General features: G+C 38.1%; 3 protein-coding genes and 1 non-coding gene across 4 annotated transcripts; 2 read left to right on the forward strand and 2 right to left on the reverse strand.

The window, feature by feature from the left end:
* Positions 1–19,291: 19,291 nt before the first annotated feature.
* Positions 19,292–19,810, forward strand: LOC138387289 (large ribosomal subunit protein eL21-like). Its single transcript, XM_069474229.1, has one exon. The coding sequence runs from the start codon at positions 19,295–19,297 to the stop codon at positions 19,766–19,768; it is 474 nt and encodes a 157-aa protein (XP_069330330.1). The 5' UTR covers positions 19,292–19,294; the 3' UTR covers positions 19,769–19,810.
* Positions 19,811–22,461: 2,651 nt separating this feature from the next.
* Positions 22,462–24,062, forward strand: RRAGA (Ras related GTP binding A). Its single transcript, XM_069474232.1, has one exon. The coding sequence runs from the start codon at positions 22,694–22,696 to the stop codon at positions 23,633–23,635; it is 942 nt and encodes a 313-aa protein (XP_069330333.1). The 5' UTR covers positions 22,462–22,693; the 3' UTR covers positions 23,636–24,062.
* Positions 24,063–28,980: 4,918 nt separating this feature from the next.
* On the reverse strand, positions 28,981–58,881 carry HAUS6 (HAUS augmin like complex subunit 6). The gene is made up of 17 exons (XM_069474233.1): positions 58,577–58,881; positions 55,102–55,197; positions 53,230–53,308; positions 52,404–52,536; positions 49,484–49,631; positions 48,353–48,418; positions 47,687–47,735; positions 45,107–45,277; positions 42,874–43,067; positions 42,259–42,280; positions 41,680–41,782; positions 39,757–39,838; positions 35,510–35,576; positions 34,976–35,161; positions 32,811–32,946; positions 30,684–31,709; positions 28,981–29,084 (listed from the first exon to the last, which is right to left on the reverse strand). Exons 1-17 carry the CDS (start codon positions 58,702–58,704, stop codon positions 29,023–29,025), a joined length of 2,748 nt encoding a protein of 915 aa, XP_069330334.1. The 5' UTR covers positions 58,705–58,881; the 3' UTR covers positions 28,981–29,022.
* On the reverse strand, positions 35,657–35,787 carry LOC138388976 (small Cajal body-specific RNA 8). The gene has a single exon (XR_011234423.1). It is a non-coding gene; the product is annotated as a small Cajal body-specific RNA 8 (non-coding RNA).
* Positions 58,882–72,089: the final 13,208 nt, after the last annotated feature.

Consider the following 72,089-nt stretch of genomic DNA (forward strand, 5'->3'; position numbering starts at 1 on the left):
ATGAGAATAAGCTGCGAAGCAGAACAGGATGGAGCAAGATTTTGATGCAGATCAACCCTTGAGGAACCTGGAGTCCTGTGGAAAGGGTAGGTGGGAGGTTTGTTTCACTTCCCCTCACACCTCTGGCAGACAGCAGGCTCCCAAGCTGCTGAAGAGCTTCTCTACCCTCATGAGCCCAAAAGCTGCTGCCACCAGTGAACTGGAAGCAGAGCTTGAGAACAGAGCACTGGACTGCCAGCCCCCTCGGGGTCACTCCCCCTCACCACAGATCAGAGCCGAGATGGTAGGTGCCATACTGCTTCCCCATCCATTGTGTGACTTTGTCCTGCCCAGGAAGCTTTAGCCCTTCAGCTTCCTTGTCCCCACACAAACATTTCACAACTCCTACCCAGACTTCAGTGGCCACAGGGGGCTGATAGGTCCTGGGGGAACTGTGTGATCCCAGAGCTTGGACATTCCAGACAGGCTGCCTTCTGGGGAGAGGGACAAAGACGTCCAGAGTGCCAGCTCTCCTCAATTCACTCTTTTCCTCCCTTCACACCCCCTGCCCGCTGCTGCTGAGTGGCTTGGGTGCCCCCAAGGACAATTGAACCAATACTCTGAGGAGCAGCTGCTCCCCTCTGTTGGTGCATCCACTGCTCTGAGGTTTCCACAGAGAACAGAGCTCACACCTTTCTTCTTAAAGACCTGCAGCAGACCAAGTGGTGCTCAGACTGTGAGCTCCCTGCCCATCGGCCCTCCCTGGTGCTGCTTGCCTGGCTGGTCCAGCAGAGCAGGGAAAACCCCAAATGGAGGGACATTGAGCCTACTTGAGCACCCCACAGGCAACTCAGGACTAGGATGCTTCTCCCTGGCACAGTCAGGGATTAAACTTGGGGAGATCAGAGGACAGGCAGACAGGCCGGATCTCATACCCCCAAGACTTGATTATATGGTCAGGGGCATGAAGGGGAGACTTGTGAACTAACTTTGGGAGGCAAGGGAGTCCATGTGGGCAGAACTGAGAGGAGAGCACAGCACCCCTTTCTCCCCACAGGAAAGCCACTCTTTTGGTCCAGGGCAGAATCCTGGGCAGGGAAGCATTCTGCAGCTCCATTGCTGGTGAGCTCAACTAGTTTGGGCTGCTGCTTACAGCCAGACACTGGGGGGAGATCTGCAGGGCAAGAGAAGAGGGAGAACAGTGAAACCCACTCCTGTCTACCAAACTGTGAATCCCAGACTATCCCTTCCCCATGAGCAGACTTTCAGGCTTGGTGGGGCCAGTTCAGACCCTCCTGATGGCTTTCCCCAATGGCCTGGGAGTTGACCCTCAACCCCTGCAGAGACAGGTCTTATGCCTGCTTTTGAAGGCAGGCTCACCCAAAGAAGCCCTGCCCAGTCTCACTCCTCCACCCACGTCTGCTGAGAATAAGGAGTCCCCCAGGAGCTCCAGGGTCCTTCCCACAGCCTGGGGCATCCAAGTGCCTCTCCTGATGGACTAGGGCCAGTCACAGGTCCCAAAAATCACCACAGCTGGCTTTTTCCTACAAGCACCACCTACTGGCATGGAGGACAACTTGTACATCCCATACAGCACTTACTGACTGAATCATACAGGTCATGCCAGGCTCTTACCCACTAGCACCACCTACTATCTCAGATTAAACAGCATCCCAATATAATTCACACTGTTAAGAAGCCCACAGGGCTGGGGGAAGAGAAAGGATTTAAAATACCCCCATCTTCTCTTGTCAACAATAGATGGGGAATCTGCCCACAAACATAGTACATCTCTGCTACAGCCTACAAATAACTAGCATTTGAGAAAACCACCACACTAAGGATATCTATAACCAAGGCTTCCATTTAGAACCTAGACCCCCAAAATACCCACAAAAAAAAAATCCAAAGGTTCTTACACCCAACATACCCTACACACATTCCCTTTAAGGGGAAGGGGAAACCCCATCTAAACAAAAGAAAATCCAAAAACAAGAAGCGACAGCTGCTCTAGATTACAAAGAATCAGCACAAGAACTTCAGAAGCATGAAAAAATCACAGTGAAGGAACATCAGCCCTCTAGCAATGGATCCCGACCAAAATGAAAACACAGATAAAGAAATGCAATGACAAAGAACTCCAAATATGGATTGTAAGGAAGCTCAATGATATCCAAGAAAAATGGAAAACCAAACTCAAAGAAACCAGAAAAACAATTCAAGAAATGAATGAAAAATGTATTAAAGAGATAGATATATTTAAAAAAAAAAAAAAAACAAACTTCTAGAAATGAGAAATTCATTTAGAGAAACAGAAAACACAGTGGAAAGTTTTTAGATGAGACCAGAAGAAAGAATTTCAGAACCTGAAGACAATGTTTTCAAATTACCTAGTCAGTCAAAAATAAAGAAGAATCAAGAGAAATGAACAAAGTCTATGAGAAATATGGGATTATGTGAAGCAGCCAAATATAAGAATCACAGGCATCCCTGAGGATGAAGAAGAAAAAGCAAAAGGTATGGAAAACCTATCTGAAGGAATAATGGAGGAAAATTTCCCTGGTCTTGGCTATAAATTTAGACATCTAGATACAAGCAGCTCAATAAACACCTGGGAGATTCATTGCAAAAAGGGAATCACCATGGCATACAGTCATCAGACTGGCCAAAGTCAACATGAAGGAGGAATTCCTATGAGCTGTGAGGCAAAAACATCAAGTAACTTACAAAGGAAAACCCATCAGACTAACAGCAGACTTCTCAAGAGAAACCTTACAAGCTGGAAAGGAATGGGGTCCTATCTTTAGTCTCCCTAAACAGAATAATGTTAGCCAAGACTTTTGTATCCTGCAAAACTAAGTTTCATAAATGAAGGAGAAATAAAGTCTTTCCCAGACAAGCAAACACTAAGGGAATTTGTAACTACTAGAACTGCCCTACAAGAAATGCTCAAAAGTGCATTATACATTCAACAGCACCATAGGTTCCAACCAATGTAAAAACCCAAAAGTTATAGCTCACAGCTCTTATAAAACAATTGCACAAGATGGAAAAACAAGGTATCATCCAACATATTGAATATTACAGCATCCCACATATCAAAACTAACACTCAGTGTGCACAGTCTGAATGCCCCACTTAAAAGACACAGACTAGCTTAACAGAAGAAAAAACACAACCCAAATATTTGCTATCTCCAAAAAACACATCTAAACCACAAAGACTCATACAAATCTAAGGTAATGGGATGGAAAAAATATATTCCATTCAAATGGAAACCAAAAATGAGCAGGTATAGCCATTCTCATATTAGATAAAATAGACTTTAAATCAACAATGGTTAAAAAAAACACACACACACAAAGATGGTCATTATATAATGGTAAAGGGAGAAATTCAACAAGAAGATGTATCAATCCTAAAATAACACCTAACACAGGGGCTCCCAGTTTCATAAAGCAAATTCTTCTAGATCTAAGCAAATAAATAAATAGCAGCATCTTAATTATTGGAGCCTTCAACACTCCACTGACAGACCTAGAAAGATCATTGAAGCAGAAAATGAATAAACAAACACTGGACTTAAAACAGGACTCTAGAACAAATGGACCTAACTGACATTTACAGAACATTGTACTCAAAAACTACTGAATATATCATTTTTCTCATCAGCGCATAGGACATTTTCAAAGATTGATCATATCTTAGGTCACAAAACAAGTCTCAGCATACTAAAAAAAAATTGAAATCATACCATGTATCTTTCTCAGACCACAGTAGAATAAAACTAGAAATCAATTCCAAGTGAAACACTCAAATCTACACAAAGTCATGGAAATTAAACCACCTGCTAAATGATCCTTGGGTCAATGATAAAATTAAGATGGAAATCAAAAGATTTCTCGAAGTGAATGACAAAGAGGGTGCAATTTTTCAAAATATATGGGATATAGTAAAAGCAGCCCTACGGGGAAAGTTCATAATCTTACATGCCAACATCAAATAGACAGAAAGATCACAAATTAACAACCTAATGTCATATCTCAAGGAACTAGAAAAAGAAGAAACCAAATCCATAGCCAGCAGAAGAAAATAACAAAGCCCAGAGCAGAACTAAATGAAATGGAAACCAAAGAAACAATACAAAGTGTCAATGAAACAAAAAGTTGGTCTCTGAAAAGATAAATACGATCAATACACAGCTAGCTAGACTAACAGACTAATGAGAAATAAAAGAGAAAGGACTCAAATAAAATCAATTAGAAATGAAAAAGGGGGCCAGGCGCAGTGGCTCACGCCTGTAATCCTAACACTTTTGGAGGCCAAGGCAGGTGAATCATTTGAGCTCAGGAGTTTGAGACCAGCCTGAGCAAGAGCAAGACCCTGTCTCTACTAAAAGAAATAGAAAGAAATTAGCTGGACAACTAAAAACATATAGAAAAAATTAGCTGGGCATGGTGGTGCATGCCTATAGTTCCAGCTACTCGGGAGGCTGAGGCAGAAGGATTTCTTGAGCCCAGGAATTTGAGGTTGCTGTGAGCTAGGCTGATGCCACAGCACTCTAGCCTGGGCAACAGAGTGAGACTCTGTCTCAAAAAAAAAAAAAAAAAAAAGAAGAAATGAAAAAGGAGATGTTACAACTAATACCACAGAAATATAAAATATCAGGCCAGGCATGGTGGCTCACTTCTTACCAGACTTCAAATTACACTACAAGGCTATAGTAACCAAAACATGGTACTAGTATAAAAGTAGACACATAAACCAATGAAACAGAACAGAGAACCTGGATATAAAACCATCTACCTACAACCAACTGATCTTTGACAAAGCAGACAACAACATACACTGGAGAAAGGAAGCCCTATTCAATAAACAGTGTTAGAAAAACTGGATAGTCACATGAAGAATGAAATATGACCTGTATCTTTCACCATATAAAAAATAATTCAAGATGGATAAAAGACTTAAATTATTATAAGGCACAAAACCATAAAAATTCGAGAATAAAATGTAGGAAAAATCTTCTAGACATCAGCCTAGGCAAAAAATTTATGGCTAACACCCCAAAGGCAATTACAGCAACAAAAATAAATAAATGGGGCATGATTAAATTAAAAAGCTTCTGCACAGCCAAGGAAATAATCAACAGAGTAAGTAACCTACAGAATGGGAGAAAATATTTGCAAACCATACATCTGACAAAGGGCTGATATCCAGAATCTACAAAGAACTCAAATCAGCAAGAAAAAAAACAAACCACCCCATTAAAAAGTGGGCAAAAGATATGAACAGAAGTTTTTCAAAAGATAGACAAATGGCCAACAAAAACATGAAAAAATGCTCATCACTAATCATCAGCGAAGTGCAAATTAAAACCACAATGAGATATCACCTTATCCCTGTCAGAATGGCCATTACTAAAAAGCCAAAAAATAACAGATGCCAGCATGGATGCATAGAGAAAGGACTGCTTATACACTGTTGGTGGGACTGCAAATTAGTACAACCTCTACAGAAAACAGTATAGAGATTCCTCTAAGAAATAAATGTAGACCTACCATTTGATCCAGCAATCCCACTACTGGGTGTCTACCCAAAGGAAATGACCTCATTTTTATCAAAAAGCCCCTACACTTGAATGTTTATCACAAGACAATTCACAATTGCAAAGATGTGGAATCAGCCTAAGTGCCCATCAATTCATGAGTGGATTAACACAATGTGGGAGATATATACACACACACACAAACACACACACATACATGCACACACACCATGGAGTACTACTCAGTCATAAAAACAAATATTGTTTTTTGTAGCAACTTAGGATAATGGTCTCCAGTTCTATCCAAGTGAAGTATCTCAGGAATGGAAAACCAAACACCATATATCCTCACTAATAGGTGGGAACGAATAGATGGGTACACATGGGCACAAAGCAATCTCAAAGACATGAGAACCCAAGAAGGGGGAAAGATGGGAAGAGGGGTGTGGCATAGAAACCTACCTCTTGGGTGCAATGAACACTATTCTGGTGCTGGGCACACCAAAAGCCCTGACTTAAGCATTATACAAGGCATCCTTGCAACAAAAACACTTGTACCCTATTCATTAATATTTTGAAATTAAAAACAAATAAAAATAAAAAATCCAGAGATACTAAAGAACCTGAACAAGTTCACAAAGCTTTTAAGTAATCAAACCCAGGACTGGAATTCAAACGTTCCAACTCACTGTGGCAAGTTCTTCCCTAACATTACCAATGTCCTCACACTTTCAGCGGGCCAGAAGGAGATATTCAACTGACTCTTTGCTTTTCATTTTGAGCTGTTATTCTCAGATGTTATGTGGATTTTATTTACTTGGAGAACAGAGGTGAAATGCATCATACTTGAAAGAGAAAATGGATAGATATGAGGAAAGGTGATTTTTTTAAATAATTATAACATAAAGGGTAATGTTTCTAAAATTAAGCAATTGACCAGCTCAGGCAGAAACTTAACTGATTCCTTACATTACAAACTCAATTTGTTAACATTAGAATGAGGGGTTTTCTGATATCCTGGACATTCAAAATATATGGCTATATTTGACTAAGTGATTAACCTGACAGCCATTTAGAAACACTGGCCTTTTCTTTTAGAGAAACAATCATAGACACTTCAAAGTTATTCTGAACAAACCAGTAAAGATGATGAACTTTTGTACCCCCATAATGAGCTGAAATTAAAAAAAAAAACAAAAAAACAGAATGGTAGGGTATGCCATGCAGTGAGGATGTCTTTAATCTTTAGAGTCATTATTTGTAAAACTTGGAAGACTCTAAACTAAATAGAAACTTAACTTTAATGTTTGTTAACGTCTGAACTTGTGAAGTATAAAAATCACTGGACTCAAGTGTAGGCGTCCCACAGAGGGCAAACAGTCTCATGAGATATAAAGAGTAGATTAAATCTTTGCCAACCATCCCTATCCTCCAAAATTAATCAAGCACTAGAGTATATCCCCCTGATTTAATTCTCTACAGAGCATTTTTCATTACCTGCCAGTTAACAAACTTAACTCTTCCCCAGAGTGCAAACTCTCCATGAGCGCAGAGATCTTGCTCACCTTCCGCAGGCTTCACTGCCTAGAACACAGACTGGCTCCTTTACTAATAACACTTACCTATGCCTTACTGGGCATGCCGGCATGGTTCTATTTGCTTACTTAATACTGATTCAGTCCTCACAACAACTCTTTGAGGTAGGTGGGCTCTTGTTATCACCAGTTTACACGTGAGGACACTGAGGTACACAGAAAAAGACTTTGCTGTAAAATAGTTCAACACAACACAGCTGAGGAGTCGAAAGACTGGGCTTTGAACCCAGGTGGTCTGGCTCCAGAATCCGTGCTTGCAACTGCTAGACTCTGCTGCCTCTCATAGTAAGTCATCACTCTATTTGTTGAATAAAGTAAGAAAGTAAGAAAAATGACAAGAATGGCATGGAGATAAAATACCTTTAAAGTAAAAAACTACAAATCCACTCCGAAGATCTAAAAGAACAATGGATTTAAAGTTGGCCCAATTCAGATAGTATTTATTTTAAAAGAAAAAACAGAAGAAAAGAAATGCTGCTCTTTTGAGGACTTCTTTTAGGAAGAAGATGGTTTTATCTGCTATTCCCCTTCTCAAAATCCATCCATGGCTCTTGCTGCCAAGTTCACATTCTGAAGCATTTAAGGGCCCCTCTGCGATTTGCCTCCATTGAGCTTCTGGCATGATCTCCCCCGCCAGGCTGGAGTGCTCACGAGGATGTGATGTCTTCCATGTCTCTCACCACTATGGCCCTGCAGCTGGGGCAGCCCCGCCCCACCCCAACATACTCTCTTCCTTCAGGGGCTAATCCTCTCCCACCTAATCCTCACGCCCACTCTAAGAATAAGGTATTGTTGTTATTCCTATTTTACAGAAAAATTAAATGATTTGCACCAGCTCACGCTTAAAAAGCAGCAGAGCCAGGATTTGAAACCAGGCAGTCTGACTCCAGCTTCACTTTCCTAATCACCCCAAGCAGCCACTCTTCCCCTTCCTAAACCTTCCCAGCAAACCCCATCCCAAAGTGACCTCTCCCACCTCTGAAACCCTACATCACTTATTTTATTGGTCTCATTCATTTCAATGTTAGCTATTTTTCCCCCACGAGACATGCCATCTTCCCAAACAAACTATAAATCACCTGAAGGCCACAAATATTTTACTACTGATGGAAGGAATGGTGTTTAAAACTGCCCACTACAGAATGGAATTAGAACAAGAGTACTCTAAACTGATCCATTTGCAGACTGTAAGGTTGAATAGATCATTTTGACTGCTGTAATTTGAATTAAAAGGAAGTTGTACTCTGTAATTTTATAATATCTGAAATTTGACATATTATACACACTGACATACTCATTTTATAAGATGAAAGGTATATGAATAATTACACATTAATTCTGATATCAAAAAGGCAACAACTTTAAAGAGCATATAATGTAGCTTTGCATGAAAAGTACATAAAAATCTACAATTAAAAAATTCAATATTTGAGGGTTTTTTCCTTGGCATCTATATCTGGATTCTGCTGAAGATAAAAAGTCACCAGCAACTATATGCTAAAGGCTGTTCTTTGTCTTTTTTTTCTTAATCAGAATTTATGAAGTCAATTTTATTTAAATTAAAAACAAGAATTCTTCTTAAAACATGTAATATCAAACCAAGTCCTCGATTTTTTTTTCCTTCCTCTTAATTTATAACAGAGACTCTAAGAAAATAAAATCTAAGGTTAAGGAAATTTCCATCAATGTGAAGAAAATATTTTCCAAAATTAAAATAACAAGTTCCTCCCTGGTTAACATAACTGATTTAAGTTGCAGATACATGGCTGCCCCCAAGATCACCTTCCTCCCCAAGCTCTGTGAAAGGGCCAAATCCACATCCTTTTCAGCAATTTGTGAGTCCTCTCTGGGACTACCTTTTTTATGAAATGCTGCACATACTACCAATGCTTCATAAATATTTCATGATACATTACCCAGTCCTGGAATTTCCTGCAAGATTGCACAAAATCTTTTAAATGGTGCACTGTAAGCCATAAAATAATCAGATATAAAAGCAAGCTATATCAATCCCTTCATTAACAATTTTTTTTACAAGATTTTTAGAAAAAGCAGTGTTACTACATTTTAATCTCAGGAGGGAGATTTGCTATTTATATTACTTGCCTAAAAGGCTTTTAGAATTACACTTATTTTTTTACATCAGATAATATTTCTCAATTGGACAAGAGCCTTCCTATTGTAATCTATAGTCAAAAATGGCCCAGTGTTGGGGGCTGGGGAGAGAGGAATGCAGTTGGTTAATGGGTATGAAAAAAACAGAAGGAATAATTTCTAGGGTTTGATAGCACATTAGGGCGATTATAGTTAATAATTTATTGTGTATTTCAAAATAGCTAGAATATTTGGAATGTTCTCAATACAAAGAAATGATAAACGTGTGAGGTGATACATATGCTAACTATTCTGATTTGATCATTACACAACGTATGCATGTATCAAAATATCACTTGTACCCCAGAAATATGGACAATTGCTATGTATCAATAAAAAAGACGGACCAGTGTGACTTGAAAACATACCAGACTGTAAATTGTAACATCTAGCAGTGTCTGATATCCAGTAGGAGATGAATAAACTTTAATTGATTGACCTAAATTGTGCCTTAATAGAATGTGTTCCCATATATTAAAATTCATCTCAATGCTTCAATTTCCTTATCTGTAAAACAAAAGAGCTGGAGACCACTAAGATCCCTTTCAGCTTTCAAATTTAGTAATTTGGGAAAGAACACCTCAGTAGACCAAAAACATCCCCAGGGAAAAAAGAGGCTAAAATCAAGCAATCAAATTTCTAAACTAAGCAATGCTTCCCAAGTTGAGGGACCCCCAATAAGATAATAATGTATGAGAAAATACTTTTTAAATTTTCAAAACACTATAGAAATGTAAGGTGGTATAATACTATAAAACCATGAAGGGTGGTATTTTTTTCAATAACAGGAAATGCTGTAGATATTCAGGCATAATTGGAAACATTCTATACAAAAATAGGGTCATTCCACTCAGAACCCCCCACCCCCGGCATGTAGCTCTCAAGATAATTAAGTGGTACGTTGGTTAAAACAAAACCAAAAAAACCTGCTGACTTTATACTATAGTTCTACAAGCCATGAATATTTTTTGCTTATTTGGTGTTGATTATATTGAAAAGAGAATATTATAACACTTTATGGTAATAATTCCAATTGCAAGATTTTGATTGTCAAGGAGAGGAATAAAGTGTTGTTGTGGAGGGAGAGCCTTGAACTTGATGTAGTAAAACGTCTTTTTAAAAAACCAGCAAAGCTCATTAAAAAGTTTTATGAGTGGTTGGGATCTTTGATTTTGAATACTTGAAACACTTTCACTTTGTAATCTGTGATCTGCTGCTCAACGTATACCACACCTTTCTGAGCTCTGCTGGGCCCTAAACTCCAATTTTTCATTTTTAAAAAACTTAAGGCCAAAAATAAAACTCAAGGAAAACCCAGAACTCCAAAGATTTCGTTTTCCTTTTAGGCTGATCTGGTTTAACCAGCAGTGAGAATTGGTCGGGGAAAGTCTGCCATCTTGTGGCCAAATGTAAGAACTTGCTCCAACAGAGCGGCCCATTGGTGACTTTTCCCCAGACAGCGGCTCTTGCACACGGAAGCCTTCTCGTCCAGCCCTCTGAACATCCCCCGAGCCTTCTCACTAACAAGCACAACGTCCTCAAAAGTTAAAGTTGAAAGGACATTAAAGAACTCTTTGAAAGAACGTTAAAGAACCCTTGGGAGAAAGGTAAAGTGGAGGTTGGGGGATAAATGTGGGCTTCCCTCCCTCCCTAGCAGCCTGAACAATGAATATTAGTTTTCAAGCTCCCCACATAATTCTAGAGAGCAGCCAGGGTTGAGAACCACTTTCTGATGTCAGAGATATGTAAGGTTTCTAACCCAGTTTATAGAGTGCCCTTTAGTTCTCCCCACTACTGATGCCATTTTTCATACATTCATGTAATATATTGGTGTTGGCAAGACTTTTTGGTAGATTTCAGGAGACTGACATATATTAAGCACAATCCATGTACCAGGAGTCACACACATCATCTCATTTAGTCCACACTATTGTCTCTCAAGGTAGATACTGCTGATACAGATGCGGAAACTATGACCTGGAGTTCAGTTACCTGCCAAGGATCCCACAATTAGTGACAGACAGCCCAGGAGGGCTGACCCAGCACACCCTCTTATCTGTTGCTCCTCTGCTGTCCCTGCCCCAGCCCAGCAGTTGTCCTGGGATGCAGGTAGGAGCAGCAGCTCAGACACCGTGTGAGATACAGGAGACTAGGCAACCGCACAACTCTGACCAAAGCCCACCACCTCTCCCTGGGACCACCTGCCTTTGCCTCAGTTCTCCTGGGCATGATGTTTAAAGGTGGAGAGGGAGAGACCTGGAGGGACCAGGACAAGACATTGCAAATATCACTTCCTTTCATTATTCTTGTTAAACTCTACACAATGCGGAAACAAGTTTTTCAAATGCTTCATACTTCTCTGAGAAATTCAACTACATTAAAGAAATTCTCTTCCACACCCCATCTTTTTTTTAATTTTTATATCTTTTTTTATTTTATTTATTTTATTTTTTTGAGACAGTCTCACTCTGTTTCCCAGGCTAGAATGCCGTGGTGTCAGCCTAGCTAACAGCAACCTCAAACTCCTGGGCTCAAGCGATCCTCCTGCCTCAGCCTGCCGAGTAGCTAGGACTACAGGCACACGTCACCATGCCCGGCTAATTTTTTCTATGTGTTTTTAGTTGTCTGGTTAATTTCTTTCTATATTTTAGTAGAGACAGGGTCTCACTCTGGCTCACGCTGGTCTCGAACTCCTGACCTTGAGCGATCCTCCCACCTTGGCCTCCCAGAGTGCTAGGATTACAGGCGTGAGCCACTGCGCCTGGCCCGCACCCCATCTTTCCTAAAGTACAACTAAAGCAGCAAGACCGGTTCCAGCGTGGCCAGGTGTTCTCTATCCTTGCCTGACACTTCCTGGCTGCACAAAACGGCGTACAAATCGTGCAGAGCTGTGTGCACTTTCTACCCTTCTGCAGCTCTAATGGGAAGAAACACAGAAAAAGGCCTGAAAACAGCCACATTCACCTGGACTGACTCAGGCCAGGGAAACTGCTAGTTGACAACACTGCAGCCTAACAAAGGTGACAAGTGCACGAATCACTCCACTGAGATGCTGCCCGGTCAAGAGCAGATCAAGAGCTTTCAGGGAAAGGGCCTCACTTGCTCAGGGGCCTGAAAAGCCAGGCTCCTCCAGCCTTGCCCTGGGCGCGGCCACCTTACCCGCAGGAGCACAGCTCGCAGATGCACTTCCTCTTCATAGGGGCCATCCCGAGGCCCTGACGTCCCCCTCAGAGCGCTCTTCACAGCATCCCCAGCCGCCTCGTTGATCCCAGCTCTTGACTGGAGTGCGCCAAGTCTCGAGGGCCTTGACAGACGTTCTGAATATTTACCGGGAAGAAAACTTAAGTGGCCCTTTTGCCAAGTCCTGTAGGCTGTTCCCTTCCTGGAGCTGGCCTTGCGCAAGGGAGCAGCACGGAGCTTGGATGGCGCGCCAGCCCGCACGAACTCCCCTGCACGCCGCGGCCCCGGCCCCTGCACCTGGAACGGCCGGCCAGGCCCGGGGGAAGCCGCGGAGCCTCTGTGACGCCGCCTGGGCCAGCAGGGGCACACCTGGGGGGTGCTAATGATGTCACAAGGGCCGCTTGTGAGATCAGGAAGCTCCAGCGCCTCACCCTTCAGGCCCAATTGGCCTTCCCCATTGGCCCTTGGAAAAAGGTAGAGCATGTGACCGACGACTTTGGAAAGCTCCTGTCAACAGACATCGTGGCCACATGTTCAAAAAGGCTGAAAACTCCACCACCATCACATTGGGTGGCATTTGTTACCTCTAGGATCCATGGTGCCCCTTCTTCTGAAAATACAACCCTTGGCTTCAGGAAGGCTGGCCTTAAATACTGGGTGCTTTCTCCATCTTCTCGTGGAAAGCTAAGCCTTTGGCTGCAGGTGCGTGTTGGAATTGCTCTCACCTGTAGACCTGCACGTTTGAAAACACAACAGCCTAAGTAAGAGCTTCTAGGCCTTTCCTGCTCAGATGGGTGCTGAATCACTTCCCCGCGTGCTGGCAATGATGCCTTAGAGCAGTGGTTCTCAAGGTTTAGTGGGCATTGGGACCACCTGGCTTGATTGAAAACCAATTTGCCAAGCTCCACCCCAGAGTTTCTGATTCAGAATGTCTGGGGCAGTTGGAGAATTTGCATTTCTCACAAGTTCTCCAGAAATGTTGATGTTGCTGGGCCAGGGACCACACTTTAAGAACCACAGCTTTTGAGAGTCCTTTCATCTCTCTGACCAGCCTTCCTCTGGGATAGTGTGACTTCAGCTTACCTGGTCCTGAGAGCCACTGCAGATTCCTGCCCAGAAGTCTCCTGCATCAAAAATCTCTAGGCTGGGAATCTAGTTCTAATAAAGGTGACCCTGATCATGAAGCAAGTTTAGGAGACTCCGCTTTTGTACGTTGTTTGGATTAAACATTATGACTTCCTGCTTAGGGGAAACGGGAGCTTAAAGTATTGTCAACCTTTATACTTGGTTTTCTTTCCCACACTTCCTAACTCTGTCTGTTGGTTTTGGTGAATGAGTAAGTCAGTCTTAGACTGCAGGACACTTAATATTCAGTTTTTTGGTTTTTGTTTTCCCATGTTATGCTCTAGAACAGAAGACAGCAAACTATTGCCTGCAGGCCAAATTCAGCTGGCCACATGCTTTTGTATGACCAGTGAGCTAAGAATGGTTTTTACATTTTTAAAGGGTTGGAAAAATTGAAAGAATAATATTCCATGACAATGAAACTTATATAAAATTTAAATTTCAGTGTCTATAAATAAAGTTTTGAACTTTGCCAAAAAATTTGTGGAACTATTTCTGATTTTGCCTCTTAGCCCACACAAAAGCTTAAATATTTACTGTCTGACTTTTTACAGAGAAGTTTTCCAACCCCACCTCTAGAAACTCAACAAGGTAGATTCGAACAGGAGCAAAACTTATTGATTATTCTTAAGAACATTAGAGCACGAAGCTGCTCCTTGCCTCCTGGTAGGATGTCAGAGCTCTAAAGGAGAAGCCCGAGGGGACAAGACAGAGAGGTGGGAGCTATTGGAAGCCAAAGCAAAGCCTGCACACCATCCATCACCATTAACAGGGAACGTCAGATATTCCTTAGAGAGGAATTAACCTCTGTAAGAGATGTATAGAGGACACCAGCCTTTTCTTGACAGCTGCCTAAGCATTATCCATAAAATCTTCCAACAGAAGGATGACCATTCCTTACCCCTGCCATTCAAACTGCCCTGTGGGTAGCTGCGTTATCAACAATCCTGGCACTCCCTACTTTCCCCCATCCCTGCTCTCAACAGAGGGTGGAGATCTTGAAGGTGAAGATGGTGTGGATAGCCTCAACAATGCTATCTACAGAGCTAGTGGTAGACATTAGGGATAACCTACCCTCCTTGTTACACTTACTGATCATCTTTTGTTATGTCCAGCCAACTCTACCAAAACCCATCTAAACACCTCCCTAACCCTCTTAATCAAAATGTCCTTCCATGTGAACTGTTTGCTATCACTTGCTATGCACCAAACCCTTCTGGGTACTTTCTCATAAACTTTCTTCATCTACCTCTTAAAGCTGATATAAATCAATCATGCCCATTATTACAAATCAGAAAACTGAAGCTGGGAGGTAAACTCACTCAACATCACACAGCTAGTGAGTACTAGATCTGGGATTCAGATGGATCTTGGTCTTTATTTGCAAATTTTTCGACCCAAGAAAAGGACAAAGAAAAAAAATGGGTAAGCTGGATATCTTTGAGACCACTGCACAGTGTTTTAACTTAAAGTTTTACTTTTACTTCTTAACATGGCCATCTTTATTTAATAGTTTCCCCAAAAATTTTTTAGTAAAATTGACATTCTGTGGTGCTGCACAATTTTTATTCTGTGGCCTTACAACTCACCCAACACCAAATTCATTACTGTATACCCATCTGAAAAACTATGCTTTGTAGAACATTGATAAAAATCAGCTGGCCGGGCACAGTGGCTCATGCCTGTAATCCTAGCACTCTGGAAGGCTATGGCGGGCGGATCATTTGAGCTCAGGAGTTCTGAGACCAGCCTGAGCAAGAACAAGACCCCATCTCTACCAAAAAATTGGGAAAAAATTAGCTGGACAACTAAAAATATATAGAAAAAAGTAGCCAGCCATGGTGGTGCATGCCTGTAGTCTCAACTACTCGGGAGGCTGAGGCAGGAGGATTGCTTGAGCCCAGGAGTTTGAAGTCGCTGTGAGCTAGGCTGATGCCAAGGCACTCTAGCTTGGGCAACAAGGTGGGACTCTGTCTCAAAAAAAAAAAAATCAATAGTTATTCTTCTGAGTGCAAAGCATTTTAGCAAAACATGTCCTTTTAGCATCCTTAGCTATTTAAGATTGCTAAACTTTATTGGCATCAATAGAAGGCTAGCTCATTATAACACACAAATTAGGCTTCTACCATTCAATGATTCATTCATTCCATATATTTTTGTTTGTTTGTCTTTATTTGTTTGTATTTAGAGACAAGGCCTTCCTCTGTCACCCAGGCTGTAATGCAGTGGCTCACTCATGGCTCACTGCAACTTCAAATTCCTGGGCTCAAGCAATCCTCCCTCCTCAGCTTCCCAAGTAGCTGGGCCTATAGGCCCATGCCACAATGCTCGGCTAATTTTTTTATCTTTTGTAAAGATGAGGTCTTGCTATGTTGCCCAGGCTGGCTTGAACTCCTGGCCTCAAGTGATCCTCCTGCCTTGGTCAGCCTCCTAAAGTGCTGGGATCATTCCATATATTGATGAGCTAGGCACTGTGATGAATGATGGAGACAAGGGTCAGTGCCTTCAGGGAACTTAATCTAGAAAGAAACAGATAAACAAAATATTGTACAAATATATCATTATGAACTATGATGAGTGTCAAGATGGAAAAATTGGGGAATCTGCTGAATTCCATCAAATATTTAAGGAAGAAATAATACCTTTGGAAATACTCCTTTGGAAAAGAGAAGAGGAAGAAATACTTCCCAATTCATGTTATGAGGCCAGTATTACCGTGATTCCACAGCCAGACAAAATAGTCACTTGAAAACTACAGATCATACACATAAAAATTCTTTAAAAGAAAATATTAGCAAACTGAAACCAGCAACATATAAAAAGGATTATATACCATGACCAAGAGGCGTTTATCCCAAGGATACAAGGTAGTTTTTGCATTGAAAAATAACTAATGGAACATACCACATCCACAGAATAAAGACCAAAAACTACTTGATCTTCTCAATAATCAGAAAAGCATCTGACAAAATTCAACACTTGTTCTTGATAAAAATCCTCAACAAATTAGGAAAAAGGATTTTTCACAACCTGATAGAGGGCATCTCTAACAAAGCTACAACTACAATCATGCTCAGTGGTGAAAGATTGAATGCTTCCCCCCTGAAATGAAGAACAAGACGTCTTCTATCACTACTTCTATTCAACATTCCATTGGGGGTTCTTGCCAGTGAAATAAAAACAGAAATGAAATGAAAGACATTCTCATTAAAAAGACAGAAATAAAACTCTTTATTTACAGATGACATCCTATTCATAGAAAATCCTAGGAAATCTTTTTTAAAAAAACAACTACTAAAAACAAGAAATGAGGCCAGACCCGGTGGCTCATGCCTATAATCCTAGCACTCTGGGAGGCCGAGGCGGGAGGATCACTCAAAGGTCAGGAGTTCAAGACCAGCCTGAGCAAGAGTGAGACCCCCATCTCTACTAAAAATAGAAAGAAATTAGCTGGACAACTAAAAATATATAGAAAAAATTAGCTGGGCATGGTGGCGCATGCCTGTAGTCCCAGCTACTCGGAAGGCTGAGGCAGTAGGATTGCTTAAGCCCAGGAGTTTGAGGTTGCTGTGAGCTAGGCTGATGCCATGGCACTCCAGCCTGGGCAACAGAGCGAGAGTCTGTCTCCAAAAAAAAAAAAAAAAAAATGAGTTATGCAAGATGCAACATCAAATCTATTATACTTCTACATATAGACATATACATAAGGTTTCCTCCTGACTTCACCCCATATGCCTTTTCCCTTTGCTGCTTTTGCTGCATCCTTCCACTGTAATAAACCATAGCTGTATGTAAGTCCTCCTAGCAAATTACCAAGACTAAAAGTGGCCTTCAGGACCCCTAAACAATGTACAACATTAATAATCATTAAGTATATGCAAATTATAACCATAATGAGATTCCACTTTGCAGCCATTACCATGGCTATAATTCATCATTTTTTCTAAGGATATGAATAAAGTGGAGCCCTCATATATTGCTGGTAGGAATGTAAAATAGTACAGCCACATTAGAAAACACTGGCAGTTTCTTAAAATGTTAAATATCTACCTACCATATTTCCCAATAATTCCACTCTTAGGTATTTACACAAGAAAAATGAAAACATTTGCCAACACAAAAACTTTAATGTGAATGTTCATAGCAGCATTATCCATAAAAGCCTAAGAACTGGAAACAATCCTAATTTCCACCAACTGGTAAATAAACAAAATGTGGTAGTGTATACTCATACAATGGAATACTATTCAGCTATACTATAAAAATAAATGAACTAATACATGCTACAATAGGAATGAACTTCAGAAACCTTATGCTAAGAAAAAGAAGCTAGATACCAAAAAACTACATAGGATTCCATTTATATGAAATTTCTAGAGAAGGTAAATCTATAAGGACAGAAATCAGATCAATGGCTGCGTGAGTCTCAGGGCAGAAGCAGAGACTGAATGCAAACGTGGACAAGGGGACTTTCTGGCGGGTGGAAATAGTCTACAACAGCTGTGGTGATGGAACTCTACACTTACGTAAAATAGATGAATTTTATATTATGTAAATTGTACCTCAACAAAGCTTTTTTAAAAAAAAAACTCTTGCAAAAAGTTCATTTTAGGATTATTATCAAATTATTATTCCACTTTGAATAGTTTAGTCAAGATTTCTCTTGCTTCCAGATAAGGTAGCAGATCGAACACATGCATTTATCTTTCTCCAAAATCTCACCAAAATGACGGTAATGAGATGAGACAGCAAGGACAAAAATGAAATAAGAGATAATAAAATCAAGATTTGGGGAGCAGAAAAGCACAAGGAATAATGGCAACTGACTTAAATGAATCTCCAGCCAGTAGCAGGGAAAGCCAAGAAGGAACATTTTCACCACAGAACCTCCAAATGATTCAAGATGGGCAGCAACAGTGGAGGTAGAGATTGCGTTACACACAGGAGGACTGGCTGAAGAGCTGTTTAAGAAGCAATTAGACTCAAAGATCCCCTCCCAATTCCATGCAGCTGTGCAACTTCCCCTCTCTCACCTAAGACTAGCAGTTTTTATTCCCTGAAAGAGTAAAACAGAGGGTCTCTGGACTAGGGAAACACCAGAGACACTGAGGCCGGAGGTACCAGGTTATAAACAGAAGGATTAAGTAAAATTTGCCTACAAACTGAACATTAGCACCCTAGCTTTCTTCCCCCTCTCAGTAACCAGACTGCTGTTTGTTTCTACTCACCCCACCGAAGTAGGAGAATCCTGGGAGAATCTAACCAGCCAAAGACAACAGGTCTAAAGGTGCAGGCAACATTTCTTTGCGTTTCTTCAAAGAAATGGCCCAGCCACTTCAATGAACCACCTCATCTTCCAAAGCTACCCACAGGCTTTAAATAACTTTAAATAGGAGCAGACAACAAAGATCACTGGATAAGTGAGGCAGTTTCTAACATGAAAGAGAAAAATGAAAACAAAAGAAGATACGAGGAAAAGGAACTTGGAAGAAACCAAGACTAAACAGGAGATGAAAACTTTTTTTTAATGTTACTATCATCCTCAGAGACATCAAGAAAGATATTTAATCCAAGAAAATAATTTTCTATTTTTAAAAAAGCACAATTATAATAAGAAATAGTCTGTGGAAATTAAAAATATGATACCAAAATGTAAAATTCCAAAGAAGATTTGGAAGATTAAAATGAGAAAAATCGCCAGCAATTCGCCAAAATGACGAACACAAAGGGAAAGAGGAGAGGTACCCGATACATGTTCTCTAGGCCTTTTAGAAAACATGGAGTTGTTCCTTTGGCCACATACATGCGAATCTACAAGAAAGGTGATATTGTAGACATCAAGGGAATGGGTACTGTTCAGAAAGGCATGCCCCACAAGTGTTACCACGGTAAAACTGGAAGAGTCTACAGTGTTACCCAGAATGCTGTTGGAATTGTTGTGAACAAACAAGTTAAGGGCAAGATTCTTGCCAAGAGGATTAATGTGCGTATTAAGCACTCTAAGAACCGAGATAGCTTCCTGAAACGTGTGAAGGAAAATGATCAGAAAAAGAAGGAAGCCAAAGAGAAAGGTACCTGGGTTCAACCGAAGCGCCAGCCTGCTCCACCCAGAGAAGCACACTTTGTGAGAACCAATGGAAAGGAGCCCAAGCTGCTGGAACCTAGTCCCTACGAATTCATGGCATAATAGGTGTCTCACAGTTTGTGAGAAGCAGTGGAGAGGAGCCTGAGGTGCTGGGACCAGATCCATGCATAGCACACTTTGTAAGAAGCATAAGAAAAGGAACTTGAGCCTTGTTGGACTCTATGCCCTGTGAGTTCATGGCATAGGAGACAAAACTAATAAAAGCCGTTAGACTCAAAAAAAAAAAAAAAAAAAAAAAGATGAGAAAAATCTCCTGAAAAGTAAAGCAAAAAGACAGAAAATAAGTAAAGGAAAATAAGAATATTAGAGGAGAGTCCATGAAATCCAATATCCAGCTCACTGGAGTATTCCTATGCAAGAATAGACAGAATGAAAGAACTATATCATCAAAAAATTCAAGAACATATTTCAGAATTAAAGTACATGGTTTCCAGATTGAAAGACACATTGGAGAGTCCAGCACAATGAAAATTGAGGCTCAAAAATGACAATTATGACTAAGCTTCAGAACACCAGAAATAATGAGAAAATTGAATATGTTTTTAGAGGAAAAAATTAGGTCAAATACAAAGAAGCAGGCATCAGACTCATTAGAAGCTAAAAGACAATGGAGCAATTGAGCAATGCCTCCAAGACTCTGAGGGAAAATTATTTCCAACCAATCACGTGGGAGGGTGAAAGCAAAGACATTTTCAGACATGCTGAGAAGGAGTCAGATACCCTGCAGGCAGTTAGGGCAGGAGTCAGAAGAAGGCCAACAGGATAAAAAACCGTCACAAGAATGTGAACATACTTAGCTAAGATAAATGTAACCAATAGGGCCCTTTAGTTATTTTACTTTAGCTATAACATCTTTATCTAAGGTAAAAGGAGGAATTTCTTTAATTGGGACATGCACACAGTTGAGGTGACACTGTCCCTGAATAAACTACCATCATTAACATAGTAAAAATCACACCCACTATTGCCATTACAGTTTACAAATGCCATGACAACTCCCAGAAGTTACCCTATATGTTTTAGGAAGAGGAGGAACCCTCGATTCCAGGAATTCTCCACCCCTTTCTCGGAAAACCATAAATATCCCGCCCCCAGTTTAGCATAGCATTAAGATTAGAAATAAAAGAACAGACCCTAACCCTGGGGGCACCATTCCTTCTTGGATCAGTACACTTTCTACCATTTTTGAGAGTGTACTATAGTCTCTATACTTTGTCTTTAATAAATGTCTCTGTTTCACGTGTGACCCTACGACTGAATTATTTCCTACACAGAGGTCAAGGACCCTCTCTGCCGGCAAGGCCTGCCCCGGTATCAATGCAATGTCTTGACATTTTTACTGCCCTCATACTTTTTATCAGGAAGCTATTGGAACATGTGTCCCACCAAATCAGTTAATAAGCCAAAAATGAGGAAGACATGGGATCAAGCTAAAAGAGTACCTAAGTAAAAAGAATGGGGAAGGGAAATCCCAGCACCATGATGAAAGGAGATCAAAGCAACTGTGAAGTAGATCCAAAAGCTCCAGAAGAGATGTCACCAAGGCAATGAAATCGAATATATTGAAAGACTCTGCAATACTATTTTGTATCATGGCATTTAACTGTATATTTCCATAAATTAGAGCACGGACCATTTTTGAACTTCTTTTCCTGCATACATGTTAACTCAGTGCCCTACACATAGTAGGCATTCAAATATTTTTTTGAATGAATGGAAGAATGGAATACTTGGATTTGTACAATATAGGATACCCTCTGAAAAGGGCTATACAGTAGATATGAAATATCCAAACTCAGGAGGCCTCAGTATCCTGATGTTTCTGATTCATTGTGAATGAATGATACTGAATGACACTGATTGATTCATCTACTTGAAAACCCAGAGCAGAATCACATGCGTTTAGGGAGGCAGTGTGGTCTACTGTCAGGCAAGTGGACTGCAGTCAGACTGTATGAATCCAAGTTATATTTCATCATTTAATAACTGTGTAACTTGGTCAAGTTATTTAACCTAACCTTTGATTTCCTCACTTGAAAATAGGGTTATGAATTCATAGGGTTATTGTGAGGATGGAGCTAATATATGGGGTTCCATATTATAGTTTCCTCAAGCTTTAGAATTCTAATTATAAATTCTCAAATCTGAGATTACGGGAAAAGCAGATGTGAGAAAGGAGCTTGCCTCTACATGCAATCAGCACTAACTGGAAGTTAGGGAATCCTTTTGGAGGGATTTGCCACCATCTAGCTATGTAGCACCGGCCAATCACTTAACTTCTCAAAGTCTCACTGTCTGCACAATTTACATATGTCTTGCCCTTGCACTAAAGGCCAGGGAATCTGCGGAGGTCTAAGTGAGCTGAGAAGCTAGGCCTTCCCTCCACTTCAGCTGTCTGTCGCCCCCTGCAGAAAACCACCCAAGCACATCTCGCTCTTAAAGCGGGTTCGGGTTGGGGTTGGGTTTTTTTGGCCACGAGAGGGCAGCATTCTCTCGGCCGACCATAATTGTACCCCTTGCACCCGTAAACTCGGCTTAAATAGAACAAAATATCAGCGTTCTTGGGTTTCCTTTCCATTTTATCTGTCGCGGGGCCCCTGTTGGGTTACATTAAAATAGCAGGGATCATCAAAGCTCGTAGGGCAGAGACAGGCAAGGAGGGGAGTTCTCGCGAGATCGCCGCCGGAAGTGGGTGGCGGCGGGGACGCAGCGGCTTATCTCTCCGGAAGGCGAGTGCTTCTGAGCTGTTGCAGTCGGCTGCATCCGGCGCTTGGCTCTGAGGGAGAGGTAGCTACGCCGCGGCCTTTCCAGCCCAGAGCTCGCGCTCTCGGCTTCCCTGACTGCACAGCTGCGCGGCGGCGCTGACCGAAGCCCAGCTTGCGGAGCCCCCCGCAGCCCCCGACCCCTCCCTCGGCGCTGCAGTTAGGCCGCGCCCTCAGGCCCAGTCTGCGGCGGCCCCGGCGGGTGATGCCAAATACAGCCATGAAGAAAAAGGTGCTGTTGATGGGGAAGAGCGGGTCGGGGAAGACCAGCATGAGGTCGATTATCTTTGCAAATTATATTGCTCGCGACACCCGGCGCCTGGGTGCCACTATAGATGTGGAGCACTCCCACGTCCGATTCCTGGGGAACCTGGTGCTGAACTTGTGGGACTGTGGCGGTCAGGACACCTTCATGGAAAATTACTTCACCAGCCAGCGAGACAATATCTTCCGTAATGTTGAGGTTTTGATTTACGTGTTTGACGTCGAGAGCCGCGAATTAGAAAAGGACATGCATTATTACCAGTCGTGTCTGGAGGCCATCCTCCAGAATTCTCCTGATGCCAAAATCTTCTGCCTGGTGCACAAAATGGATCTGGTTCAGGAGGATCAGCGTGACCTGATTTTTAAAGAGCGAGAGGAAGACCTGAGGCGTTTATCTCGCCCGCTGGAGTGTGCTTGTTTTCGAACATCCATCTGGGATGAAACGCTCTACAAAGCCTGGTCCAGTATTGTCTATCAGCTGATTCCCAACGTTCAGCAGCTGGAGATGAACCTAAGGAATTTTGCCCAAATAATTGAGGCCGATGAAGTTCTGCTGTTCGAAAGAGCTACGTTCTTGGTGATTTCCCATTACCAGTGCAAAGAGCAGCGTGACGTCCACCGATTTGAGAAGATCAGCAACATCATCAAGCAGTTCAAGCTGAGCTGCAGTAAGTTGGCCGCTTCTTTCCAGAGCATGGAAGTTAGGAATTCTAACTTCGCTGCTTTCATCGACATCTTCACATCAAACACGTATGTGATGGTTGTTATGTCAGATCCATCGATCCCTTCTGCAGCTACTCTGATCAACATTCGCAATGCCAGGAAACACTTTGAGAAGCTGGAGAGAGTGGATGGCCCCAAGCATAGTCTCCTTATGCGTTGAATATTGCCAAATGCTCTTTCTGAAAATGCTAAATTGCCTTTTTTTGTTTTTGCATCCTTTATTTTTAATATTCATAATGTCGTGTGCTTAAAAGTGGGCTTTGAAATGTGTGCTGCTTTACTTCCATCTCTCTCTTTCCTACTCCCCAGTCTTTAAACATTGGACGCTATTTACTCAGCTATCCAGTAGAGCTTCCAGATGGCCTTTCTGAAAAGTCGGTATGGTGTAACACTAAAGTAGGTGGTTTGTGTGTGTTCTGATTACCTGGTTATAATAGATATGCACATCAAAGCCTTTACCAATATCTTTCTGTATTCCTTATCAGATTGCAAAGATGGAATGTTACTATTTTATGAGCAAGGTATTAAAATGCATTTATAAATTCTTCTTGGCTTCAATCATGAATAAACGTATTAGTAATTTAAAACATGGTCTTATTTGAAATAATTTGAAGGTGCTTCATATGTAAATCCAAAGATTCTAACTGCCCACAAGAATTGCTTAACTGGCAGGTTGGATTTTGTGCTTGTGGCCCTCCTGACTTCAGTGATATTTGATAGCTATAGCAGAGTGGTTAAGAGTATGGACTCTGCAGCTAGACCACCTTTGAGTTAGTATTCTGGTCCCTTCACTTACTGGCGCTGTGAACATGGGCAAAATACTTAATTTTACTGTGCTTGTTTTCCCATTTGTAAAATGTGGGTAAGAATACCACTAGTCCATAGGATTGTTAAAAGGATTAAATTAAAACATAGCATTCAGGAATGGTGCCAAGCACATGCTGGGTACTATGCAAGTGTTGGCTATCATTACCACCTACTGAGCCATTCTTTCCTCAAATTACCGTATGTGAAGCCTGGCTAAATATCTGAGCCCTTACTAAATGCCAGGTATTCTTAAGTACTTGATGTGCATCTATCTTATTTAATCCTTACAACCTATGAGGTAGGTTACTTTTCTCTCTTAATGGATGAGAAAACTGGTGTGACCTAATACTAAGGCCGTGCAGCTAAACCTAGACAGTCTGACTACAGACTCTCCCCTTCTATCCATTACACCCCCACTATTTCCTCCATTGACAGAAAAATTAATCATAAAAATTCTAGCTTTTTAGAGGTAGATTATCCCTTCATATTAATTCCAGATTTACATACTGAGGAAGCTGAAGCCCAGCAACTTAAGTGACTTCTGTCAAGGAATAGTGTTTAACTCACTTTGGGTAAGATCACTTTCCCGTTTTTATCTATCTAGAAATTACATAATATTGAATCAGATTCTTAGATTACCTACTTTTGGGGAAGGATTTTGGGGTTCCTAATTTGGATTGGCAATGTGGTATAGTGAAATCAGAAAACAGACCTAAAATGTCCCATTCCAGTTCTAGCAATAGCTACCTCATAGATTGTTTTAAATGAAACCTAAGTATTTTACAGCCAAGAGACCTCTGATAACTCAGAGCCTCTCATTTTACAGATGAGGCAGTATCTTTCTATAGACAGTAAATATAAGTGATAGGGCTTTAGAATTTCTAAGGCATTGTAAAGTTATTTAAAATTTATTAAACTCTTTCTAGCAGCAGATGTGGATAGGGTCCCTACCCATAAAAAGCAAGATACTATTCACATGTAAGCTATAAAAATCATCTCATTAGAGCCATCGGCAATAACTTAATACAAAGACTCCAAATGAGAAAACCCTGCCAATCATTTTAAAATATTACATGTAGTAAACCTAGTAATTAAAATGGCAGTAACAAAATATTCTTACCTGAATCACTGAACCTCTCAAATTTCTTTTGTTGATCAAGTTATTAGTATATCTTTGTATATGATTTTATGGTCTGCAGGGGCATAGTTCTTTTTGATATTAAATAAGAAATTCCAGAGCCAGACGGTATATTAAATATTTATTCAAGACAATGTTATGTAAAACATATTTACAAATAGTCCCATAGAAGACTCACAAATATTTTAAACTTAGGCTGCACACTTGCCATTCACGGTGCATAAGGAAAAAGGTGATCTCTAGAGCAACTATGTAACACAAAAGAGAATTTTACTTCAGCAAATACCTTCTTTACACTGAGGAAAATGTCCTTAAACATTTTAATTTTAGTATACTCAGAGAAGGAAAAGAATAGTCTGTATAATTTTTTATACAGGCCTCAAGAATTCCTGTATTTCAGAATTCAAGATTACAAGGAGCTGTAAGGCCACTGCACTCCAGCCTGGGCAACAGTGAGACTCTCTTAAAAAAAAAAAAAAAAAAAAAAAATTCCTGTTTCTCCTTTAGATAAAATTGACTTCGTAGTTTCATGGTTAAGAAACACATGGTAAAGAAAAGGTTTCAAAACACTTGTACGGTACTTTGGTCTTCAGTTAAATTCCCCCCAAATATTTTTCTTTAACTTCAACTATTCTTTATTCCACTTGGTAACATTTTTCATGTTTAGCAATATTACATGTTTGTCCTCTTTAAACATTTAAAATGATCAGAACATTTTACCATTATCTCAAGTTTCAAGATGATGTATGTAGAAGTCAGTTTACATACGTTTATATCTTACAAATAGTGAATAAAACAAAATGCATTCCATATAATCTGAATGTAATGAGAAAAAATACTTTAAAACAAATTAGCCTTCTTTACCATTACTTTATCATGTAGGAGGCAAACAAAACAATTCTAATACTTAAATATTTGCTAAAGGTGACACAGCCCTTGGGATATATGTATGTTTGTGGATACATACACCCTATACACATCTATGCATAGGTAAATTATGTATGTATGTATATAATGGGTATAACTGGGGAGATCACATATATCCTTGAAAAAAGATATAATAAAAACAATTAGTAAAATATTAAATGAATAAAAACAGTTAAGATAAACTACAGAAGATTTCAGAGAAGGGATAGGCACATGGAAATGGAAAGGATAGATTAAGACTTCAAGGTAGAAGTAAGACTTTTTCTGAGCCTTAAAAGAGAGCTATAATTGTGATAAGCTACAAGGGAAAGGTAAGGTATTCCAGCCCAGCTTCAAGAGAACTGTAAATCAAGATTTCTAAGTACCCACGCTCAATGAAGCATTTCAGTAAATGGGAGATCACAGTGGAAAAGGGAATAGAGGAAATCTGTGTAGAGGACTTTACATGCCTTTAAATTTGAACTCTTCTAGGATTATCAATGAACCATTAATGGAATTTTAAGCAAGGAAGTGACCCAATCAAAAGTTTCTTAAGATCAAAAGGCAACTGCGCAGGAGACACTAGATAGGGAAGAGGCTGAAGGCAAAAAGTTGTAATCACAGTGGTTTAGGAGAAGGAAGTGAGATTTGAGATACTGTTTATGGTGCTGGCATAGGAAGGGCAGAAAAGAATTATCAGGAACTTTCAGCCTATCACAGGTATAACTCACATAACATTATGATTTCTGTAAATCCACAATGTCCAGAGACACTTTGATCTTTTGATTCTCACTAATTAAGGGATTCCCACGCTTTATTGATGAACTTGAGTTTCCCTACCAGATAGTTAACGACCACAGTATATATGCAACAGTGTACCTGCTTCTTTAAGGTACCATAGGGTTAAATGTGAACCTCTATACCTTAGCACTAGTTATCAAAACTTTTTATTAAGCCTAAGAATTACCAGGGAAGCATATTTAAAATGCAGATACCTAATCCCCTTTTTAGACTTGCATTTTTAAAGATGCATCCCAGATGATCCTATCACAATGGTCCTTAAGTCCATCTTAGGTCATTCACTGTAAAATAGGTATAATTGCTATCTTACAGAGTCATAACAATTAAATGAAATAATACGCATTACTTATCTAGCAATGGCCCTGATACCTTGCAGATGCCTTACCTCCTCCCTAAAATGCAAATTTTAGATTTATAGATACTGAGTTTTCTTAAAGCAGACTAAAGAATGTTTTCCCAATACACCTGCAGAGTCCCTAATTTGTTGTATTAACTAATAAACATAGCACCTTAGGAGAGGCTTTCCTTCCTTCCTCTTCCATTGCAAAGAAGATAGTTATATGTGCTTTCTTCTGTTTGTTTGTTTTTTTTTCCCCACAAAAAGACTGGTCTTCAAACTGGGATAGGACAAACAATTTAAAGAGAGAAAGGCCCAAGTTAAGTGAAAAGAGATGAACTATTAAACCCATCTACTTCCACAACTCTCCCCTCCCTATTTTCTCCTCTCCTTGCCAGTTCCTTGGGAGCTCATAGACAAGGTTTTAATGGTTGCCAGCTGGCGCTCTACAGAGGGCACTGTAGGCGTTATAACCCTTGCAGTGCGTGTTCCATTCCTCCTGGTTCACAAAAGGTGATGGCATGTGTTCAGTTGGATACTAGAGACAAGCCTTTTTCTGGGCCAGGGTACCTGAAGGAGTGAGGCAGAAGACTGTACAAGCATGACAAGTTATTTAACCCTAAGTTCAATTTTCTCAAGTTATATTAGTGATATTCTGTAGGCACGGGGCACTTTGATGGGGTTTGAGCAAATCAAAACTAGTTCCTTTCCCAAGAGGAGTACCCCTATCCATCCCCCAAAAAAACCAACAACAATAAAACAGACTAATGAATTTTTAGTTTATATTTTCGTTAAAATATAAAACTAAGATTAAATTCTCAAAGTCTAAATTAGACTAAATATGTTATACAACCCACTGAATGGATTTACAGTTTGACAGTATTCCTTCAAAGTGTCTAGTCATCTTTTTCCATCTTTTTCCTTTTTCAAAAACCATTCTGCCCCAGTCTTCACTTATCATCACATGCACTTTATTCCATCAAACATCATTTCTCAGGATCAATCTACTTGAACAATTAAGCCTGTTTAGTTTTCCCAGTCTTAAAATTTGTCATCTTGACTACACATCCCAAGGCACTACTTTTCTCACTTTTTCTGGTTAGTACCATAATGTTCCATAATAAAACAATAAAAGTTGTATGTTTCTCTAAAATGGAACATCAGTATATTTGATGGCTATTGTATCAACCACTTAGTGAAAGTACAACTACTCATCCTTATGTTAGTTAACTGAAATTATAACATAATAAGTCAGTCAAACTATTACTTTTGTCATTTACTTAATGCTTACAAAATTCACGAAATTGAAATGGCTTCCCATAACTTGACAGTTGCTTTCCAAATACTTCACATTCAACCCCGTACCCTTACAAAGAGAAAAAACCCAAACATACTTTCATACCTAAAAACATTACAGGAGGTTAAAAGGTATTTAGAATTTTTAAACCTTGAAAAAAAGTATTACACTTCCAACATGTATTTAAATTATAAATCAGTTTCTACCCAGTGACACTGCTTCAATTTAAGTGCATCATAGTTAAATTAACTGGGTACTGCTTCATCTTGTCAAGTCAGATGGAGATTCTGTTGCATGAAGGCTCTTATTCAAGATGTCTCCTTCTACAAAATTGATATTTTTTAAAAAAAGAGAGGATAAGCAATTACCAATAAAAATAAATAGGACAGATTCCAAGTAGCAGCAAATGTCAGCCTTAAGGGGAAAAAAAGGTTCATAGTCATGAAAATACTCAACTATGATAAAATTACTATTATTCTCACTAAAATACCCTCTTTCTCCAGAGACCAATATATTCCTCCTAAGATATACCAGTGTTTATCACAGGCAAATCAAAGTCATATATAATGAATCTGTATCACTAGGTCCTTATCTGTCCTAACATGCTATAAGAGCAATTTTTTTAAGTCTTTATGATGAAAAATACAAAAGTGAAGATAATTATGATTAACCCAATGTATCTACCACCCAGCTTCAATAATTATTAACTGTTATGGGTTGAATTGTGTGCCCTAAAAAGGTATGTTGACATTCTAATCCCAGTACCTCAGAATGTGACCTTATTTGAAAATATGGTCATTACAGATATAATTAGCAAAGATGAAGTTATATTGGAGTAGGGTCGGCCTGTAACTTAACTAATATGACTGTGTCCTTATAAGAAGATACACAGACACACAAGGGAAGAATGCCATAAGAGGGAGGCAAAGATTAGAGTTATGCTGTCACAAGCCAAGGAATGTCTGGTGCTACCAGAGGCTAGAAGAGGCAAAGAAGGATACTCTTCAAAGTGGCTTCACAGGAAACAGACCTGCCAACATGCTGAGTTTAGACTTCTAGCCTCTAGAACTTGCTCTCTCCAGAGACAGTAAACTTCTATTGTTTTAAGTGGCCCAGTTTGTGGTACTTTGTTATGGTAGCTCTAGGAAACCAATACACTGACCAACCATGTTTTGTTTCTGCTCTCCGCCTCCCACCAAATTTATTTCAAAGAAAATTGCAAATACATCATTACAACAGTGATATTTAAAACTGTATTTCTGGCCGGGCATGGTGGCTCACACCTGTACTCTTAGCATTCTGGGAGGCTGAGGCAGGAGGATTGCTTGAGCTCAGGAGTTCGAGACTAGCCAGACCGAAAGTGAGACCCCCTCTCTACGAAAAGGCAAGGAAAAAAAAAAAAAAACCCAGCAGGGCGTTGTGGCCGCACCTGTAGTCCCAGCTACCCAAGAGGCTGAGGCAGAAGGATCACTCAGAGCCCAGGAGTGAGAGATTGCAGTGACAATAGCACCACTGCACTCTACCCAGGGTCAAGTGACACTCTGTCTCAACAAAAACAAATAAAAAAAAAAAAAAATCCTGTTATTTCTCAAGTTTTTTAAAGCCACCTTCCACTGGAGAAGAGGATTTCGATGAGATTTACTTTCAGTAGTTTGTATTACAAAAGCAGCAAGTTTCAGGTTTGGGTTTTTTTTCCCCCCACCCCTAACCCAAACCAATTGTAAACTATATACATGTCAACAGAGATTCTGAAAGAAACCACAAAGTGAGGGATCATTCCTCTCATCTTAGATGAAGGAAAAAGGAGCGCATTTTGTCAAATTAATGACAAAGATCATACAGCATTCATTGTGTACTATTTTTATGAAAAGTTGAGAGAAAACTTCAACAGGTGAATATGTACAGGTCTAGCTAAATCTTACCTTTTAAATTAGGTAGAAGTTCTCCAAGACTACATGGCATTGTGGTCTTCAATCTTTGCTCCACTGGAGAAAACTTAATTAGTGGTGAAAGAGACTGTTTTCTTTGACCAAGAGACAGGCGTGAAGATGGTTTTGTATACTCAGTGTGCAAATCATGAGGGTCAAAAAAGTTAAACACATCATCTGTTTGTACATTTTGGAGAGTGGGGCTTAATTCTGGTTTGCATCTTTCAAGTGTTTCAGTATTAGAGAGGTAAGAGTCTTCCCTTTTCTTGGAAAGAGATTTCTTCACAGGCTTATATCTACTGCAAATAGCCTGAAAACTGAAGTTTGATTCTGGGGTAGTCTGTCTTTCTCCCACAACATCTTCTGAAAAAATGCCACTGTGCACAGGACTATTTGGTTCCAGTTTAAAATTGGCCTCTAAACTACTGGAGCTATTAAAACTTAGGGGACCAACTTCTTCTGGAAGAGTTTCATGTAATATGCCAAAATCAATATCCTTAAAACTCTTAGAACTAATATCACTTGGTATTTGAAAAGAGTCCCATAATGTAGTTTTATTTATGGAAGGTTTGTTTCTAGAAGCTTGTGAGTGGTCCAATATTATAATATGTTGTTCTTCAGTGCTGCTCATCACATCTAACCTACTGCCTGTGGCAGGTGAGAATGTCGCTATTTGGCTATTTTCTGAAAGCCTGGTTGGTAAAGCTGTACGTTCTAAATCTTGCTTGCAAATTATTTCCTTATTTAACAAATCTGACTGACTTTGTGTTGGTGGTTCACCTATGTGACTGGTCACCGTATATTTCTGAGGTACACACTTGCAATCTGAAACAAATTTCTCTTCAGGCAAATGAGATTGGCCAATATCTGACACAGTGGTTTCTAAGAAAAAACTGGCCATGCTAAGTTCTCTTTGATTATGCAATACTTCTCTATGTTCAGTATCCATTTGAATTGGTTCCTCACTTCTGTTATCTTCCATTTCAATAGCTTTTCTCCATGAGCTCCTGATTTCAGTTACTAATTAAAGGGGGGAAAACACAATTTATTAATATTCCCAAACATAGAGCATGTAATTAATCATTTCATTTCTAGTGCTAAAGATAAAGCTCCTGACTCAATCTATGTTCCGTATACATACTGGTTGGATGACAAGGCTCCACAATATAACAAACCTCAACAACATCAAAGAACTCCATCTCCAACTGATTGAACACAAGTAAACACATATAACAAAAGCTGTTCCTGCAATGTCCATCTACTTGTACACAGCACGTATAAATTACATGTATCAAAAAGACATTTTCTTGTCCATCTAGGCCAAGGACAGGCAAAATTTCCTGTGAAGGCCAGACAGTAATGTTTTAGGCTTTGCAGGCCATCTATTCTATCACAAAGACTCAACTCTGCCATTACAGCATGAAAATAGCCATAAACAATATCAACAAATGAGCAAGCTTGTGTTCAATACAATTTTATTTACAAAAACACACAGGACAAGGCCAGATTTGTCTCACAAGCTGTAGTTTGCCGACCACTGATCTAGGCTCTGTCTCATTATGACCAGTCAGCAGTAAAACAGAAATTATATTTAATCACTCAACAAAGATGATCTGCCTACATAAAGACATTAACATCAGAACTTTGTCTACATATATTATAGGTTATAGAAAAAAGTATTGGGCAGTTTGACGAATTTGGGAGGGGTAACGATCTGTGCACAAAGTTTTTGGCTGGTATTTCCGGTTGTTGACTGAGAGAACATAGCCTCTATACTCTATAAATGTAGATCACAGGTCAGTCCAGAGGCAGGGGATTTTTTTTAAAGTGATCAAATACAATCTCTACAGAAAAAAGCCAAGTAAAACAACAAAGACAAAACTGTATATCATCAGGGTTGACTATACCTCTGTGTACTAAGTATATTAAAGGCACAAAATACTGCTTAAAGACTGCTGTGTAAGTGAGAGTGCCCACATTTAAAACTTAAAAGTCCCTTGTATCAGAACAAATAAAGAGCCATTGCCAACTAAGCTGAAAAGATCTGTCAGACCATGGTTCTAACAGTGGTAATATTTAAGAAAGAAAAAATTAAAGGTATAGAAAATATTGTTAACTTACTCAAGTTTTCTGGAGTACGGGGAATTTGGTTCCTTGTTAAGAAGGGGTTAGAAACTAACGAGTCAATTAGTTCCTCTAATTTTACTTCTTTTCCTTCAGAGAGCTGTGGTGAATCAGATAAAACTGCCCTGGCAACCTAAAACAGAAAAGCAAAAGTAAAGCAAAAATCATCAAGCCCATTGGTAAAATGCAACAAAAGCCCTGATATGAACAATAAGCACTTAACCGTCAGCAGCTCCTCCCATAGGAGACAGCACAAAAATAAGCAGCAATGAACTTCCCAGATAATTCTGTACAAGTACAATCCGGTAAAGTGAAATGGCAACATTAAAGTATTTCTTCCTTATTGTAAATGGATAACCCATTATAAAGGAGAGAAGAGACAAGAATCTCTACTCTTGGGAAGATTTAGAGGCAGTTCTGACTGTGTAGTTACCTAAGCTGCTAACTGCCACATCTTTGAGAATGACAACTGTGTATCCCCTAAAATGACCGGGATTTTTCTATGGGCTTTTTTTATTAATTATGTTACATTTATTAGTAGGTATTAAAATTACATTTTAACCATTTTCAGAGCAAGAATAGGTTACCTGCCCTGTCTGAATTATTTCAAGGTTAATATCTTCAATGCTCTGGAAGAGGACTAAATGATACCTCAAAATGACCAGTTTTAAAGCAAGCAGATTCTTCTTAATTATAATCAATTTGCACAGTAACACCTCTGTTAACAAATACAATACATTCTGACAATATACTTCTTTGCCAGAACCCTTATTATCACATCTAAATTAGTGAACAAAACATAGAGATACATTCTAAAACAACAAACAGAATATAATATGAAAATAGCACTCTCTATTAACTAATTAGCAATAAAACTGGAAAAAAAAAAAAAACCACACACAAATTAAAATTTCTGCCCCTGAGATCACTAAAATATAAACTTCCTGAAACCATAATCAAATTGACCCAGGAAAACAGAGGGCTTCTTGGAATTCAAACACTAAATATCCCTTGTGGTAAACACTATTAAAGAAAATTAATTTCACTTTACTTAGAGAGCTCTGTGAGATTTTAGGACTCCCCTCTTCCTATCCCATCCCATTCCACTGCTAATCCAAATCCTTTTAACCAGAAAATGTGCCTTTCCTTCTACATTTCGGGAAAAAAAAAGACAGAGTGATCATCTTTTCTTTAGTGTAGAGTCAAAGAAGAGAAACAATATAACTATAGAGATTTAAAAGTATTTAGAGACTGGGCGGGGGGGAGCAAAAAAAGTATTTGGAGACCATGAAACTGGTCCTCATGTTACAAACAAAAAAAATGACTGACACCCAGTTCTCTGTTTTGGACAATGCTCATTCAGTTTGCTTGTGAACAGAACAAAGGAGGGACTCCAATACTCAAATTACTATCTACTATACAAAATTTTTCTTTCAGTATCTCAGGAATAAAAAGTAACTGATTTACTTTCTGGCTGCTTAAACAAATTCAAGCAATGCAAAGGGATATTGTGGGAAACACGTAATAAAAATAATTATTAGTGACTAGATTGAGTATTTAATTTGTGTAAACTGAGTTCTGCAACACTGAGCAATGGTAGTATTATGTGGTCACTTACCAGTGAAAAACAGCATAGCATTAAGGGACAGGGCTGGTTAGGACAATCAAGTTCATGAACAATGCATTTAATCACTTTTTAAATATTTAGGAAGCAAAAAGAATAAAACCTGTGCTCAGTAATATAATACTGCATATTCTTTGTTCTAATATTCAAATAAAGAGGAAGCTCAGGTAAGCAACAGATGACACTAACAAAGTATTTTAATAGAGCATAATCATTGGATAAATTTATCTAAAAATTTATGTAATGGTTGATCCCCAAAATATCTCACACGTATTATTTTTATACTTCCAGATGATATTTACAGAATGGAAAGTAGGTTCTAAACCATGGATGTACTCTTAACTAAATGAGTTTATACTAAATCTGTTCCTACTTTTTAGGGGAACCAATTTTGCTTTAATCATGATTTTTCTTATCTGTGACCTCCTTTCCCCAAATTATCCCAGTTAATTAGTAATTAATTGTATTTCACTTATGATCCCAACACCATCGAGAAAATAATACATATTTAAGTATACTTATTACAATCTTTTCTAACCTCTTCTACCAGATGATCTTGCTCTTTTTGGAATGGATCATTTTTTTTGGCTGGCACAGATCCTCCAAACGCACTACTTTCTGTATTCTTTGCAATATCTGATACTGGAGAATCTTCCACTTCAAATTCTGGTATTTTCTTAGAAATTGTTTCATTTTTCTCTTTGGGAGTTCTTATTTTCATGTCCTAAAGAAGAGAGACATGTTATGGCTGATCTTGAAGCTGTCTGTATTAGAGGTTCATTGATTATCATGAACCTATAAAAGGTTGTTAATATTATTGTGAAAGTATATATTCACAAGCAGAATTAATTAATTCCAATATTCCCACTTAGAAAGAGAGAATGCATAAATAGATATGGTAAAAAACGTGCAAAAACTGGAAAATGTGAAAATAGAAGTTAAATTTAATTAAACTGTGATATCAATAAAAATGAATAATATTTCATCATAACTTAGTATAGTCAGAATTAATTGGAAGTTGTTTTTTCCTCACCAAAAAGCAGCACTGATTGAAAATTGTTTTAAAATGTACCTTTTTAAGTAGTGTAACACTGTTTCTATCTGATGATGAATTTGGCTGCAACAAGGAAGAGTCAGGGCTAAAAGTATAAAAGATAACAAATCCAAGTTATAAGTAGGAAAGAATTCCATTACTTGGTATATCTGAATATTCCAAAATAACTGTCTGCCCCGTATCTGTCCGTTACGATTTCACTCAATTCGTCCCGGTCATCAAAAGGCAGTTTATTCTAGGGAAGTATGGTGACAAGTAGAGCAGTATTTCAGCCCAATTTGTGTATCAACCTCCCAATTATAAACATTTCACTTACCCGCTTTATATTTTTTTAAGTCAATACTATTTTTTAAAGGGTGAAATGACTTGATGAACTTGAGTACAGGCTAAAAACAAATTCAATTAACTAGAATTGCATTATTACAATGTCCATGGGGTCCAAATCACAGAATTTTGTTATTGCAGAGACTTAAAGATTCTTTTGATATTTCATGTTCCTTTTTTTTTTTTTGTTGAGACAGAGTCTCACTTTGTTGCCCAGGCTAGAGTGAGTGCCGTGGCGTCAGCTTAGTTCACAGCAACCTCAGATACTCCTCGGCTTAAGCGATCCTACTGCCTCAGCCTCCCAAGTAGCTGGGACTACAGGCATGCGCCACCATGCCCGGCTAATTTTTTTCTATATAGATTTTTAGTTGTCCATATAATGTCTTTCTATTTTTAGTAGAGACGGGGTCTCGCTCAGGCTGGTCTCGAACTCCTGACCTTGAGCGATCCACCCGCCTCGGCCTCCCAGAGTGCTAGGATTACAGGCGTGAGCCACCGCGCCCGGCCTGATATTTCATGTTCAAAATCCATTTCTTGTATGCCAAACCTTGCTCTGTAGCAAATATGTTACACTTATAGTAAAGTCATAAGGTTATTCACAGTTTTAGTCTGCTGCACTCTGTATATTTCTTAATCTTTTAGATTTTCTTGCCCCTTTGGATAAGTAGTAAAACCTTATGCATCTTTTCATGCTAATTATAAAATAAGTTAATAAATTTTTAAAACTTTCAAAGAAATAATAACTTTAAAGAAACTATTTTATTTTGATCTTTAAAAATTCTTCAAAATTCAAAGGCCGGAAGCTTTGCTACCCTAGGTAATATGAAAGCCAAAATTGCCAGAGACCACTTCCAACATCAAGCATGTTGGTGCTTTGCTTTCTCTTCATAGCCAGAAGTACAAAATTAATAAAAATTAATAGTTTGCAAATATATTATACAATTTCAAATATAATTTTCCAAACTTTTTCAAACATGCACTCTTGGAATCTTCACCTATCTTCCAAACATAATTCAAAATCACTGCAATTGCTCAAGCTTCAATTCAGGATTGGTAGGATATAATCCAGGTATCAAAGGCAAAGAATTAATCATCTACTGGGATTTTTGTCTTAAATTTTTACAAAAACTTTACATTAAAATTATCAGAAAGCCTGCTGGCCGGGCGCGGTGGCTCACGCCTGTAATCCTAGCACTCTGGGAGGCCGAGGTGGGCGGATCGTTTGAGCTCAGGAGTTCGAGACCAGCCTGAGCAAGAGCGAGACCCCACCTCTACTAAAAATAGAAAGAAATTATATGGACAGCTAAAAATATATATAGAAAAAATTAGCCGGGCATGGTGGCGCATGCCTGTAGTCCCAGCTACTCGGGAGGCTGAGACAGGAGGATCGCTTGAGCTCAGGAGTTTGAGGTTGCTGTGAGCTAGGCTGACGCCACGGCACTCACTCTAGCCTGGGCAACAGAGTGAGACTCTGTCTCAAAAAAAAAAAAAAAAAATTATCAGAAAGCCTGCTAACACAGAGCCAGCAATCTATGGACCAATGACACTAAGGTGTCACCACAAGATGGTGAGGACAGAGGCTATGTCTTTCCCCAAGGCTATTTCCAGGAGATAACAGTGCTTCGTAGTGTAATCCATCTGTGTTAACTGTTGATGGACTGATGGAATCAATGAGGAAATGTCAATTGAAGATGGGGTTCTATAGGTGATAATAAGTGTTTCTATTTGAATCATTCTTGTGAAACTTTACAACAGAGAACAATGGAAACATTCTACACCCTCCTCTCTCTCATTTCTGAAATTGGCAACATGCCATAAGGCCTGTTAACATCACAATCCAAGACAACTTTAAAGCAGCCCTAGCTCAGTACTTACTATCTACTTGCCATGCCAAGATTGAAGCATGAAATCCTAGCACTGCCACAGTTTATACCATGTTAATGTTTTAAAATTTCTGTATTTTAGAATGTAAGATTGTAACAATGCTTTCATTAGAACTAAATTTACATATAATTATATACAAGGCCTAGAAAAATACTAGGTCTTCACAGATTTCAGTATTTTTCTTTAGGTACTCAGAAAATCAACATCAAATCCAAATATAAAAATAAAAATATAATTCTTCCACCTATACTCCTGACCTCCTGTGAACTGGAAAACTACTGCAGAATCAACTTCCAAAAGCTCAATGTCACATAAAAGTTGTGACTCTGGCTATAGCGTTACAACTATTGATAACATATAAAGAGTGCTTTCATTCTTTTAAAATTTAGAATTTTCTTTTATAATTTTCCTAAGTATTTTATTTTCATACCAGTCCTTCACCTATAATAGTTGGGGAAGTTGGACTGAAGGACACCCATTTAGGTCAAAGGGCAATCGAAAAATAATAATAACAGTAATAATAAAGGAATATATTCAGTAGTTTGTGTTGATTGCTACTTAAACAATGCTTAATTTCAATAGAGAACTAATATATTCCCTAAGTGGATTACATACATTTAGTTTAGAGGTTTTTTTTGTTTATATAATCTGGCATCAATCCAAAATGGGAACAAAGAAAACAGGAGTCCTTCTGAAGGAAGTTAAACAAAGTAGACTCAGCTTTATGTTAAATTCGGGAGTTAGAATAAATCGAAGTCTTCTAGTTTTTTTAAAGCATGGAACTCTTTATCAAATGGTTTACCAAAAACCCCAATATATAATCCAGGTAAAAAACCAAGTGGGTGCAGTCACTCACACCTGTAATCCCAGCACTCTGGGAGGCCAAGGTGGGAGGATTGCTTGAGGCCAGGAATTCAAGACCAAGCTGAGGAAAAGCAAGACCCCATCTTTACCAAAGATAGAAAAAATTAGCCGGGCATGGTGGTGTGCACCTGTAGTCCCAGCTACTCGGAAGACTGAGGCAGGAAGATCACTTGAGCCCAGGAGTTGGAAGTTGCAGTGAACTATGATGATACCACTGCACTCTAGCCCCGGCAACAGAGCAAGACTGTCTCAAAAGAAAAAGAGCAAGCTCCTCAGGCTGAAGTGGAAAAGGGTAGGACAGGCCACAGGCCAGGTTAGACGCATCCTCAACACCAGAGGGCACTGCAGAATATAGTCCGAAAACTACCAGACTATATGATCTCAAAGGACCTTGAACTCGTGGACTTAGTCAATAGTTAGAATGGTTTCCAAAAAAGGTCACACACACAAGAGCAAAAATTTCCAATCTCGCAATAGATAATTTCTATATAGAGTTTTTTTCTTCAAAAATCTGATAATCCTCGGCCGGGCGCGGTGGCTCACGCCTGTAATCCTAGCACTCTGGGAGGCCCAGGCGGGTGGATCGCTCGAGGTCAGGAGTTTGAGACCAGGCTGAGCAAGAGCAAGACCAGCCTGAGCAAGAGCGAGATCCCGTCTCTACTAAAAATAGAAAGACATTATAGGGACAACTAAAAATCTATATAGAAAAAATTAGCCGGGCATAGTGGCGCATGCCTGTAGTCCCAGCTACTCGGGAGGCTGAGGCAGTAGGATCGCTTAAGCCGAGGAGTCTGAGGTTGCTGTGAGCTAAGCTGACGCCACGGCACTCACTCTAGCCTGGGCAACAAAGTGAGACTCTGACTCAACAACAACAACAACAACAAAAAATATAAAAAATAAAAAAATAAAATCTGATAATCCTCATGAAATCTAATATTTAGAAAAAGAATAGAAGGAAAAAAATGCACCATAAATGTTGAATCTTTTTCTGAAAATGTGGGTCTACAGTAGAAAAATACTGTTTGCTTAAGAGGAGAAATTATGCACTACCCCATAGTACAGAAAAAATACTGTTTGGTTAAGAGGAGAAATATGCACTACCCCATAGTACAGAAGTTTGGAAATAGCTGCTTAAGATAGGACTAAAATTAATATAGAAAAAAAAATCAACATGAAAATAAAATTTGTTTTACCTGTTGGCTAGATTATGCACAGTTCCCAAAGTATCGCTGTCTCTTCTGCAACCATTTTCTTGGTTATGTTGCTTAGGTGTATCTAAAGAAATAGAAAAATTAATATTCTGAAATATAAAAATAAAAATAAATAGAAAAATTCATCTTTAATTATGTTTGTACATTCTAATATTCAAGGATCTCTTAAAATTCTAGAACAACTCCTAGACAGAAGAAAACAGAAAAATCACAATAATATGAACACTAATAGGAAAAGATAATTATTCAATTGCTAAGTATAAAGTGATGGGCAGGAAAGTAATAGAGAATATCTAGTAGTAGGCCTTTATAAAAAGACTAATAGCTCATGCTAAAAGAAGTTTCCCCAAAAAGCGACAGTCCATAATTCTTCAGTGTTATAAGCTTCATATTTCAGTACACAGATCATGCAATTACCCCATATGCCAGCAAGGTCAAAAAGTTACAGTACTTCAGTGCAGCATTTACAGTATCAGTCAACCTACTTATTTATTCATCAACCTATCATTGAATAACTATGTGCCACTACTGTACTAACAATGGGAAAAAGAAAAAATGGAGACCTTCCCTCCAAGGAATCAGTCTAGGAAAAGACAGTGATAATACTGCTATAGTATTATGACAGAAGTATACACAAAATGCAGTTTTGCTTTAGAGTACTCTGCCTGGAGCTCAAAGAACTATCACATACTTCTAAAACGTGGACTTCCAACTGGACTTCCTAAACACACACATCTGCCCTACATCTCAAGGCAGGTGTAGAAATCTCCAAATGGACATGAGGAGAATTCCATGATTTCAAAGGGCTTAAACTAAGCCTAGCCTAGCAAGAGCCCTTTCCCAGATGAAGTGAGAACACAGTGCCAATACAATGCCAAAAGCTATCAAAATAATTCTATTGCCATAATCAATGACTGTCCAAAGCTACCATGGAACCAGAATGTTCTATCTGAAGCTCTTTCTCCTTCAGCAAATCATGCAGCCTTATCTGTGTCTACTCTTCTGGTTGCACATACCCTAGGCCTTACTCTCTAGCCTATAATTTTTCCCAACCAGTGTCCTCCCCAACTACGCCTGACTCTCAAACCAATTCCCCTAACCCAGTGATTAAGTCCTGTGCTAACTGCTGTCATGATCTTTGGCTTGGCTGAACTATGACCTATACCTATTACCTCGCTCCAGTTTGGCTATATAGTCTGTTCATTTTTTATTCATTTATTCCTCCAATTATCTATCTTCTATTTACTGAACCCAATTAAACTTTCTTATACACAAGTACTGTGCAATTGGGCAAACTGAATATGAAATATATATTCAATATTGTGGAAATATGAATTTTTTAGGTGTGATAATAGTATGATACTTGAAAATTTGAATATGAGATATTACAAAATTATTAACTTTTTTGGTCTGATAATGGCATGACAGTTATACTAGAAAATGTCCTTATTTTTATAGGAATGTATGCTGAAACACTTAAAGTATCACAATGTCTAGAATGTACTTGGTTTAGCCAAAATACATATATATATACACATAAACGAAATATGGCAAATGTTAATTATTGAAACAGGTAGTAGGTATTCAGGTTAATTATTGTACTACTCTTTCATGTCAAAAAATTGTGAGCTTCCACTCAAAAACTTGTACATGGGAAGGGGTTTCCTTCTGAGATGATGAAAATGTTCTGGAACTAGATAGTGGTGATGACTGCACAACGGTGTGAATTTATTAAATGCCTCTGAGTTGTATACTTTGCAATGATTGAAATGGTGAATTTCATGTTATGTGCATTTCACTACAATAAAAAAATAACTGGAGGGAACAAAAGAATATAAAGATCTATTATAATAATGGGAAATAATGACAGGAAGGAGATTTAAGAGAAAAAGATAAATTACCAACCCGGAAGTGAAGCAGGATACTGAAAAAGAACACTCCTTGCATATACTTCTTCTGAGGCAGGATCAAAGGAGAGCGGAGACATAGGTGGTAAAAGATCCACAGCCTTAAGACAGAGAATTCACAATTTTAAAGTAAACACATTTGCTAATTACCACAATAACAATGCTAAGTTAATCTATGAATGGATGATTTTATTATTCCCTAACAAAGACAGAGTTACTGAGCATATATCCTGCAACTATTTTTAAACCAAAGAGTACATAAAGAACAAGAGGACTACATTGTCTTCCAACTATGTCTTAAATGTCACAGTACCTCACATCAAGAGGAATGTCTCGTTTTCTTTTTAATACAATCCTCTGAATCTAAAAATATTAACTATAAATGACAACAGGAGCTTACTGAATGTTCCATTATATATTCAGAAAACTTACATAAACCAAAACATATGAACTTTAGGCTCAGGAGCAAAGATGGCAAATATATACATGTAGCATTTCTAGGTCATTTGTAACATGATAAATCAAGAGATTGCCATATATTAAACTACTCTCCAAAAGTCAAGTCAACATTACTTACTGGAGCTGAATTTTTAATTAGACTGAAAGGAGACAGACCAAGAAATTCTTTCCACTTCTTATGCCATTCTCCTTGCTTTTCAACAATAGAATGTCTTATAGTTGTGAGATCTTCTTTTATTTTATACCTATGATAGCATTAAAAAAAACTTTATTTAAAACATGAAAACACAAAAAAGTATTGAGTAAAATTTAAGAAAACAACAATAGCCATAGGGAAGGGGAAGGAAATATAACTGAAAGTTCAACAAATATAACACATATAAATTAAATAAATGCTCCTAAATGAAGATGTAGAACCTAAAATACTTTTTCTCCTTGTAAAACCAGAAAGCAATCATACATCTATTAGTATTGGACCCAGTGAAAGAAAAACTAGAGAAAAGATCAAATTATTTCATAAAGAATTATCACTCGGGGAAAATCATTTACTCCATTAATTTTCCTTTCTACTTCATGTGTCTCTCCAGGAGTTGATTACACAAGGCTTTGAGTACTAGTAAAATTCTCACACTTGTTTGACAAAGCTGAAGAGTTGTTAATTATACAAGAGTTTTACTGAGAAAACCACCCTACTCCTCCCACAGTAAAATAACAGAAGATCTTTCTAGTGTACCTCATATGCTTCAGATTTGATAATCTTTCCCTCTGTAATTTGGTCTCTTTCTCAAGGTGGTGAAGGTCTATTTTCAATCTTGGTTGGTCAGCCTGACAATGTTCATATTTCAATACTTTCAAGGCTTCATTTAATAACTGTATAATTGTTAAGGGGTTCAATTTTCCAGCCTCATAAACATTTCCTATGTGCAACTAAGGATTCAGAGGGGGAAAAAAGTGGTGAACTATAGGTTCTTAAGATAAAAAATTGTTACATATATTTATGTTTCTTACTATTATACAAAAAGTTTAGCTTAAAGAAAAGTGAAAAAAAAAAAAAAATCAAAAATTCCCAAACATAAAACTATATAAATCATTCTGGTCCAATGAAAACTACTGTGGAAGATTTAACATGCCATGATCCCTTTTTCCATTATGCAAAAGGCTGAAAACTAGAATAAAAGAAATGCAGATAGATGGAAAGAAAAATAAAGATTGAGCAGAAAGAGCAGATTTGGGGAAAAGATCATAAATTCATTTATTAATAAAAGTTACAAATTGATGACCCCTAAAGGGTGCATCCACATTTGGACATGTTTATTTGGCCTACACAGTTGCAGTGTTTTAAAATCTTTTGAATCATAGATTTTACATAAAAATTACTATAGTAATTTTCTCCCAAAGACCTCATCACTTCCTACTTTCTCCCTATTGTTACATGTAATTACCAGGCTTCATTTATATTTATTACCTGCCTAGACCCTATAGGAATCTGAGTTTACACATCTTGATTTTCATGTACTCTGAATTTCATATGCCTACCATGTTACATATTAAAGTGAAAGCTGGCTGGGCACAGTGGCTCATGCCTGTGAAACCAGCACTTTGGGAGGCCAAGGTGGGAGGATCATTTGAGGTCAGGAGTTCGAGACCAAACTGAGCAACACAGCAAGATGTCATCTCTACAAAAAATTAAAAAATTAGCTAGGTATGGTGGTGCATACTTGTAGTCCTAGCTACTCAGGAAGCTGAGGCAAGAGGATCACTTGAGCCCAGAAGATCAAGGGTACAGCAACCCATGATCATGCCACTGCATTCCAGCCTGGGCAACAAAGCAAGACTCTGTCTCTAAATAAAGTGAAAGCTCTTCAGAGTCACAAAAATATTTTATCTTTGTATGTCCTACATTATAATCAGTACCTACCATATAGTAGATGCTTTATGAATTGTGCTTACTAAAAAAAAATAATAAACTATCCAGATGGAATTATTCCATGAGCAATTGAAAATATTACATGGGGCCAGGCGCGGTGGCTCACGCCTGTAAACCTAGCACTTTGGGAAGCCAAGGTGGGTGGATTGTTTGAGCTCAGAAATTTGAGACCAGCCTGAGCAAGAGCGAGACTCCGTCTCTACTAAAAAAATAGAAAGAAATTAGCTGGATAACTAAAAACACATAGAAAAAATTAGCCGGGCATGGTGGTGCATGCCTGAAGTCCCAGCTACTCGGGAGGCTGAGGCAGAAGGATTGCTTGAGCCCAGGAGTTTGAGGTTGCTGTGAGCTAGGCTGATGCCACAGCACTCTAGCCTGGGCAACAGAACGAGACTCTGTCTCAAAAAAAAAAAAAAGAAAAGAAAATATTACATGGAGTTTGGGTTGAAGGGGAGAAACTGGCTGTTGAAACCATAGAATTAGTAAGAAAATACAGATAAGTTTGTAATGAGAGAAAGAAAAAGAGGGCATTAAAACAACCATGGAAAATACTTTCATTTAAAAGTTAGATAGAGAAAAAGGAACCAGTGGAAAAAACTGAGAATAGCAGTCTGCAAGACCACAAAAGCAGAGACATTGAGGTCACAAAGGAAGAAAAGACTAAAAGAAATGCTTACAGCATCAAGATAAAAGAGAAAACAGATGATAGAGACTTTTTAAAAGAACATTTGGCAATCAGAAGATCATTGTTGTTCTCTTTGAGAATTTATAAAGAACTAGTACAGAATCATCTTCTTACTAGGAAACCTCATACTCTCTACATTATATGATGTAGCATTATATAAGGTATGGACAATTAATAAAAGTTGATACATATAAATACATATACCTTTAACAGTATCCCTCTTTATGAAGGCTTTACTAGGTATGCTCACAAAAATAAATTCTGAAAGTAGGAGAAAAATATTACAAGAAAAACAATACATAAAACAATTACATGAAAGTTTTCTCAAAAACTTCCTTAATGTCAAATTCTTACCTGACACATTTGTTTCTCAATTTCATCAAGTAAGAGCCTTGGAATATTAATAACAACATTAGTTCCATCTAAAGCATATTGGTCAACAAGACTAAGAACTGAACTAACAACTTCTCTCTCTTTTTCCAAGAACATGAGTTTTTCCGTCACTGAAGCCCACAAAGACCGAACCTTTCAAAACAGAAAAAGACAAAATATTCAAGTCCAGACATAATCTGTGCATATAGTAAAGAAATGTAAACATAAATATATGTTCACTCCAAGTAATAAATGGAATATTCCTGGAATGATTTCTGGTGAGAAAATAACTGTATTTTAATAATTTATTAAATTTAAAAAAGCACTCACTGATACTACTTCCAAAGGGGCTTTAAAAACTAAAGAATTTATCAGGAGAATCTAGCTCACTATGATTTTCAAACAAATCTAAGAAATTTTATACCACTAAGACACAATTAGCATTTCCTATATTCTGACATACCATCAATCTAATGAAGATATTTTCAGGGAGAAATAATAAAAAAGATTTTTAAGGCTGGGCCTGATGGCTCATGTTTCTAATCCTAGCACCTTAGGAGGGAGAGGTGGGAGGATCACTGAGGTGAGGAATTCGAGACCAGCTTGAGCAATAACAAGACCCCATCTCTACACAAAATAAAAAAATTAGCCAAGCGTGGTGGCATGCATCTGTAGTCCCAGCTCCTCAGGAGGCTGAGGCAGGAGATGGCTTGAGTCCAGGAGTTTGGGGCTGCAGTGAGCTGTGATCGTGCCACTGCACTCTAGCCCAGGTGACAGAGCGAGAGTCGGTCTCAAACAAAAAAAAAAAAAAAAAAAGAAGATTTTTAATAGAAAAAATACTACTATGCCTCAATTTTAACTCAGGTTTCAGAAGTTAAAAGGTGAAAAAATGTGCTTCTTTAAAAGCAAAAATCTTAGGCATACACTAACCTATGTTCACTAAAATTCACGTACAAAAATATCCATAGAATTCCTATTTAATCCATAGAATTCCTATTTGTAATAGTCAAAAAGTGAAAACAATGCAAAGGTCCATCTAGAGTTAAAAAAGTATATTGGTGCTATATTCATAAAATAGAACACTATACAACAATGAGAATAAATACACTAAAACTACACACAACAGCATGGATAAATATCACAAACAATGCTGAGACAAAGTCAGATATAAAACATATTTTACATACTCTCAATTATATAAAGTTCAAAGACAGGCAAAACTAATCTTTAGTGTAAGAAGTGAGGATAGTGGTTTCATTGTAAATGAAAACAGTTGTAAATGAAAACAGATTCAAAGAGAATTCTGGAGTGTTGGTTAATATTCTATCCCTTAAACTGCACACTGGTTTACATGGGTGTGTTTACTTTGTGAAAATCTGTCAAGCTATACACTTACGATTTGTGTACTTTTTGTATATATGTTATGCTTCAGTAGAATTTATAAAGTGGGAGGGAGTGGGAATCATGATAATTATATATATGTTAATGTCTATGTCTTCCTATGATACAAATAAGATACTAAATAACTCTAATCAAAGTGTTGCATGGCAATGTAAAGTTGTCCCCAAAGGAAGACTCATTGGCTGGCAGTCTTGAGATCTCACAGGATGGCATTTCCTTGATGAGTTTACAGTCATCTAGGATCTGGTTCCCAGATTTCTCAAGTCTAGAATTTTATCTTGTCAATGGCTCAAAGTTGACCAGACTCAAGGAAAATGAACATTAACCCAACTAAGGAGAGACTGTTGTGAAAACTTTAACAGGTTTCACACCAACATATTAAACTGACAATCAGAGATACTGCATTCAATAATAGGAATGTTCCCATTCACTAAATTGAAAGCTCCATGAAATAACTGACTTTGCCTATTTTCTTCACTGCTGTAGCCCTAATACCTAGAAGATGCCTGACACATAGCAAGTGATCAATAAACATTCACTGAATGAAAATATTTCCTAAAAAGGACACTTACCTTTTCCAGTGCAAAAGAGCCTGGAAAGCCAAATGAATACTCAAAGCAGCTTGGTGATGACAGAATCACAATAAAGAGCTTGAGAGAGATTTCACCCAAACAAAAAGAAAGCCTAAGAAAACACTCCTCTCCCACATCAAAGCCAACCTCTAGAGGTCTCAGGTCATTTACATTTGCCAGATTTCTCTCTCAAACTAGCCTCAATTTTATTCCTCATTTTTCTTCCATACTTACTATCTCTCTTCAGTTAATATATTTTATTTAGACAAAGTAATGCCACTGATTAAGTTACAATGAAGGGGAACTTTTCATGCTGGCATGAAGAATTTTAAATTAATCATATTTAAAACTATTTTTGTATATGCTTAATCTTATAAATTATAAGCTAATTTTTCTATTATATTCAAATATCCTAGAGACACCCTGTTAATATCTATAGATATAGATAACCTATGATGAATGGGGGGGAAGTAATAGTACTACAAAAAGAAATGGCAAATAGACTGTAAGAGTCACACTGATTGAGAAAAAACACTGCATATCACAAAAGCAAGAAAGATTAAATTTTTCCATCCAAAAGTTGTCTCACCTTTTGAGTTTTCTCTTGTATATTACTTTGGTCATCACGGGGTCCCTCTCTAGTAAAAATTAAATAATCTAATTAATCATAAGAAAATTACATGGTGATTTAACATCCAAGAGCTAATTTGTCTGCAAACCCACTCACTAACAACCATTCCTATTAAACACAAAAATAAAATTTAAGGCCAGCCATGGTGGCTCATGCCTATAATCCTCATACTTTGGGAGGCTGAGGAGGAAGGACCTCTTGAGCCCAGGAGTTCAAGACCAGCCTGGGCAATGTAGTGAGAGCCCATCTCTACAAAAAATTTAAAAGTAAGCCAGGCATGGTGGTACATGTCTAAGGTCTCAGCTACCTGGGAGGCTGAGGCAGGAGGATTGCTTCAACCCAGGAGTTTGATGCTGCAGTGAGCTATGATGATGCCATTGTACTCTAGGCTGGACAACAGAGTGAGACACTGTCTCAAAAAAAAAAAAAAAAAAGCAATTTAAGATCAAAGCAATAATAATTTATTAGAAGGAGAACTGAAGGAGTCATAACTATGCTCTAGTCCTATCATAATCTGGCCATAGTTGTATTATTTTATGTTTCTGGGACTCTCTTTTTCCTCAACTATAAAATGCAAGAGCTAAACTAATATCTAAGGCATCTCCCAGCTCTAAAGTCACTTACGTTTTTGTTTGATTTTGCAGTCCTATATATTCAGACCTTGAACTTCGTACTTGCTTAACTGATAATCTGCAAGAAAACATACAAAATGACAACTATAATTCCATTATAATTAACTATTAATAGTATAGCCCACTATGATATTTTCCCTTTTCATATTTTTGCTCAAGGCCTCTAGGGTCACCCAACAGCTAGCTAACAGACTATAGAGTCCCTTTAACAGTCACACAAGTGATCTAACATACAGGCTGCTACTGAGATGGACTAGGACTTCTAGGCTAGTATATTCTCTAACTTCTTCTCTGAACAGAATGATGGAGGTCAGTAAGACTACTCTATTATACCTGTCTCACATACCTAGGGGGTGAATTTAAATGTTATCTATAAGTAAGACAACATGTCATTTTTAAGGTAATTTCAAAGGATTCCGTAGCTTTAGTAACAGATCACAAAGCATTTACAAAGTTATTCTACTGTAGTTTATAACTAAAAAGTTAGACACAACCTATTCTATGAGAGTAAAAACCTTGCCTGTCTTATTTAATACTGTAGCAACTGTGCCTAAACAATATCTAGCACATAGAATAAACTCCAAAAAAAGTTTGCTGAATAGATGAACATAAATATATAATAGTATAAAATGGTTAAAAAAATAATGGAATACCTACTTGAAGGAATACCTATTTAATGCAATATCTACTCAACAGTCTATTAAATAGACATTTAAAGTAACACACTATAGCAATATGGAAAAAATTATAGAATGAAATATCAAGATAAAGATTTATTTTAAAAGATTAAATTTTTTTAATTTAAAAAAGATTTAAAAAGATACAAAATAGAATGAACAGTACAATCATAGCTTAAAAATATATTTTCCATATAAAAAAAGAAAAAGCACATATGAAAATTGAATTTTCTGAACTAAAGTCATCTTTTCCTTTTCTCTAAACTTAACTTGACAGTATGTCTAAAGTTTTAAAATATTTTATTCAGAAATTATCTGGCTTTAAAATGGAAAGATCTTAGAGGAAGTCTTGTAAGGTAGGTATGGATTATTTCTACTGAAGTTATATTGATGACATTTGTTCAAAAAGAAAGGTATTATTTTCTAACTATCAAAGTATTACTTACTGTACATATTCCTGAAATTTTTGGATAACATAATCTTCTCTCTGCAAAATTTGTAAAACTCTGTTACGTGCTACATGGCACCTGGCAAGGCACTTGTGCCAATCTTGTGGCTTTACATTAAATGCCTCTGTAAAACGTCGAGAAGAATCTACATGGAACACAAATAAGATCAGAGAAAACAGACTTAAAAGCTAATAATTACCAAAAATGTCGAATTTTTATTTTAAGAAATTAACATCAAATAACAACTCCTTAAAAGCTAGTATGCCACATACATAAAAAGATACAACTAATGTTAACAAAAGCAAAATGACCTTTTTTAAAGTGGGCAACTAAAAAAGGCTATCTAAAGTTGAGTTGTTTTACATAATTAAAAATTTCCAGAGCACATCTGCCCAAAATAATTCTTATTATTATAATTTGAGATATCCATGAACAAATACATTGTTACACATGAGCTACTATGTTTCCTAACAGAATCTTTTAACAACAAGTCAATGAAGAAATGAAGAAATGAAGAAAGTCAATTCAAAGAGAGGAGGTGAGATCACATCACCTCCATTGCTGCCATCAGCTTACTCTTCCTCACAGTAAGACCAACAGGACAGGACAACCAAATAAAACCATTCTCCATTTCTCAAGCAATTCTTGGCTATGTAACTAATCACCAAAGTAGACCCTGAGAACAATCCATGTAAACATTTGAGTCCAGGTTTTTACCTATAAAAAACGTAATAAACTCTACTTTAACATGGCTCAACATAATAAAAATATGGGTAAATCTGGAAATTAGGGACACCACACTGCACTTAACATTGCTTATTCAGGTCCTAATGTTACCCCAAAGAAACCTCAATATTTAACAGGAAATGAGTTCACTGAATTTTGAAGTCACTTACAGATTAAACATGTTGACTGTAATTGCTTTAAATCAAAAATAGAAAAATCCATACTTAAAAGGATTATACACAATAAACCCTTGTTAAATCCAAACACACATATTTCATATAAAATAGTTTGGGTTCCATGTATTTGGGGCAGATCATCTACTAATAGAGGAACTGAAAAAATCCTTATGTTAACATTAAATTTTACATATGCAAATGTTTATAAAGCATGATCACATGCATGTTTTTAAAAATCATACATAGAAGATAAACTGGAAGAAAACGTTTTATATCATATCACAGAGAAAGAATAAATAAGAGCCCCTATAAATGAAAAAGACCAGTAACTTAAGAGAAAAATGGACAAAAGGTAATGACCAGAGTACAAAAAGAGTACAAATTGCTCTTAAACATATGAAACAATTTTCAACCTCACTAATAATAAGAGATACAAATTGAAATTACACTGAGATTCCATTTTAACTATGAGATTGAAAAGATAAAAATATCTCATCACATACTATGTTGATCAGCCTTTGGGAAAATAAACACTCTCCATACACTGGTGATGAAAGTATAAATTGTCCAACCCCTACAAAAAATCATCTGGTAATAACTAGCAAATTACAAATGCATAGCTCCTTTGACCAAGCAAACCATCTTTCAGGATATATATATGTACACACACACATACTGAATATATACAAATTGATGTATGTATAAAATTTGTACTGTAGCATTGTTTCTATAGCAAAAGATTAGGAAAATAAGCCAAATGTCTGTCAACACAAGACTGATTAAATAAATTATGGGCTGAGCACGGTGGCTCAGGCTTGTAATCCTAGTGTGCTTTGGGAGGCCAAGGCAGAAAAACTGCTTGAGGTCAGGCATTCAAGACCAACCTGGGTAACATTGCAAGACCCCCATCTTACCAAAAAATTTAAAAATTAGACGGGTATGGTGGTGTGCAACAGAGTGAGACCTTGTCTCTAAAAAAAATAATAAATAAATAAAAAATTAGGGTACATCCATTCAATGTAATATTATGCAGTTCTAAAGAGAAAGAACCAGAACAAGGAAGCTCTGTGAACTGTTAAGAGATGATCTCCAAGATACACTGTTAAGTGAAAAAGGATTCAAACCAGATTTACATTACCATTTATGATTGTTTTAAAAAAGAATATATACTTATATTTGCTTGTATTATTGATTATGATGTTGCTTCTAGAAAGAGAAATGAGGTAGAGAACAGAGGGGGAAGATAGACTTTTCACTTTTTCATTTTTGATCCATAAGGATATATATTATATGTACCAAAAAAAAAAAAAAACTAAAAGGAACTAAACCAAAATGTCAACAATCATTGTCTCAGGAGTATTTCAACTTCTCTGTCATTTTCCTTTCCATGTTTTATGAGCAAAAACCAATTAAATAGAATAGCATACTTAATAAACTACAAATAGCATTCTTTTAAATATTAGCTTTGAAAATTCAATTTTTGTTTCTATGAATTAATAAATCAAACCTTTTTAATACAGAAATTTCCAATACATTGCCAGTAACCAAAATAAATCTCAAACACATTCAACACAGCATTTAACACAATGTATTAGAGGCCAACCATAACCTACAGGTCTAATTTGGCCCACTGACTATTTTTGTGAGTCTAGCGAGGCAGGAATAGTTTCTACATTTTTAAAGGATTGTAAAAATAAAAAAAAAAAAAAGAGGATTATGTAACAGAGACCTTATATGTGGTCCAAATATTCTAAAATATTTACTATCTGGCCTTATACAGAAATTGCTTCTCAACCCCTGTACTAGAACATAATATAATAATATAAAAAGTAACTTTAGTTCATTATGAGAAACTTTCAAGCTACAGTTCAAGCAGAATATTAACTACTTGCTTTTTGAGGTACATTAATGTTTTAACTTACCTTGTTTATTAAAATCTCTTCATGATTTAAAAATCATACGGAACTATAAAAATTTAAGAATCAAACCAAAAAAATCCTATTAGTTTAACTTACTTTTAGAATTGGTTTTAATATATTGTATTGCAACAAATCTTGCAAAATGATACATCAGATGAATAAACTTAGGACCACCAGGAGAAAGAAATAGTGAACCAACAACTTGAGGAAAGCTACTTCCATATTCAGCCTATGGAGAAAAGAGATAAAATGATTTGATGATCTTACCAACAACAACTCTTATATTTATATCATACCTTTTTTTTTAAAGGACATGACAATCTTGCAGTAGACGACATGCATGTACGTGAGCACCCACCGATGGGTGGTGACAGCTCACCAGTGCTTCTTTGTAGCACATAGCTTGGACATGTCCCATTCCGTAGCAAAGAGGAAGCAGTCCAAAGACGTGAAGTTTTGGCGAGCCACCAGCCCCAGCCCACTCCCTATTTATATCAGACTATTTTTGAAGCATTAAAGGACTTGATTAGGATTATTCTGTTTGGATCACAAGTTGAATTTTTTTGTTTTTCTAAACACTAGGTGGACTTGGTCACAAAAAATAATTATAATAATAAAGCCACAATTATTGATAGTGGGAAACAAGCTAAAATAACCTATGGTCAGAAAAGTTTTATTTAAATGAAAACTGTGATAAAAACCCCCAGGAACTCTAAAACCTATTTCCTGTGCACCTAGCCAGCAAAGCTGGTTTCTTAGAAATTTCTAGAATCCCAATCAAAAACCATAAAAATAATTATTCTAACTAATGTTTCCTTGCTTGTATTGTTAGCATAAAAGCATTAAAAAAATTTCACCTCTAAAAAATTAATGCAGTTTTTAACATCTTACAGTGTACATCTTTCAAAAAAAGAATACGTACAGAAATCCTTTTTAACCATTCACAGCAATGTTTCCGGAACTCAGTGTCACTTTTTGGGTCAAACGGAGGCCAACAAAATCTTAAAAATAAAAGCATTAGAATTATGAACCCCAAAAAAACCAAATTCCACAAATTTTTTAAAATATCAAACTTATTTCTTATACTAGATATATTAAAGCTAAATGAATTAAAGCAAACATTCTCAGATTTCACCTAGAGAGACACTAACCTGTGAGAAACTGTATCTTTTTCTTCATAAATATCTATAGAATTGAGTTCAGTCTAGTGCAAATAACTAATGAAAACATATACTATATGAAGGAATGAATAGCTATTAAAATTAATGAAAAATCAGCTAAAGAAAAGTCAACACTCTCAATGGATACACTGGACTAATGCAAAAAGATGGCATAAATTATAAAATTAAGCCTAAAAAAAATAGAATCTTGCAAGAGAGAAACATAAATGGACATAATATGATGAATAGATAAGGAAAGAATGACATGACAGAGTATGACTCTTAGAGATAACCCATGTCTGTGGGTGCTTCTGTTTTGTAGCTAAACAACAAGATACAAAAACATGAAAAGTTTTGTTTCAGCTTTGGTCAAAAATATTAGACTTTAACATTTACCCATTTCTTTTCCCTGATAATCAGCTTTGCTCAAATTTTTATTCTGAGGCATAATATTAAGGCCTCATGCTTTTTATATTTCCATAATATGTGTACAATATTCCTAGAAAAAATTAAGTATGCATAGCAAAAAAAAAAAAAAAGACTAAAAGGCAAGAATGTCACCAGTGATACTCTCTGGTTGGTGGGTTTACAAATGATTTATACTTCCTTCTTTACATTTTTCTGTATTTTCTGAATTACTTAAAATGAGCCATATTGCTTATAAGCAGGGAAAAAAATAAAAAAATCTATTTTTATTTGGACAGAGGAAGCCCTATTCCCTAATAATAGGGATTTCCAAAAAAATGTTCCAAATATACCTGTTTTCCTGGGCACTCATAACTTTAAATAAAGGCAAAATATTAAGAATAAATCATCAAAAATAAAATTAAGCTGGTCCAAAGACAGTGAGTTATCTCAATTTATTGTTCACAGTCAGTTACAGATCGAACTCCTTGTTTGACTCCTTCCTCCTTACTTGCTACCGCACTTGACTAGTCTTAAAAATAAAAAAAAATGAAAGTAATGCCCTAAACAATAGATTTACTTGTTGCTTTTCTATATAAAAGGCTGATGGCACAATATAAATATCAAAATAAATGTGAACACTTTCAGACAAAAGAACCCTAAATCACATGCAAAATAACTTAGAACCAAGACTAGTGGGTATTCATATATTTTTATCTCCTTCTTAAACTATTTAATATTCAATACCATATAACAATAGGCTAAATTTAATAGAAATAATTTTTGCCTACAGCAATTGACACTTTTATATATAGAGATAGCTAAATATAGATATATGTATTTCATTGGAAAAAACTAAGGATTTACAGACAACTGTAAAATTTAACAAGTAGGGCAAAATTGAGTATATATACAGAATGATATCAGTTAAGTGTTTTGCCTAATAATTAAGACCATGGAGAATGTAAGGAACCAATTTTATGAAACAAAACGTATATTACCAATAAAATACACAATGATTTTAAGATATGTTACAAAGAAAAGTCACCCAGATTTATATAGGTTAGGTAGTATATTTGTAAGATTCATTTTATGGTAGAGACTAAATTATATAACATCAATTTAAAACAATACTCAAAGGCCAAGTTGCAATTCTGGCTTACATCAAGGCACAGTCCATTTCAAATTTGAGAATAACTACTTAAGAAAATGAAATAGCTTTTCCTTACTTGAAAACTTCTTTGGTGAGAGACTGGTCCAGAGTTTGAAACAAAAAATAAGAAACTATATGAAAGGCATCACGGTTCACCTTGTCAAACATGTTGCTAGTGATTAAAATCATAATATAAGAAAGATAAGAAAAAGGAAAGGAAAATGGTTATTTAACTAAATATCAACAAAACTATGTGAGAATTTGACACAAAGTAGTATTTTTTCATTCCCTTCAAGAGATCCAGGCAAATTATTTTTTCTCATTCAAGTATATTATATAGCCAATTAAAAAACATATGATAAGCTTTTATTTTCTGATTTTGAAAATACATATCCAAGAGAAGAAAACTGGCAGAACTTGCTTTATTGCAATGAAAACATTTAATAGGAAGGAAAAGAAAACCTAATTAGACAGACAGAGAACCATCATGATATGATGATGATGATGGTATCGACCAACATTTACTGAATAGCAATTAAAATAGCTAACATTTATTGAAAGTTTATTTTCCAAGCATTATTTTAAGCCTTTTATAGGCAGCAAGCTCATCTAATCTTCACTGTATGAGGTTAAATGCTATGTTATCCTCTTTAATATGGTTTATTTAATCCTAATGACACTAGATAGTAGTTTTTTGTTGTTTTTTTTTTCTTTGAGACAGAGTCTCACTGTTGCCCAGGCTAGAGTGCTGTGGCATCAACCTATCTCACAGCAATCTCAAACTCCTGGGCTCAAGAGATCCTCCTGTCTCAGCCTCCCAAGTAGCTGGGACTACAGACATGCACCACCATGCCCGGCTAATTTTTTCCATATATATTTTTAGTTGTCCCTATAATTTCTTTCTATTTTTAGTAGAGACAGGGTCTCACTCCTGCTCAGGCTGGTCTCAAAGTCCTGAGCGCAAAGGATCCACCCGCCTTTGCCTCCCAGAGTGCTAGGATTACCGGTGTGAGCCACCGAGCCCGGCCTAGATAGTAGTTTGATTATCCTCATTATACAGATGAGGAAACTTAAAATAAAAAGAAGTTAGATAATTTGCCCAAAATCACATAACCAGAAAGTGGAAAAGCACTAATTTGAAATATGTCACCTGACCCCACAGTCCAAGGTTTTTACTGCTAGATTTTATTCCCAGAACCATCCTTATAATGTAATTCTAGCAAATCCCTTAAGAGTTTTTATTGTTCCAATTACTCTAATTAATCAAGACAAAGCACAGAAAAACAAATAACAAAAAAGCACACACAATGTGAAACAAAAACAAAAAACCCATTAAATCCTATAAGGAATGACACACAGCTTAAAAGGAATCAAGAGTTAACATAAAAGGCAAGGCATCAAATTTATTTCCAAGGAATCAAATCAAGTAAACTTTTAACTTAGCTTTATTATTCTCTTAAATTCCCATGCCTATTTATATGTCAAACAACTCCCTTGTCCTTGGAATGTCTCAAGGAACACCAATGAAGTTCCATCCATCCTATCTCATTACCATCTCTTAAACCAGTTATTTTTTCACTTAGTACTTGGTTCTCTTCTCTTTGACAATTATTATAATTTATAATAAGATTATTTGTTGAAGATGTGTTCACCCACTAAACTAAAATTCTATAAGGGAAAAGTTTATCTCTATTCTGTTCACCACTACATACTGTCCAATACTGGTTTAATAAGTATTTGTTGAATTAACAAATGAATGAATCGCCTCTTCTTTTTATTTCCACTGCAACCCTTAGTTCAGACCTAGATAACATCCTTCTTTCCCCTCTAGCCATTCTCTGTAATACAACCGTATGATTTTTCCAAAATGCAATCCTTTTGAGCAAAACCTTGGAATAGAATTGCTGGATCATATGTAAAGTGTATGTTTAACTTTATTAAGAAAAGTGGTCACACAACTGCATGCTCACAGAAACTAGAAACTCATAGTACCACAAACCAAAAAGAATTTTACCATATATAAACATAAGTGAATAAAAAATAACGTTTTAAGTAAATTTGATGCCACATTCACACTTCAAGCATTTTAAAGGAGACATCTGTTTCCTGATGGTAGATACTGTGGAGAAAGGGGAATGCTCATACACTCTTGGTAGGAATGTAAAATAGTATAGTCATTATGGAAAACCGTATAAAGGCTCCTCAAAAGCCTAAAAATAGAACTACCATATGATCCAGCAATCCCACTGCTGAGTATATATCCAAAAAAAAAAAGCAAATCAGTATATCAAGGAGATATCTGTACTCCCATGTCTATTGCAGCACTATTCACAATAGCTAAGATACAGAATCAACCCAAGTGTCCATCAACAGATGAATGGATTTTTTAAAAAATGTGGTACACATATACAACGGACTATTATTTAGACTTAAAAAAGGATTAAATCCTGTCATTTGCAGCAACATGGATGGAATTGCAAGTCATTATCTTAAGTGAAATAAACCAGGCATAGAAACACAAATATCACATGTTCTCACTCATGTGGGGGCTAAAAAAGTGGCTCTCATGGAGGTAGAGAGTAGAATGGTAGTTACCGAAGGCTAGAAAGGGAAGGGGCAGGAGAGACGAGAAATTGGTTAATGGGTACAAAAACAGAGTTAGACAGAATAAGTTGTGCTCAATAATGCAGTAGGGAAACTGCGGTTAATAATTTATTGTACGGCCCGGCATAGTGCCTGTAATCCTAGCACTCTGGGAGGCAGAGACGGGAGGACTGCTCGAGGTCAGGAGTTCGAGATCAGCCTGAGCAAGAGCGAGACCCCATCTTTGAGTTTCCTAACTCAAAAAGCAAAAATTAAACAACGCCTTCATGGCCGGGCGAGGTGGCTGAGCCCTGTAATCCTAGCACTCTGGGAGGCCGAGGCGGGTGGATCGCTCAAGGTCAGGAGTTCCAGAGCAGCCCGAGCAAGAATGAGACCCCGGTCTCTACTAAAAAAAATAGAAAGAAATTATCTGAACAAGTAAAAAATATATAGAAAAATTAGCCGGGCATGGTGGCGCATGCCCCTAGTCCCAGCTACTCGGGGAGGCTGAGGCAGAAGGATTGCTTGAGCCCAAGAGTTTGAGGTTGCTGTGAGCTAGGCTGATGCCACGGCACTTTGGCCAGGGCGAAAGAGCGAGAGACTGTCTCAAAAATAAATAAATAAATAAATAAACAACGCCTTCAAAGGCTCCCTTGAGTCCTTAAGGCGCTTGCACGAATGGTTCCTATGCCCTTCCACTACCAACTAACCACCCCTACTTAAACTGCCCCTCCAGTTTTGCCCGGACTACAGATTCTACTCCCCGGCAAAGCGCTTCCGGCACTGTTCCGTAACTGATACTGCCTCGCCACCACGCTAGCAGCAACTGGGAGCAGTGGCTCCAGCCTGACACGCAGTAATCGCTCAAGCATTTCTGATTAATCAACCTGCGGGGTCTGCAGAAGGGCGGGTCACCCCGCGTCTCCCGGCTCGGACTCTCTCGCCCCGCCTGCCCCCGGCCTCCTTACACTCCAAGATGCGTGTGAGGCACGATCTTTCCGCAGGCAATGGTCGCAGGGCCTGGCTCGAAGTTGAGCGCCTGTAGACACATCCAGAGATGCTCCTTCTCGAAAGAGGTGACCGAGGCAGAGCTCATACTCGCGGTAGCCACAGTGACTGCAAGGAAACAAAGAGCACGCCCAAGAGAATCTGAGGGCCCTCAAGATCCCTCCCTACGGGCAGCCTGAAGTCGTGGCGGTCCCTCCATTGCCACCGCCTGCTCCTCTCTTGCCTGGAGCCGTTTCGCCTCAAACAGCTGTAAAGTCTCCGGGAAATGGAGCCTCTAACGGTAGCAGGGCCACAGCCGCCGAAACGAAACCACCACAAACCGAGACTCCCGCGCTTAAGGAAAAGCGATGTGCGCCTGCGCCGCCAAGCATCCAAGGGAGGAGGGACTTCCAGGAGGACTATATCTCCCGCCATGCTACGCGCCCTTCCCTCCGTCCCTCCTCGTCATGCCCAGCCTAGGAACTACAAGACCCACAGTGCATTGCGCGGCTAACGACTTTTTCTGCGCTTGCGTGCCGCTGTCAGGCAGCGACCCTCGGGTCTCACAGTTCTGTAAGTGTTGCGGGTACTTTTGCTTGTTTATGCTACTTGTTACGTCAGATAAAAACGGTAGAGTACTGTGGTTCGGTGTAGTGGAAAAAGCACTGGGTTCCATCCTCAGCTATTGTAACTAGCTGTGTGACCCTAACCAAGTCCCCTGAGCCTCTGTTCTATCATTGGCAAAATACTCTATGCCTTCATATGCTGCATGATCCTTTCATCTTCTTCCTCTAACTAAAATCTTTCTCTCTCCTAAGCATACAGCTTCCCCCTGCAGTGTTCAATTGATGGCTGTTTTCTCTTACAAACTCCATTTACAGACTGGACGCGGTGGCTCGCGCCTGTAATCTTAGCACTCTGAGAGGCCAAGGCGGGTGGATCGTTTGAGCTCAGGAGTTCGAGACCAGCCTGAGCCAGAGCGAGACCCCCATCTCTAATAAAAATAGAAAGAAATGAGCTGGACAACTAAAAATATATATAGAAAAAATTAGCCGGGCATGGTGGCACATGCCTGTAGTCCCAGCTACTCAGGAGGCTGAGGCAGGAGGATCGCTTGAGCCCAGGAGTTTGAGGTTGCTGTGAGCTAGGCTGACGCCACGGCACTGCAGCCCGGGCAACAGACTGAGACTCTGTCTCAAAAAAAAAAAAAAAAAAGAAAGAAAAGAAAAAAACCAACTCCATATATAACAGGGCCAGGAAGTGTAGGGCATCCTACTTATTTCTCATTGACAACTCTGGCAATTATTGCCTCTTGCCTCTCTAAAACCACCAGTCCTTTTAAAGTTAATGCTGTCACTCATAACTCTTCCTTGTGGAGGTCATCCATAAGATCTCTGAGTCACTGGATGGACCTCATTCTGAGAAGATTTGGCACTTAATTCCCTCTCTCTTTGTATATGGCTCCTGGGATAATTTTTGGTGATTTCAATATCATGTAGGTGACATTTCCAATACCCTGGCTTCTCAGTTCCTTGATATCCTCTCCAATAACCTTGTCTTCCCTTCTACCTCAGCCACCCACTCTTATGGTACATACCCTAGACTTCTCTTTATCAATTACTGCAACCCCTCCATAATCTCAAATTCAACCGCTGCCTTCTAACTTGCTAGCTCAATCCCTCTAAATCTCCTTATTCCAACAGTCCTTGGACCACCAGAACTTCTAATCCTGTTTTCTCTTCACTGTGTCTCACTCACTTCACATTATAATCATTAACTTGAACACATCATCAGATCTTTGGCCCCTTTCTCTGCCAGATTTACCTAGCAAAACCCCAATTCCTATTAAATTCACTTTTCTGCCTATTTCACACCCGCAGCTTAACAGCTAAGCACAATTATGATGCCTGGCTTCATAGTTCATGGAAAGTCAAAATTCATGATGACTCAAGTTAGCTCTTGGGCCTGCTCCCTAAACCCTACTACTTTTCCCAAATCTCACTCTGTACACAATTATACATACCTTCTTCTCGTCCTTAGACTTCAATTACCTCCTTTCCCCTCCTCACTCTCAGATGATGTCCTTGATTCTTAGTTAGTGGATGCTTCCATAAAAGAACTTCCATCAACAATTTACCAGCCTGTCTATATCTTTGCCCACATAGTATTCCTTCTCTCTTGGCAATTTGGGTGAGCCAAGCTTTGCCTACATAAGACCAGTCATTCCACTTACTCTATGGGTCACATTCCTTTCCTCCTACTCAAGGAGTTTGATCCAGTATTTGTCCTCTACTCTCTTCTGCATCATCGGTTCTTTCCATCAGTATACAAACATGCTATAAAATCTTCCATTGGTTTAAAAAAAATCCTTTGACCCCAATGCCTTTTTAGCTACCACTCCATTTCTCTTTATGGCAAAACTTCTCCAAAAAGTTATCTATACCCATCTCACCACTGATAGTAACTTGGCAAGGCCACTTGTATCAATTAGCGTTCTGTAGTTACAAGCAGCAAAACTGACTCTGACGGTTTTGTTATTCGGCTATTGGGTAGCATAAGGAAAGGAGAGAAAGGCCAGAGAATAAGACTCAAGAAAGAGCAAGCCTGTGTGTCAGTCTACTCAAGATTTACATCCCAGCCAGTCCAATTTACCTTTTTTATATAGCTTAATGAATTACTATAAGGTGAGCATTCTTGTAACCACCACTCGAGACAAAAAATAAAACTTTTGCAGTCATTACAGAAGTCCCTCCTTCGCCTAAAAGTAACCCCATTCTCACTTTTTTTTCCTCTCTGTCATAGAAGTTTATTTTTCTCACATCGAGAAGGCTGGAGTAGGTGATTGCTGCTGATGGTTGGTCTCACAGGTTGGAGAGGTCCAAGATAATGGGCTTTCCTAAGTCTTTACCTCTTGGTTGCACAATGGCTGCCTCACTCTAGCACCAGCTATCGAGTCTGCCCTCTGAGAAGACTGCAGGGGGAAGGAAGAAGGACAAAGGGCAAAAAGACAAGAAGGGCAACTCTCACCAGATCTGTCCCACAGCTTTCCCAGACACCCCATCCAGCTATTCCCACTTAAATTAGCCAATTCTTATACAACTTATTTCTTAAATACAGTTCATTCTTTGATCCTGAATTTATCTTTTTTAAAAAAGTTTGATCTGGCCTTAAATTATTTTGTATCATGTTCTATTATATTATGTTGTATTTTACTTTTTTAGCATTTTGCCTGCTTTTTCCTCTCTCAAGTAAGTGAAGCCACTTGAAAGTAAATTGTAGACATTGTGATCTTTTTTCCCCCAATTCCTAAGCAGGTATCTTTCATGCTATCACCAAAATATATCAATCATAACCAAGGAATTTAACTTTGATATAACAGTGCTATTTATATATGGTTATATCTTAAAATAGAATCATATTCAAATTAATTTTATATTATCATTTTATATTTTGATCTACTTATATTATCTTTAATATAAATTATTTTCTTTTCCCACTTATAATAAAATGTCCTTTATAGCTATTTTTTTCTTTAGATCAGGATATAATCAAAGGTCACGTATTACATTTGGTTGTCAAATCTCTGTGTCTCCTGAGTCTAGAACAGCCCTCCCTCCCTGCCTTTTCTTTCTATTTCATGACAAAATATGTTGATGTTCCTAAAGCGTTCAGGCCTCTAGACACTGTAGTTTTTAGATTTCCCATGACTTGTTTGTTTTTTAGTCTTTCCAAGTTGTTTTAAGTAATATTATTTATTATAGAAGTTCTCCTTCATTCCCCTCACTCCAACTTTTATCTTACAATTTTTCTGTTAAAGAACTGGGGCTATTTTACCTGAATAGTTCCGACAGTCTAGGTTTTACTGATTGAAACATCATGCTACAGTTCAGCATGTTCCACTGTTCTCGTCCTCGGTATTTCCTTCAAATTGGGACTTGGATCCAAAGGATAGATTACACTCAGGTATGATCCCTTTGCTAAGACTAGAAATGCCTGTAATCCTAGCACTCTGGGAGGCCAAGGCGGGAGGATAACTTGAGGTCAGGAGTTTGAGACCAGCCTGAACAAGAGCAAGACTCCATCTCTACTAAAAATAGAAAAATTAGCCAGGTATAGTGGCACATGCCTATACCCCAGCTACTCGGGAGGCTGAGGCAGGAGAATTGCTTGAGCCCAGGAGTTTGAAGTTGTTGTGTGCTAGGCTAACGCCACGGCACTCTAGCCCAGGTGACAGAGTAAGACTCTGTCTCAGAAAAAATAAATAAACAAATAGGCTAGAAATGATAATGTATGTTCTTTTATTAAGTAGCACATAGTATCTTTATGCCGTTGACAGGGATTGGTGCTAAATGCCTAGATCCATTAATTCACTGGGGTTTGACGAATGTTGATATTCTAATTTATCATCTTTTTTTCATTTGTTATTGGAAATATTTTTATGAAGAAAAGTTTTCCCTCATCTACTATTAACATTTGGTTAGCTGGCAGTAAAGATATAAGAAAAGGAAGAATAAATTCTGAATTCTTTCCCTTTATTTACTAATTTTCAAGATAATGATTTGTTATCATCCTCTGAGGATGACCAATTAGGTTGTTCGTATATATAATTTTATACACATACATGACAATATATAAATATCTCATTATGGAACTCACAGATTTAAACATACTTATGGGGTTCAATCTATTGCAAGTATAATCCTTATAGAGGTTCAAATTGTCCCATCTTTGGCCAATGGGAATCTGTTCAAACTGGTGGCCTTGCCATCTAAGACAGGAAGAACTTCAAGGTTCATTCCGTACATTTCCTGCCTCAGATCTGGAATAAGCCATTTCTCCAAAAAGCCCTGGTTTCTTTTAGAGAGAAATGGTATCTCAAGACCACAGTCTGGGCACCAGGAATGCTCATAGCTACTGGGTTGGCCATTGCTTCTACGATTCACTTATTTAACTAATACTTTCTTAATGCAGCTCTGTGTCAGGCACAGCTCTAAGCTTTTCACAAATGTTAATTATTTAATCTTCATATCAAATCTAGCACTATTCCTATTTTACAGATGAGAACATTGAGACACAGAGAAATTAAGTAACTTGCTAAAGATAACAGACTAAATGGCAGAGAGAGATTAGAACCCAGAGGCTAAGCCCTTACCTATCATGCTATGCTTCCTCCCAGTTGACCTGCTTTTGGTCACATTCCCACCCCTAAGCGAGGGGAAAGTAAGAAACCTTGACCAGAAGACTCACTGAAACCCCCAAAAGACACAAGTGTACTGTTACCACAAAAAGCATGAATGATTTATGGGAGACCAAAAGACAACAAATGTCCACTATATCAATGAAAAAAAATCAATGATTCAAGATTATACAGTCCAATTTTTATTATAGGTATTACACTAATTAAACTTTGAAGAATTATATAAAATGATATGACACAAAACTAGGATCTCTTATAGTAGTTCAGAGTAATCAGAGTTTCATTGCAATTAAGACCAACTAGCCAAAAAATAGATTAACACTCCCTAAAACCACAGGAATAAAAACATAAGCACACATGAAGTTTAATGTGACTACCATTGCATATTCAACCAAAGGGAGTATTCTTTGGTTATCCAACATTTTGCCATTAGCATGTGAATGATTTGGTTCATTCTCCTCTTGCAAAGGTATAATATCTGGAATTTCATCAGTCTCAATGTCAAGTCTATGATGGTGAAATCAAACACCTGTAAAAGAAGAACCGTGGATATTAAAACAAGCACTAATAAAGTGAGTTGTTGGGTCTGTGTGAGCTCATGGAGACTTTAATTACTACATGAAGGTGAATTTTTCTTTGTCCATTGCTATGCTTTTTAACATGATGTCTGTAGTCTTATTCCTACAATTCACTCTTATTATAAAAGCACCAAGGAAACCTCTTTAAAAGGCAACTAAGCAATGATGGAACCTACTAAATGAAAGCTTTTTTGAAAATACAAGATATAAAGTATTTCTGGTTATTCTACTATCTATTAATCTATTACTCTCTTAAAAACAATAATAGTCCATTTTTCCATAAGTCTGGCTTCCTATAATATTTGGGAAATATCTAGGAACTGAGGAAACAAAAGGTCTTTTAATAGTTGGAACAGTTATCACAAAGCCCTAGCTCTTCTCTGCATAGGAAAGGGTTTAGGGACAAGAAACTCTATTAAATCTTATTTGACATACAATTTTGATAAGCCAAATAATGTTTCTTAGCCAACATATTAAACAGAGAAAATTAGTAAGGTATAATATATTGCCAAAGGCTAGAATCTTGATAGCAGAGGATAGAAAGTAGTTGATTACCTAACAAAGGCAAAACAGCTAACAACAACAATAAAAAATCTCTCAAAAAACAGACAGAAGGTAAGAGGGAATTGGGAAGTTATTGTTTAATGGGTATAGAATTTATGCTTGGGGTGATGATAATGTTCTGGAAGTGAATGATGGTGATGCTTGTACAACATTGTGAATATACTTAATGCCACAGAATTGTAGACTTAAAAATGGCCTGTAGTCCTAGCTACACAGAGGGCTGAAGTGGGAGGATCCCTTAAAGCCAGGAGTTCAAGACTGTAATACACTGTGATCATACCTATGAATAACTACTGCACTCCAACCTAGGAAACACAATGAGACCCTGTCTCTAGAAAAAAAAAAAAAAATGGTAAAAAGAACAAAAACAAAACAGACAAGAAGAGAGAATCTTGCTTTGTTCGCAGGCCCCTTACCTGGCTGTTTGTGGCCCTTAGTGCACTTTTTCCTAAGAGCCCAGGTGATCCGAGGACTATGTAATCTGTGATACAGTATCCACAGTTTGCTCCTGAGGCTGTCAGGTTGGGGAGATCAAATTACATTTTAACTCTTCATGAATGTTCACTTTGCAAAGATTATACACAACCTGACATCTGCAAAAACCAGGAGTGCTTATACAAATTGGTCAGGACATCAGCCAAGAAAGCCAACCATTGCAATTTTAGACTTTTCAGGTTAAAAGATATACTTTGCTTAGTTCTCTCTATTTCTATTAAATGTATATTTTAACATCCAAAATCTCTACTTGTTTGTTTTCAATATCTACTAATTTTTATTATCTATTATCTTATTAAATTTGATTATCCATTTAATATCACTCTATTCATTTGTAAAATAGAACAGAAAGCTTCAACACAGAGGATATAGACAGAGGAATTTTCTGCACCCCAAACAAGGATGCAAGCTGCATCTTTCTCCTATCAGAGGGCTAGAGTGCTGGAAAGGAAAAATTATGTGCTTTGACATCAGTAAGACATTGGGCTAAGTACCCACCCTGCCACTTACCCATTTTCAACCTCAGTTTCCTCATCTCTCAAGTGAGGAAAATACCTAACTGATTGGGTTACAGATCAGGAATAAAGGTTGTATGAGCCTAGATCATAAAAGATGCTCAATAAACAGGAGCTTTTATTTTTTTTAGTTTCGTAAATACCTCTCCACATACTCAAAAGCCGCCAAAGTCATCTATAGGCCAGGTAACTGTTGGGCTAAAGTAGAGTTCATTGCAGAATGTTGGAGGTCCCACACTCAGAGTTTTAATCCACACAACCACCACCAAAAAAAGTACTTCTGACCAAAAAAAGTACTTCTGTCTTTGAGATGATTTAGGAGAGCCATATAAATAATTCACCATCCATATATCCAGAATTATTCAGTGTCCAATTTTCATTAGGCTACCTATCACCGATGCCTAGCTATTCACCAAAGCCTACTGGGGGCTGAGACAGAAATTGGGGAGGGTAGGGCAGCTAAGAGACAGCCATAGGCTATCACGTTTCCATAGTGAGTTTAATTTAAATTTGGTGGTCTTGCCTGACCATCTCATGGAATTTTTTTTTAATGTGGCACAAGAAAAATCATACTGCAAATTTGTAGAAAAAATCACTTTCCATTGACATGAACAAGTATAGATATGGACCATCGAAGCAGGAGTATGAGTCTCTTGCCAAGAATGCCCATCAGGCTAGCACTCTGGGAGGCCGAGGCGGGTGGATCAATCGAGGTGAGGAGTTCAAGATCAGCCTGAGCAAGAGTGAGACCCCATCTCTAATAAAAATAGAGAGAAATTAGCGGGCCAATTAAAAATATATAGAAAAAATTAGCCAGGCATGGTGGCGCATGCCTGTAGTCCCAGCTACTCAGGAGGCTGAGGCAGAAGGATTGCTTGAACCCAGGAGTTTGAGGTTGTTGCGAGCTAGGCTGATGCCACAGCACTCTAGCCTGGGCAACAGAGTGAGACTCTGTCTCAAAAAAAAAGAAAAAAAAAGAAAGAATGCCCATCAACTGTCAGATGCTTGCTATGAAACTAATGTGGTAACCATAGATCCTCCCTGCCTCCCTGCAAAGAAAGGAAGCCAGCAATACATTCTTTTCAAGAAAACCAAGTGACCATGCTAGGATCCCAGGGGCACAGCATAAAGCTTGCAGGTTGTTCACCATGCAACCAGAAAGAGCAACTTTCATATCATAGACTTCAAAGATTCACGTATTTATTATGACAAATTTCTAGAAGGTGGCACTAAACATGCTGAGGATATGGTGGCTTTTTCTAATTTGTATAAAGCTGGCCCAGCAGTGGCCCAGGCCCTGGATAGGTGGGGCTACTACAGGAATAGAAACACCTTCTGTGGGGATTTATTATAACTTATTTATTATAACTTACTTGCGGGTAAAGATTAGTGTGCATGCAGTGTGAGTAAATACAACACGGCATCAGGAAAATTTATTTTGAAATAGAGTATAGCTATTGAAGAACTAATGAATTGAGAAGAAAAACTAAAATTTTAGTTTTTTGTATAAGAGTATTATATAGGGCTATAAAAGAATCATGCAAGAGACAATGATTAACTATAATACTAGATACATAAGACTAACCTTGTTGAGGATTTGAGTTTTTGGGTTAAGAGACAGGGTCTCTCTCTGTCACCCAGGCTAGAGTGCAGTGGTGCCATCATAGCTCACTGGAGCTTCAAACTCCCAGGCTCAAGTGATTCAACTGCCTCCCAGCCTTCCCAGTAGCTAGGACTACAGGTGGATGCCACCATGCCTGGCAAAGAGGGTTTGATTTTAACAGAAACTTTTCACCATCCATGATAGGTTGCTTATGTAGCTTGATTGTGTGCTGGTAAGTTAAAGGGCCCAGGGTGTCTTGCTTTTCTTTCTTTCTTTGCTCTTTTGCTTCTCTTTCCTTCCTTCCTTCCTTCCTTCTTTCTTTCCTTCTCTCTTTCTCTTTCTCTCTTTCGTCCTCTCTTTTCTTTTCTTTCTTCCTTCCTTCCTTTCTTTCTTTTCTCCTTCCTTCCTTCCCTCCCTCCCTCTCTCTCTCTCTCTCTTTCTTTCTTTCTTTCTTTCTTTCCTTTCTCTCTCTCTTTTCTTTCTTTCTTTCCTTTCTCTCTCTCTTTTCTTTCTTTTTTTTTTTTTGAGACAGACTTTGACTCCGTACCCCAGACTGGAGTATAGTGGCATAATCATAACTCATTGCAACCCTGAATTCCTGGGCTCAAGCAATCCTCCAGCCTCAGCCTCCCAAGTAGCTGGGACTACAGGCATGCACCACCACACCCACCTAATTTTTAAAAAATTTTTTTGTAGAGCCTGGGTGCGGTGGCTCACGTCTGTAATCCTAGCACTCTGGGAGGCTGAGGCGGGTGGATTGTTTGAGCTCAGGAGTTCGAGACCAGCCTGGGCAAGAGTGAGACCCCGTCTCTACTAAAAAAAATAGAAAGAAATCAGATGGACAACTAAAACTATATAGAAAAAATTAGCCGGGCATGGTGGCACATGCCTGTAGTCCCGGCTACTCGGGAGGCTGAGGCAGAAGGATTGCTTGAGCCCAGGAGTTTGAGGTTGCTGTGGGCTAGGCTGATGCCACGGCACTCTAGCCTGGGCAACAGAGTGAGACTCTGTCTCAAAAAAAAAAAAAATTTTTTTTTGTGGAGACAACAGTCTTGCTATGCTGCCCAGGCTAGTCTCAAACTCCTGGCCTCAAGAGATCCTGCTGCCTCCCAAAGTGCTGGGATTACACATGCAAACCATTGCACCTGGCCATGCCTTACTCTTTCTTTTATCCTTTACTGAACAAGAGGCAGGTGAGTAGGCTGGTGCACCTTCCTTGCCCTTAGGTAGGAACACCCTTTGGTACATCAATACTTGCCTCGTGGCTAAGAAGAGTCTGAGGAAGGCCAGACATGGTGGCTCATGCCTGTAATCCAAGCACTCCAGGAGGCCAAGGCGGGAGGATTGTTTGAGCTCAGGAGTTTGAGACCAGCCTGAGCAAGAGCAAGACCCCCGTCTCTACTAAAAATAGAAAGAAATTATATGGACAGCTAAAAAAATATATAGAGAGAAAAATGAGCTGGGCATGGTGGTGCATGCCTGTAATCCCAGCTACCCGGGAGGCTGAGGCAGGAGGATTGCTTGAGCTCAGGAGTTTGAGGTTGCTGTGAGCTAGGCTGATGCCACAGCACTCCGGCAACAAAGTGAGACTCTGTCTCAAAAAAAAAAAAAAAAAAAAAAGAGTCTGAGGAAGCAGAACTCTGCCTAGGAAACAGGTTAGCACTGATCACAACAAAATTAAAATAGATTCTTGGTATCCATTGTACAACATTCATCTAGTCATTATTAACCCCTGTGTACTTGATTCATTGGAGCAGGCTCATAAAGAGTAGTTCTTAAAATAAGACATTTTATGGAGCCTACATTGAGGGTCTGGTTTAGAGAGAAAGGACTATAGGTAACACTAGTCCTATTTTTGTTTCAGGTTAAAATCATCTGTTTCTTATTTCCTTTCCTTTTTAAAGCGTGGTCAATGAATTACCTGTGTTAGAATCACTAGGGATTTTTTAAGGGGTATATTTTTAAAGTGCAGATGCTTAGTACTACCTCCAGACCTACTAAACAGATTCTCTAGGGATGGAACCCAGGAATCTACGTTTTATCAGTCTGTCTAATTGATGATCCCTGGTCTAGGCAGAGAGGGCAGAGGAAGGCTCACTGACAGATGATGTGGTTTATCCTTGCAGGGGGCTCACCTGGACCATCTGTCAGTCAGTCTGATTGATCTATTAGCTACCTCCTTAGCTGAGTTTTCCTGTGCTCTATAGAGCCTGGGTAGACGATGTTAAAGGAAAAGTGCTCAATTCACATTAGTCAACATCTAATAAGTTATAATTTAAATGGTTGGCTAGAATCAACAAAGTTAGATAGCAATGGGCACAAAAATACTGTCAGATGGAAGGAATAAGCTTTAGTGTTCGGTAGCACAATAAGGCGACTATAGTTAATAATTTATTGTATATTTCAAAATAGCTAGAAGAGTAGAATTGGAATATTCCTAACACAGAAAAATGATAAATGTTTAAAGTGATGGATATCCCAGTTACCCTAGTTTGATCATCACACATTAATGCTTGCATAAAAATATCACATACACCCCATAAATATATGCAACTATTATATATCCATAAAATATTTTTTTAAAAGTCAGATAACAATAAGTATTGATGAGGATGTGGAGAAATCAGAACCCTTCCTCATACACTGCTGGTGGGGACATAACTTTGGAAAACAATCTGGCAGTTCCTCAGACAATTAAATGTAGAGTTGCCATACGACCCAACAATTCCACTCCTAAGTACGTACTCAAGAGAAATGAAAACATAATTTAATGGTAACTCCCTTAATGATATTTAAATCTTCATCACTGACAGTTACATAAAACCCCACTTAATCTATTCCTTATTTTTATAAAATGTCAAATAACAACACTGTCCACTACCTTCACTTTTTTTTTTTCAAACTAGTCAAGTGCAGTAGTGAGAAAGGGGGGAAAGCCACTACCTTCACTTTCTTAAGTTCTAGAAGACATTAGACCTTTAATTTCCCCTTACAGTAAATATCACCTAAGTCAGCCTCCTCTTTTGCTTTGTTCAAAAAAAAATAAAAACCTAAATTATTCCCTTGCCATTCCTATACTTCCTCTTATACTGAAGTGTGATATTTGTCATAAAGATAAGAAATTTAAAAATTAGCCACCTAGAGCCATTAAGGGAAGGACAAACAGCATTCTACACCAGGATATTACTTGAATATTCATTGACAATCTTCCCCTAAGACTCTAACAGTCTCTTGAAGACAGTTTCTAGTCTTTACATCTTGTGCCTTATACTATTAGGAATCCAGATATTGAATTATTTTGTTACTACAGCTACATGTATATAATAATGTAGCTACCTACATATCCACATTGTCTCTGCCCAATGCATATACCAAGCAGATTTTCTGTGTTGGCCCAAAATGTAGGTATTATGGCATGGCTCTAATATCTTTCCTATGGCCCTCTCAGATGGCACTTTCATGAAATCAGTACCAAGCTAAAAAATCTAGGTGTATTCTATATCAAGACTAGGCTTCCTTGTGAGATTCAAAGCCTTTCATTATGTTATATCCCATTTCTCTCTAACCTGTAGGCACAGTTTAAGCAAGTTAAACATGAAAGAAGAATCCCAGATAACTCTTTGTGCCTCCCCACCCCCACCCGGCCAAATATTTTCCATTCACACTGCCTTCCTATCATTTCACTTAGTCATCTTACTGACAATCTTAACAACTGAAGATGCCTTGTGTTAATCAGCAGTCTCACCTGTCAAACTCAACAGGACATAGGATGCCTGCCTCTCACCTCACCACCAAAGGAGGGCATAATTTTCCAATTCAGCCATTTTCTTCAGAGCACTTTGTCCTTGCCTTTCAGCTCAGCCCCTGCTGGATACTGAATTAAAAGGCCTTAACCCTCACCAGCCCTGAAAACATGACCTGGGCCTATCCCAGTGAAGATTCAATCAACACGACTTTTTTTTTTTTTTTTTTTTGCAGTTCTAAAGAAGTTCAGTGTGGGGAGGGGAGTGGCATCATACTTTCAAAAGGTAAGCAAGATACCATAAAACATCTGTCCTTGGCTTAAGCTGACTCAAGCCCTGAAGAGAGACTTCTTATTCTACTCTTCTCTGAATAGTCCGACGCAATTACCTTTCCAGTTTCTCCATGTTTCAGATGAAGTAGACTACCACAGGTTGGCCTGGGAGCTCAGATGCTCAACAATGGAATTATTCAGCACCTTTTCCTCACCAAGTGGCTGTTATGAAATATGAGAGGATATCCTATTAGAGGATAGCTGTTGGAAGGTGGACACCTATAGCATGAAGGTGTTGCACTTTGAGATAGAGCAGTAAATACCTTGGCTTATGGGGCAGGAACATCTAACTCTTGCTAGATGCATCATGCATTCAGGCCTCACAGCTGGGTCACCCCTGGGGCTGGATCGGGACTGAGGTCCAGTTGGCTTGGTACCAAGTTCTCGATAGCTGAGGGAAAGTCAGGCTGGCAAGAGGCCATCAATCCCCCAAAATCTGCTTTCCAAGGCATCACTTAGACCAAATT

The sequence above is a fragment of the Eulemur rufifrons genome, chromosome 7 (genome assembly GCF_041146395.1).
Source record: "Eulemur rufifrons isolate Redbay chromosome 7, OSU_ERuf_1, whole genome shotgun sequence".
In the NCBI taxonomy this organism is placed as follows: domain Eukaryota; kingdom Metazoa; phylum Chordata; class Mammalia; order Primates; family Lemuridae; genus Eulemur; species Eulemur rufifrons.

Bases quoted from the DNA above. Each gene is read 5' to 3' on its own strand.
- RRAGA (XM_069474232.1), top strand. From the start codon at position 22,694: ATGCCAAATACAGCCATGAAGAAAAAGGTGCTGTTGATGGGGAAGAGC.
- HAUS6 (XM_069474233.1), bottom strand. From the start codon at position 58,704: ATGAGCTCTGCCTCGGTCACCTCTTTCGAGAAGGAGCATCTCTGGATG. The intron at 42,281-42,873 runs GTACACTAGAAA...GTCTCCTTTCAG, and splicing joins TCAAATCTGAAGCATATGAG to TCTAATTAAAAATTCAGCTC. The intron at 32,947-34,975 runs GTTAGAAAAGAT...TTTCTGTTTTAG, and splicing joins AAGATCATCTGGTAGAAGAG to GTTGCCAGGGCAGTTTTATC.
- LOC138387289 (XM_069474229.1), top strand. From the start codon at position 19,295: ATGACGAACACAAAGGGAAAGAGGAGAGGTACCCGATACATGTTCTCT.